The following is a 72,089-nucleotide window of genomic DNA, read 5'->3' on the forward strand; positions in this document are numbered from 1 at the left end:
CGTTGCTGCCCCCCCTGAAGGAAGGCTCCTCCGTGGAGTCGAGCGGGGGACAGGTTTGTTGCAGAGCCTTTCTTCTTTGCCGGACAGCAGAAGGCTCCCTGTGAAGGAAACCCGACGTCAGCTTACCTGACGGTCTGTTCTTTCACCTCCATAGCGGGAGAGCCCGACCCGCCTGCCGCTGTTGCTCTGCTGGACATAATGCCGCGCATGCATGCTGAACGGGTTCTTCACGGAATCACTCACGTGACTCCGAAGTAAAATTAGTGTTTAAGGGTCTGAAGAAGGGTTTTGGCCCGAAACGTTGCCTATTTCCTTCGCTCCATAGATGCTGCTGCACCCGCTGAGTTTCTCCAGCTTTTTTGTGTACCCCTATGTAAAATTAGTGTTTGGTTCAAATGCAGACGAGATTCATTTAAATTGACATCATGTTCGGCACTGACATTATGGACTGAAGTGCCAGTTCCTGTGCTGTACTGGTCTATGTTTTATGTGTTACTTCTATGTTCTATGTTCTAAGACAAGATATAGGGCACTATTAACGAAGACAAAGAAATCACATCACTGCATGTGCACTCCCATTCTGCAGCTAGATATTGGCACTTTTCAGTGATTAGGTATTAAGTTGCCATCCTCCATTTTAGTTTATTGTTAGCCTACTTTGTGTTCTATAATTCAGCCTGCAATGAGAATTCATACAAACCTAGCATATAAACATGGTCCTGGTGCACCTCCGCCTACTACTGGAAACAGATACAAATTTACAATGAGCGATAACGTGGAATAAATGCAATTATTGAAGCTGCTGAAGTGAAGCTCTCTTTTTACTTGTGAAAACCCAGAAAGTATTTGGATTCCTTCACTGACACCATTTTCTACAGACCACAACAAAATGAGGGAATAATCAGTGTAATGTGATCCTTTCAAGCTGGATAATACACAGCCTCAGACATCCCGTGCACAAGTTCAGACTATAGACCGCAACCAGCAAATACAGTCTGTTAAAGAGAAACTTAAGCTTGTATTGTGAAACCAGTCAGGACAGACTGTGTTACAAAAGTTGTGAGACATTTTGTGAGTTGTTCTGCCTGTAAATTGCCTTTATTGCTGCAGTAACTGCAAAGAATTCCAGATGAATTGCGAACTTCTACAGATTGGGTTATCTGAAATATGGTCCCAGGAATGATTGGGTTAACATATGATGAGCGTTTGATGGCACTGGGCCTGTAATCATTGGAATTTAGAAGGATAACGGTAGACCTCATTGAAACTTACCAAATACTCAAAGGCCTGGATAGAGTGAATGTGGAGAGGATGTTCCCCATGAGTGGGAGAGTCTCGGACCAGAGGATACAGCCTCAGAAAAAAAGGCTGTATCCTCTGGACCTTTAGAAAGGAGATGAGGAGGAATTTCTTTCCACATGAGTGCTGAATCTGTGGAATTAATTGCCCCAGAAGGACATGGAAGCCAAGTCAATAGATATTTTTTTAAGGCGGAGGAGATAAAGAAGACAGGGTAATGGGGTTGAGAGGGAAAGATACATCACCCATGATTGAATGGCAGAGCAGATTTGATGGGCACAAATGGCTTAATCCTGCTCCTATAACTTATGAATTTAGAAACATATGAACTTCCTTCCATAATCAGATTAGAAGTGAGAACTGTTTTTTTTTGGACAATTTTACAGTAATTATTTTTATTAGCATCTCCTCAGATAACAAAGCAGCCTGTGTCTCTATCAGTAAAGGTCTAAACAACTTTCAGGCTTGGGTTGATAAAATAACCGCTGTGTTCTGAGAGTGCCAGGCAACAAGAGAGATCCAGTCACAACTCTTTTGATATTTAACAGCATTACCAACATTAAACACCCACCTCTATATCACACATTGGTTGATAGCGTGTGATCACTAGAGCCAGGATTTTGCCATAAATGCCATGTGCCTTTACATGCCTTTTTTGATGATTTCACCAGGATAATGCCTTTTTCATGATCGAGTGCCTAAATCAGTCTTTTTTTGCCGTTTTGCTCAAAGGTCGTGCTATTTTCTCTAGTTGTACCGTGATTTCTTGGATCTTGGAAACTTTATTGTCATTCAGACCTTTCGGTCTGAACGAAATTTTGTTGCCTCGCAGTCATACATATAATAAAGTAACAAAACACACAATAAACACAAATTTAACATCCACCGCAATTAGTTCACCAGACACCTCCTCACTGTAATGGAAGGCAAAAATCTTAAGTCTTTGTCTCTTCCCTCCTTGTTCTCCCTCTGCGCTCAGGCGATCCAGGCCTCCGATGTTGTGACCCCCACTGGGTGATGGTGCTTTAGTCCCGTGGCTGAACCGTGCTTCGCGAACAGGCCGGTTCAATCTCCGTGGCCCGGGGTGGTCGAAGCTGCCGCCCTCCAGTCCAGCGGAAGAAGCTGTTGCCGCGGGAGCTCCAGAAAAACAGGTTACCAATCTGCGAGCTCCCGACGATGTCGTCTACTGGGTCCACGGACGAACCTCAGAAGTCGGGTCGCTGCCGCCGTCAATTTCAATGACGTTTTCTACGTTAACACATTAATATTAATGTTATTATTAACGTGTTAACATAGTATAACTTACAAGAAAATTTCCACCACCGGGGTGAAACCGGGGGCGCCACCGTCGGTCATTCATTCGTTCATGCCGCTGCCCGCTGGTTCAGCCTTCTCCAAGATCTATTTAAGAATGAACTGCAGATGCTGGAAAAATCGTAGGTACACAAAAATGCTGGAGAAACTCAGCAGGTGAGGCAGCATCTATGGAGAGAAGGAATAGGCGACGTGTCTGGTCGAGACCCTTCTTCAGACTGATGTGGGGGGGGGGGGGAGTTGGGAAAAAGAAAGGAAGAGGCAAAGACAGTAGGACTAGAAGGAGAGCTGGAAAGGGTGAGGGGGAGGAGGGAGAAGACAAGGGCTATCTAACATTAGAGAAGTCAATGCTGATATCGCTGGGGTGTAGACTACCCAAGTCAAATACCCAAGCTTGTCTCCTCACTACATTTACTGCTGGCTCCAGTCGCAAATCTAAGTTTTCAAGTGGTCTGTGCAAGGCATTCATTGATGCTGGAATTCCATTTGGAAATTGGAAAACAAATCTCCCAGAGTTTTTTTAGACAAATACACAGAGGAACATATACCAAGCGAGTCATAATTACGGAAAAATTATGTTGACATCAACTTCAACATTGGTGTGCAGAAAATTTGAGTTGAAGTTGCATGCAACATAATATGGATCTCAATAGACAAAACAACCAATGTTGTGAAGAGATATGTTGCCAATGTGGTCATCAGTACACTGGAGGCAGGTCAACCATCAATGGAGTATTTGTTGACATTGGAAATATTGGAGGTCAAACAGCTCAACTATTACTCAGTTGTTTACATCTTCACTTGCTGATCTTTGGCCAGAAGATATAAAACATGAGAATGCTCGTCTGTTTGTGACTGATGCAGCTCCGAACATGAAAAAGCTGCTCGTGCTCTTAAAGTTTTATTCCCCCAAAAAGTTGCATTTGACATGCTTAGCTCAAGGACTTCATAGAATTGTCAAGCACATACATGGTTGTTTCCAAATGTCGATCGCCTAGTTTCCAATGTCAAGAAAATCTTCCTCAAAGCATGTTCAAGGAAATGGCACCTGAGATTCCGCTACCTCCTCGGCCCGTTTTGACTAGGTGGGGTACATGGCTCTCTGCTGTAGTCTACTATGCTGCGAATTTCGAACAAAATAAAATAATTTGTCAACTGTTTTGAAGAAGAATTTGCTGCAGTCAGGATCGTCAATGAAATCATGCAGAAAAAGTTCCTCCACCGCGATCTTGTGTTTATTGCTTCCAATTTTGCAAACTTCCCACAAGCTATCACTTCCCTTGAGAAATGTGGCAAAACATTAGTGAATAACTTGCAGGTTTTCAACAAAGTAACTGACGATATGCGTATAATTCCTGATGATGTAGGTAAAGATATACAAGGAAAATGTGAGAGTGATTTTAGCTAACAAAGATCTTGAAGAAATACAAAACATAGCTAAAGTTCTCAAAGGTAGTTGTAATGCACAAGATATCAACATGAATATAGAGTCTGTAGCTTGTTTTGGGTATGCACCAGTGACCTCAGCTGAGGTAGAATTAAGTTTTTCACAACTGAAGCATATTCTGTCTGAGAGGTGACATAATTTAACACCAGATAATTTGAAACAATTGCTTGTAATTATGTGCCACCAGGCAACTTTGGTCATTTAATGTAGAATACCTGTATATTATCATTTTAAACCATCTTTTGGGGGTGGAAATACATGCCTTTTTATGCCTTTTTTTGTCAATAGTGACTTTTTCATGTCTTTTTTGCAATTTTATTATGCCTTTTTGCCTGCCTATTTCAGAGTTTTTTAGCGCCTAAACATCCTGGCTCTAGTGATCACCCGCACTATTGGGTGAATAGTTAACCATTGGTACACAAAAATGCTGGGAAACTCAGCGGGTGCAGCAGCATCTATGGAGCGAAGGAGATAGGCAACGTTTCGGGCCGATCCGACGGACCACGTGAAGGTTGCAATCTCCCACCCTGCAGTGGTGGTGATGGTGTCTTACAACTCCAGGGACCTGGGTTCAATCCCGACCCGAGATGCTATCTGTGTGGAGTACGCATGCTCTCCTTGTGATTTTGCGTACCTCACATGGAACATAGAACAGTACAGCACAAGAACAAGCCATTTGACGTTTGTCTGCTCAGACAATAATGCCACATTAAACTAATGTCCTCAGGCTGCATGCGATCCATATCTCTCCAAATGCCGCCTCACCAGTGTTTCATGGAGCTGCAACATGACTTCTAGCCTCTTATACTCCGTGCCCTGACCGATGAGTATGAATGAAAATTAAGTAATTTAACACACTGGAATTTGGAGTTTGGAGATCCACGCTTTACAGGTTTGTGTTGATCCACAAATGTATGTCAGAACATGCCATAAGTGTATTTTCCACGGTATTAGAGTCACAGTGTGGAAACAGGCCCTTCAGCCCAACTTGCCCATACTGATCAACATGTCCCATCTACACAAGTCCCACCTACCTTTAGGCCCATATCCTTAATACACTTATAATAAACATATCCCATTCATGCATCCACCTAAATGTTTTCTAACATTGTGATAGTACCTGGCTCAACTAATTCATCTGGCGGTTCATTCCAAATACCTACCACCCCTTGAGTAAAAAAGTATTAAAACTGAATATATTGTTGCCAAACAAGACACATATAGTAAGAGTTAGATATGTCATATGCAAGGCTTGTTTATCTTGGTGTACGAAAAAAAGACAAAAAGTGCTGGAGTAACTCAGCTTAATTTGGTGGAGGGTTCTTAATAGATGAGAACTCTATTGGTTGATGGATTAATTGATTGATTGATTGATTGATTGATTGATTGATTGATTGATTGATTGATTGATTGATTGATTGATTGATTGATTAGTTGGTGTCACTGTTTCTCATTCCACTGATTGGACTTAGCGCGATGAGTGTTTCCAGTATTTTATGTTTTTATTTGAAGTTTCGAGACTACACATTATTAAGCATTTGTACAGATTATACATCAGATTATACATTATTGATCAGTAATTAGACATACAAACATTCTGCTGTTTCCCAATATTTGTTCAGGTGCACATTCAAAAAAATATTTTTAATCATCCATTTTTACCGGAGAGCTTGGGTACAGTCCGGTATAAACAGATCTTTCCGTCCCTCCTTATCTCAGGCCTTTCACAGGCAAAAGGTTTGCATTAGATAAATTATGACCACTGACTCCTTCGAGGTCAAACTACAATTCATTAAATTTGGAACTGTCATGTTCACTAACAGAATGATTCACGTTACTTATCTTTGTATTTGCGTTTCTTTCCAGGAGCTACGCATAGACCCTGTTTTAAAACGTAAATCATAAAATTAGCAGTATGCACGGGCAAGATTTAAGCAGCGACCCAAATTTGTCATAGAACATAAAACATGGAATTTAACAGGAATAGGCCCTTCGGCCCATAATGTCCCTGCTGAATATACTGCCAAATTAAACTAATCTCGTTTGCCTGCATCTGATCCATATCCTTCCATTCCCTTCATATCCATATGCTTATACAATGCCTCTTAAATGCTCCAATTCTACCTACCTAACCACCTCCACCTCCACTATTGGCAGCGTGCACTATATTTTATTTCTCTCTTCCCCCGTTACGTACTATGTTTACATATTCACATATTCTGTTGTGCTGCAGCAAGTAAGAATTTCATTGTCCCCTCCGGGACATATCACAATAAAACACTCTTGACTCTTGACTCTTGATCCAGACACCCAAAAACTCTCTGAATAAATAAACCTCTCCTGCACTCTCCTTTGAAACTTTGCTCCTCCCACCTTAAAGCTGTCCTTTCTACTCTTTGACATTTCCACTGAGGGAAAAAGACTCTGTACTCTATCGATGCCTCTCACACTTTAGCATACTTCTATCAAGTAGTATTGATTTAATATACTTTAATGTACGTCTATCAAGTCTGTAATAGGAGCACATTTGGAAAGCAGTGACAGGATCGGTCAAAGTCAGCATGGATTTATGAAGGGGAAATCATGCTTGGAATAATCTTCTGGAATTTGCGCCTTACAGCGTCAGAGACCAGGGTTCGATCCTGACTTTGGGTGCTGCCTGTACGGAGTTTGTACATTCTTCCAAATGACCTGCGTGGGTTTTCTCCGAGATCTTCGGTTTCATCCCACTCCAAAGTACAGGTTTGCAGGTTAATTGGCTTGGTGTAGATGCAAAAAATGTCCCTAGTGTGTGAGGGTAGAGTTAATGTGCAGGGATCGCTGGTCGGTGCGGACTTGGTGCTATGAAGCACCTGTTTCTGCACTATATCTCTAAACTAAACTAAACAAGTAGAAAATGCTCGAAACACTCAGCTGGTCGGCTAGCATCTATGGAGGGAGAACCAGTTACAGTTTCATGTCTAGGACCCTACTCTTTCCACAGGGCTGCCTAAACCTACTGAGTTTATTTAAATAAAAAAGGACACAAAGTGCTGGAGTAACTCAGCAGATGAGGCAGCACCTCTGCAGAATATGGATAGGTGATGTTTCAAATCGGGATGCTTCTTCAGACTGCAGCATTTGCCAGCATCTGCATTTCCTTGTATCCCAGACTTTTTTATATTGGATTTCCAGTATCGACATTTTTTAAACTTTCCATCCACTATTATTATCATCTACAACCTCCCTATTCCATTTGTTGCTAATATTACTTCAATGAGAAATATTTATTTTCTTTAAATATCAGAAGTAATTGCCTTATTCAAGTTTTAAGTCACCAATTTATTTAGGGCCTTATTTACAGACTGTAATACATGGATGAGGAGTAGACATTAGTGAGGGATTGGTCAATCAACCCATTATAACTTTAAATTCCAAGGCTAGCTGATCTCCTGCCAAGAGGATTAGGAAAAAATTGTCTCATCGCTTTGCCCAGTACTCCCAACAAGACCATCTCATGCTTATAGAGTCCTCTCTGTCACAGGGAGGACTCTATAAGCATTCTCTACCCACAACAAACATACTTTTCAACAAATTGGCAAACAGTGTCTGTAATACAGGTTATCATGCCCGCAGCATACAATGATTGAGGCTAAACAGGGAGAGTGTGGCTCCCCAAAAGTATTTCCAGGAGGCCAGATTAATAAATAATTCCTTAAATTGTTAAAGTGCTGTTTTTTAAAACAGCATTATTTAGAAAAAAGGTTTGTTTAAGGAATTTCACATTCTTTTGGTTATGCAGACTGAGAAAATGGGGGAAAACAGAGGCAGTAATAGTTTGAAGGAGTTATGAACTATGACTCATTCTGTCTGCAGTTCCTCTCACTACAAATTCCTTAGACTCCCAGGGGAAGAGCACCAGATTCAGTAAAGTTCACAGAAAGGAGAGCAATTATTGAAGCAAAACTTTGGGAAACACTGCATATAAGATTAGCACATTAATTTCCAGCATCTTCACTTCTTTGTGTCCATAGTAAGTTAAACTTGCCGCATGTTACGAGGCAGGTTCTTTATCAAGTTCCATATATTTCTTGATGGCTCATTTGTTGAAGTATGTATTTAACATCAATCTCCAGAGTCTGTGTTACTTCGGGAATGCCTAAATATTGATTCAACAATGAGATTAGGCCATGAAGGTTGGATGAAGTATATTTGCATGGGATCATGAGAGAAATGGATCTGTGATACTTCGGAATAGGTCTATGTTAACAACTTGGTTAACAGCTGACTTTTATAGTTTGGCAAGTGTCGTCACCTTTCACTTTCTGTCAGGGAAATAGGCCAGATGGTCCTTTATCTTATTTGTGAGGCAGTAAGCCTCCAAAGCCTCCACGGGGCATATCTGCCGTACCACTTATACAAGTCAACTAGGGCTTCTTGTGGTGGCTGACAGCTGCATAATTAGTTGTATCAGCCATGGCTCAGAGAGGACATACTTACCTCTGACCTGAAAGATGATGGGCTGAATTCTAGCTCTGAAATCTAAGCACAAAAATGTAAGCTAATGCAAATGCCTTCATGCAGAGAGTGCTACACTGTCAGAGGTGCCATATATCACATGACATATTAAACCAAGACTCTTTCCATCTGCTCATGAGGATACAAGGGATCCCATGATATGATGGTAATGAAGATTGGGCTAATACATATTCTTCAGTCAATTTTTCTTCTGGTTATCGAACTTATTGTACCTTATAGACGATGGGAGTGCTGTAAGCATATTTAATACTCTGTTCCCCACAAACGCAATAACACTTTAATTTTTACGTTTCATCAAATGGTAAAAATTAATTTCTACCATTTGATGAAACGTAAAAATTAACATTGAAAGCAGAAGCTTGAAGATCCTTCAGTATTAGGGCAAAAGGTCTTCGACCTGAAACATTCAAAGATAATGCCTAGCAGGCCTTTTCTAATTTTATTTCAAAGTTCAAAATTCTTTTGATCATAAAATGCTTTTGGATATCCTCAATAAGGACCGTGAAAGGTATTATTGAATATCTTTAGTAATACCTTGGGTAATTATCATTTAAATGACTTTTTTTTCTGATAGCAGTCAGATTTTTCTAAAATTACAAGTTTGAAAGACCACCGCAACATTAAAATACTCATAAACTTTTTCTCCTCTTGTAAGCCTCTTCAAAATTTGGACAATCTTTAGCAACAAGCGACATGAAGAATTATAGCAGGTGGTAAAGGTTTATAAAAATTGGGCTTCATGTATCGTAAAAAAATGTACAACCCCATTTTAAATCTACAGTTATAAGCAGAGCAAATTTACTATCTACAGTTTCAAAACACACTGTAGCTTGGAGATGGCATGGAAATAAACTATTAATTTGTAAAAAAAAAATTGTGGCTTTACTATTCAGAACTAAAGTCAGTTTTTTTTTCTAACTGGGTTCATTACTATCTCACAGCAGTCCAAATGTAAAGCCCAAATTAATTGATTATATTCAAACCTATTTGACAGACTCCACCCTTTGAACTGTTGAACGAATAGTCCCATTGCAACAGCACGGTGGCGCAGCGGTTGCTGCCTTAAAGCGCTTTCAGCGCCGAGACCCAGGTTCAATCCTGACTATGGGTGCTGTCTGTACGCTGCTTGTGCGTTCTCCCCGTGATCGCGTGGATTTTCTCTGAGATCTTTGGTTGCCTCCCCCACTCCAAAAGCATATGGGTGTGCAGGTTAATTGGCTTTGTAGAAATATAACTTGTCCCTAGTGTGAATAGGATAGTGTTAATAAGCAGGGATCGCTGGTCAGCGTGGACTCGGTGGGCCACCTTTATGCTACTGAAAGTAGGAATTTGCTTGTTCCATTTTAAGACATATGATAATAAAACACTCTTGACTCTTGATCTTGCTTCGGCCATGAGTACCCAACAGCAATAATGGTCACTGGAAAGGATGTAGCTGGTATTGAAAATGGAAATGGTGAAAATAGTTTTTAAATGTAATCAAATAATCAAAATCCCAATGAAAAGTCTAGGTCACACCCTTTCTTACTTTAATTATTTTTTTTTGTGATAAATTAGAACATATTATGAATAAACTCAACAGTGAAAATTAAGCATAGAGTAAAATTATCTTTGCCACGAGTCTTTATCCAGGAATGCAAACAATATCCATACCCCAACATTGCTTAATGCACTTCTTTAAAGCATTCTGTTCTTAGTTTAGTTTACTTTAGAGATACAGTGCAGAAACTGGACCTTCGGCCCACCGAATCCGCGCCGACCATTGATCCCCACATATTAACACTGCCCCACACACACTACGGACAATTTTACTTTTTTACCAAGCCAATTAACCTACACACCTGTACGCCTTTGAAGTGTGGGAGGAAACCGAAAATCTCGGAAAAAACCCACGCTGATCACGGGGAGAACGTACAAACTCCGTATGGACAAGCACCCATAGTCAGGATCGAACCCGGGTCTCTGGTTGTGTAAGGCAGTCGCTCATTGCTATGCCATCGTACAGAACCTGAATTTCGCTCCTGCATTCACGTGCATAGAATTCATGGATGTTTTCTGCGCTAGGTTCTAACGCTTGCCTCTCATTCCTACGACCACTGAATCAATCCTCCCTTTAATCATCTTCATGGTCCTAAACATGCACCTTTCTCCGGTTTCATTCTGGTATTAATATTGGTCTATTATTATCACGAGTGTGGAGATGCACTGTGGCAACACTTATCATCTTGTACAAGGCACAAAGTGCTGGAGGAACAGTGCGGGCAGCATCTGTGAAGGGAATGGACGGGTGACGTTATAGGTCAGGTTCCCTATCCTAAAGATCTCCTTAGGGTCGCGAAATATCCATTATTGTGTTCGAACCGGAGTCAAGCTTGCCTGGGGAGGGGAAGGGTCTGGACAGATAAAAGCCATCGCATTTCCTGCTATGAATTCAATAAAGAAACTCAAGTTGCTAGACTTTAAATACAGTTGAAGAAAGATTTCAGATCCAAAATAGTTGGAGATTATACTTCATATTTTTCTGATCATGCTTCTACATAATAGTCTTGAAAAAAATGGTTTGTAATCATTCTTTCTTTATTATTTAATATTATAGTTGGTACAATATATAAGAATGTAATAGTCCAGCTTTAAACAGCATTCCACTGATAAGCTTATTCATTGGGTCTTGCCCATAAAAGGACAAGACTTTAAAATTCACTGAGTGAGATTTCTATGCAGCCATGGAAATGCTGTGTTGAGGTAATTGCCATTCTAACTGATCTAAAAGACTGCCGACCTAATAAAATGACATTAAATGCAGCAAAATATCTTCTAATTTTATATGCATCTAATATTGATACACAAGATTATCAAAATGTTGTTATAACGGGCGGCACGGTAGCGCAGCAGTAGAGTTGCTGCCTTAAGCCCCTGTCCCACTTGAGCGACCTCCACCGCGACCTCTGGCGATCTTGCCCGCTTTTCATAGTCGTGGGAAAGTCGCCATGAGGTCGTAGGAGGTTTTCCTCACTCTCCTTCATGGTCGAAAGTTGTTCCGCATAGTCGAGGCTTCAGCTAGGTCACGGCGAATTTTTCGAGATGTTAAAAATTGGCCGTGACTAAAAATAGGTCGCCGTGGGAAAAATCGATATTTTTATCGTCGTAGGTCGTCGTAGCCAGTCGTAGGTAGCCAAAGGTGGTCGAAGGTAGTCAAAGGTAATAGCTCTGGGGCGAAAAAAAACGTCAGTGGAAAGGAAAGGTGATTTAAACAGCAGAACGTCACCTCTGTCACTCCAAGGCATGTTCATTCATAGCTGGAGAGTTTTTTGGAGAGGCGACTTGGTGTTTTAGAGATGGCACCAAAATGGCAGCAGCACAGGAGGGCTCAACTCTAAAAAAAAACTGCCATGCAGGTGTTGCCCACCCAGGAGAAGTGACAGGAGGTGATGCCACGGGAGGTGATAGTGCAGGAGGAGGTAGCCCTGCATGAGAGACCCCTGGAGGAGGAGACCAGGGTGGTAGTATATGTCCCCACCACCACCCCATCCTTCACTGACTCATTTGAAGGCTGCAAATCAGCCCTTTCTCCTGTGTCTGACACAGCATCAGAGGCAGATGCCCCATTGGTGGTGAGGGAGGGCTGGAGGAAGGTTATGCCCTACACCTTCACCAGGCAGCAGGGGGGGGACCTTGAGGAATGGTTCCAGCAGAATGCCATCCTGTACGAAAAGAAAAATGAGGGGTACATGGACAGGGACAAGAATGCCCTCCACTGCCCCACATGTGTGCTTAAAGTTCCATCTTTTGTCAAAGCCCAGCGCCACTCTCCTCCAGTCATCTGGTGTACTGGGACAGTCCATCACATCATCTCCATTCACCCATTGAGACCTCTTCTTGTGCTTCCTCTTCATCCTTGCTCTTCTCCTTCTGCCTTTCTTAAAAGGCTGCTTGAGCAAAAAAGTCTACTGCAAACAGCAGTAGTTGTATTTTTACTAACATCCTCCAAACTAGTTCCTGGTGGCATTGCTGAGGTAGCGTGAAGTGTAGATGGACTAATTGAATTATGACACAAATTACTGTAAGAGAAGGGGAATTATCACACATTCATTCCCAGGACCAATTATGACATCCAAATATTACCTCATTCACATCAGACTGGAAATCATAAGTTCATAGGTCATAGGAGCAGAAGTAAGCCATTTACCCACTGAGTCTAATCCGCTATTCAATCATGAATGATCTGTCATTTCTGCTCATCCCCATTCTCCTGCTTTCTCCATATAACCCTTGACAGTGTTAGCAATCAAGAATATGACAATCTCTGCCTTAAAATTACCCAATGTCTTGCCCTCCGCAGATGTCTGCGGCAATGAATTCCACAGATTCACCATTCACTGACTAAAGAGATTCCTCCTCATCTCCTTTCTAAACGTATACCCTTTTATTCTTCGGCTGTGTCCTCTGGTCCTCACTGGTGAAAACTTCCTCTCCACATCCACACTATCCAGGCCTTTTCAAATTTTCCTTCTTGCTGGAGGAGGATATAGCTGATTCATTGTTTAGAAAACAAGAATGTCAATTTGAGTTTATTGTAATATGTCCAAGAATGTTGTGATACAGCTACAACAAAATCTTGCTTACAGCAGCATCACGGGCACAGACTCACACGAAATATAAACCATACATAGATGACGCATACATTCTGCATGACAGTAAAACGAGAAAACTGTGCAAATAGACAAGACATTAGTGCAAAATATAATTTGAAAAAAAAAGCAAAATCCATGGTAATGGAAGAGGCAGTCAGTTGCTGAGGTAAAATTAGGATCGGTTCAAGAACCTGATAGTTGTAAAAAAAGTGGCAATTCCTGAACCTGGTGGTATGGAACTTCAGGCTTCTGTACCTCCTGCCTGACAGTACATTTATATAGTTTTAATTTGGTGGATGTACAATCTAAATAAAAGATAAACTACGAACTTGCCCAAACTTGACAACTCTCCCAAAGCATTCATCTCCCCTGATATTGGACTAATTTTTCTATAATTTTCTATAATTATTCCTTTATATCTCTTTCATTCTCTCTCATGGCAGTGTAGGCCTTATCTCCAATCACATGGTTTGCCCTCTATATACTTCTCAAGCATTTTCTGTGTGTAAAACCGTCCACTTAGATCTCCTTTAATTCTCCTCCCTCTCACATTAAACATATGCCCTCTTGTTTTTGACACCACTATTCATGGGATCCACCATAACCCTGCCCCTTATATTCCTCTGTCAGGTCACCCCTCATCCCCGTTCACTGGGGAAAAAACCTGGTCTATCCAATCTCTCTCAGAACTGAAGACCTCCAGTCCAGGTAACATCCTAGTGAATCTCCTCTACGCTCTCTCCAAGCTACCCTGACTGCAGAGCCTCTGCCTGCATGATCCCAGTCCAATTATAGCGACTATGGTCCCAACATCCCATCCAATCCTCACAATACCCATCTCCACACATTCTTCGGCTCCCAAATCTATATTATTTAGTGACTCAGAGATAAGATTGTTCTCAATTTACCAACAATCACAATCGAACCTCCTGCTACTTCTCACAAGGATAAGAACCGGATCATCTGTAATTGTAAGAGGTCTCATTTCACTAGCAGACTCCCTAGGCATCTATCCCCGGTGGCATCAGGTAGGGAAGGAATGTTTAATTTAAGCAGGTACATGCTTTGTCTCTCTTCCCCATGGAAACACTGACTCATCATCAGTACTAAATATTGGGGTGGGAGATTGCAACCTTCACGTGATCGACCCTATATCGACGAATGGAAGAAGAAGAAGAAGAAGAAGAAGAAGAAGAAGAAGAAGAAGAAGAAGAAGAAGAAGAAGAAGAAGAAGAAGAAGAAGAAGAAGAAGAAAATTAAGAAGGAGAAGGAGAAGGACAACGACAACACCAACACCAACAACAACAACGACAACACCAACACCAACAACAACAACAACAACAACAACAACAACAACAACAACAACAACAACAACAACAACAACAACAACTATATATCAGTACTTGGATATACAGTAGCCCAGTTTCCTGACATTTCCTACCTGTTTTATAACACACTAACATATCATCACAATGAAACTGTTGAAGGAAATGGGTAATGTTTCTTTTGGGCAGTCACTATCTCAGCCCTGCAAAGTCCAACCAGAGACAACGTCTAATAAAGGACCAGGCACTTTGTTCCACAATGTCTGTGCCGGACATGATGCGAAGGTAAAGTAATCTCATCTGCCCGCACATGATCCAAACCAGGGGCCTCCAAACATTTCAGCATGTGGGTCACATTATTTATTTTTGCAGGCCGTAGGAAAAAATAAAGAAATGCCAACCACTCACTCACCCACTGACCCACTCACTCACTCATTCAAACTCACTCACTCACTCACTCACAGACTGTTCCAGCTGCTACGGTCAGGCAAACGCCTCCGTTGCCATGCGGTGAGAACGGAGAGGCTGAGAAGGAGTTTCTTCCCAGAGGCCATTCGGACTGTAAACGCCTATCTCACCAGTACTAACTCTACTGAACGTTTTTCCTTCCATTATTTATTATGTAAAAGAATATGTGTGTTATGATTTTGTTTATAGTTTGTTTGGTTGTTTGTCTTTTGCACAAAAGTCCACGAGCATTGCCACTTTCATTTCACTGCACATCTCGTATGTGTATGTGACAAATAAACTTGACTTGACTTGACTTGACCTACCCACCCACCCACTCACTCACTCACTCACTCACAGGCCGCTGTCGCTGACCTTCACTGTCTTCCGGGGGCCCGTATCTCTAATCCAGCCCCCCCACAGGCCTCCACCAGCGACTTCGCTGACCCTCGCCTCTCCACCGGCCACCAGCGGTCCAGAGCCGCCACCTCACCACAGTTCCAGGCTCAGCAACAGGCCTACAACCTCCACGATGCGTACAGCACGTGATCTGACTCTGCTGGGTCCTAGTGCTCCTCCCCTCCTACAATGAACCTCTGTAGTTGCACTAAACATTATTCCCTCAACATGATGGCCTACGACATACTGACGTGTAAGTTCCCGTGCTACCACAGAACCCACTAAATAGCCCACCGCACGGAATATGTTAAGAGCATGCTGCAGGCCGGATAAAATCTCGTGGAGGGCCGGATGTGGCCCGTGGGCCATAGTTTGGAGACCCCTGATCCATACCCATCACTGGCAGTAGGTTCCAGACATCCACCACCCTCTGTGTAAATAAACCTGCCCCACACATCTCCTTTAAACTTTGCCCCTCTCACCATAAAACTATGCCCCCAATTCTGACTGCCTATCCTTTTGATGCTTCTCATAATATTGTAAACTTCTATCATTCTCCCTTCCGCCTCCCGCACTCCAGAGAAAACAACCCAAGTTTGTCCAGCCTCTCCTTATAACTAATACCTTCCAACCCAGCCAGGATTGTACAATGGATATGTAAAGTTTCATAAATGCCTCACCACTGCTGCCTTGTAACGGACTCTGTGTTCTCAACATGAAAGATCTGCTTGAAGAACAAAGAACAAAAGGCACTTCGTTCTTAATATGTATACATTTTGCAGCCACCATTTGAATAACCCCTTCTTTTGCTTTTAAAATGTAAAATACATATTTTTTAATAAGGTGCGGTCAGACTATGATAATTTTCATGAAATTTTGTATCTCCCTATTTTATTTGTTCAATGTAACTTCATAGGTAGCATTTGAATTGAACAATCTGGATTCAATTAAAATTGGTCTGGCACTAGGAGTTTGTGGGCTAATGTTACATGCCTTGCATAGTGTGCTTATGCTATAACTTTGGAGAGCCATATTATATAAAACAAAAGTACCCCATTTGGGAGAAATTTGTAGAATTTAGCATGAGCTTCTTTACATTTGAAATAAGTGCATTTTGACTTTAACACCAAAGTAATCTTAAAATGTAAAATGGAAAACAGTCAACAATTGTTTCAAACACAAAATGCTTGAAGATAATTCAGCTTGTAGAGCAAAGTATTTAATAAAAGAAAGATAGGCACAAAAAGCCGGAGTAACTCGGAATCTCTGGAGAGAAGGAATGGGTGACGTTTCAGGTCGAGACCCGTCTTCACAACCAGTCTCTCCCTTGTAATATGAAGCAGCATGTTTTCACTGTGCTGTGCTCAAAATGGCCAAGGAAGAGACATTCTCCAGATTGCAATATTTGACAAACAAATAGACACGATCAGCATGGTGGCGCAGCGGTAGAGTTGCTGCCTTAAGGGCCTGTCTCTCTTTCCCGAGTTGCTCACAAATTCTCCTGAGTTTTCCCCTCGATTCAAACTTGGAGAATGTCCGTAGCGAGTCCGTAGGAGTCCCTAGTGAGTCCGTAGGAGGCCGTAGGAGTCCGTAGATATTTTATAGCGACTCGTAATGCCAGCCTTAGGCACTCGAGGCATCAGGTAAGTCGGGACGTTTTTTCAGCATGTTGAAAAATGTCCACGAGTAAAAAAAAGAGCCCAGATTACCTACGAATGGCATCTCCGAGTTTGAATCAAGGGGAAAACTTGGGAGAATTCGTGAGTAAGTCGGGAAAGTGGGGCAGGCCATTTACAATGCTTACAGCTCCAGAGACCCGGGTTCAATCCTGACCACACGTGCTTGTCTGTACGGAGTTTGTACGTTCTCCCCATGACCTGCGTGGGTTTTCTCCGAGACCTTCAGTTTCCTCCCACACTCCAAAGAGGTATAGGTTTGTATGTTAATTAGTTTGGTATGAATGTAAATTGGCCCTAGTGTGTGTAGGGTAGTGTCAATGTGCAGGGATCGCTGGTTGGTGCAGACTCGGTGAGACGAAGGGCCTGTTTCCATGCTACACCTCTAAACTAAACAACAAAATTAAAATGTTGTCACACAAGAATATCATAAAAACAAAGGAAAAAGGAGGTTACACAGTGACCACAGATGTAGTGTCAATGAGCCAAGCATTGTACCAATCAATTAGCTGAAGGACATGGCTCTAATTTCAAGTAACTTTTAATGGTCCGAATGGCATTGACTTGGAAATACCATCTTATAATTGCCTGATGGACAGCTGTACTATGATTTTAATTCCCTGATAGGCCATGAACATAGAACATCGAACAGTAAAGCACAGGAACAGGCCCTTCAGCCCTCAGGCCCACCATGTCTGTGCTGAACATGATGTCAAGTTAATTTCTTCGCCCTGCACAAGATCCATATCCCTCATTACCCTGTCTTTCCAAGGGCCTATCTAAAAGTCTCTTAAGTGCCTATGTTGTATCTGCTTCTGCAACCTCCTTTGGCAGCACGTTTAAGACACCCACCGCTCTCTGTGCCCCACACATATTCTTTTAACTTTTCCCCTCTGACCTTAATTCTACGGCCTCTTTTGACATTTGGACCCTCAGCAAAATGTTCTGCATATCTTCCCTACCACGTTTCTCATAATTTTGCATATAATCAGGTCTCCCCTCAACCTCAAACGGTCCAGAGAAACCAATCCAAGTTAGTCCAACCTCCTTCTAGCTAATATCCTCTAATCCATGCAGTATTCTGGCAAACCATTCTGCACCTTCTCCAATATCTCCACATCCTTCCTATAATGGGGTGACCAGAGCTGTGTACAATATTCCAAATGCAACCTCGTCAAAGCTTCATTCATGAAGAAGGAAGCCCCCCACACATGTGAGGTCTATTTTGTATAGGCAGATCCCAGCCAATGGAATCTGGCACTTGGAAATAGCTACAGGAACAAGCTTTTCACTGTAACTTGGTGCACCTGCCAATAAACAAAATTTAGGTAGTTCAAACTAAAGTAAAATCTTACCTCTCCAGTCAGCTCTCCCCCAGTTCCTCAACAACGACCATTTGCCCCCAAACTATTGTCTACCAGTAAGGCACTGATCAACCTCACCCAAGCAGGACCCTCTGCCACCTCTGCATTCTATCATGAACCAGACCCTCAATTATACCCAGATCTGCTTTTCCTCCTTTCTCTCTCCATCACATCCCATCATGCTCAACCCATAACCTGCAACCAATACCATGATATTCCTGTTTACCTCAGCATTCCCTGCACTAGTGGAGTGCGCAAAGGGAATTCCATTGCAAGTTAGGCTAGTGGCTCAAAGCCAAACGTCTGTCCATAAATCTGAACCAAACTCTTCAACGTAGTGAACAAAGTTCATTCCATAACATGATGAGCAAATGCTGGACATTTGTGTTCACATTGATATGAAAGTGGAACCTCAGACAGATGACTAATCTACCACAACACATCCCCACCCTCAGCTGTGGTATGAAGAATGAACTAAGTGGAGTCAAATAAAACTTTAGACATAAGATAGACACAAAAAGCTGGAGTAACTCAGCGGGACAGACAGCACCTTTGGAGAGAAGGAATGGGTGATGTTTCAGATCAAGAGCCTTCTTCAGGCTTATTAGAGTCATGTTTGGAACAAATGATGCCTTACGTTCAGAATTCCATTTTTTTTTAGATATTTCCTTTGGAGGTTTTATCTTTACCCCAAATTTTAGTCAAAGGGGTCCTGCTGTGTGTCATACCGAAAACAGAGTTATGAAATGGTGAGGAAGAATATTGTCATTCAATTTCATGTGATGTCTCACAACTATGATTGAATTGTTTGAAGATGTGACCCAGAAGCTTGATGAATGAATTGCAGTAGACGTTGTGGACATGGGCTTCAGCAAGGCCTATGAGAAGGTACTGTATGGTAAGTCTAGATGGTTAGATCACATGAAATCCAGGCAAGATAACCAATTGGATGCAAAGGTAGCTTAAAGGTAGGAGTTAGTGGGTGGCAGTGGAGAATTATTTTGCAGGCTGGAGGCCTGTAATGAGTGGTGTGCCACAAGGATCGGTGCTGGGTCCACTATGATTTGTTATTTATATTATTGAGTTGGATGTGAAGATAGGTAGGATGATTAGTAATTTTGCAAACGACATTAAAGTTAGTGGTACACTGGACGGTGAAAAAGGTTCATAGATTACAATGGGATCTTGATCAATTGGGCCAAACTGTTGACCTTTCCTTGGTCTTCAGTGTTGGCTCTGACTTGGTCTGAATCTTTTCATACTTTTGGTTTCCCTCTCTCCTGACCTCAGCCTGAAGAAAGGTCTTGACCTGAAATATCACCTATTCCTTTTCTCCACAGATGCTGCCTGACCTGCTGAGTTACTCCAGTTTTTTTCCTCTATCTACAGTGTTGAACCAGTTCATTCCACTGCGCTCCGTGGGAAAGGGACAAGGACTGTGTCGATACATCCTCTTCCTTCAACTAATCCAGGGTTTTCTAATGGAATAGAAATAAATAATATTTTTTTACTGTGAGCTTCACGGCAACTGTCTGCTACTGAGCAGGAGAAAGGAAACACCGATGTCCACGTTCCACCATGTTGGCCATTTGTTCAGAGATGGAGTGCAGTCATTGCTGCTTCCTGTTCCATTTATGCTTCACTCGGATGCTGGGCAAGACCAATATAAATACTTGTACAACCCAAACTATTCAGGAGGAGGGCTGCAGAAGAGTCCGCAGTCTAGGTGTGTAAGGATATGAATAGAAAAATGGCCTTATGGGCCATCTCTTGAAGATCTTGTGAGATCCATGTTCCCAGTGGACTGTGAAATCCACTGACGTCCCTTTGCAGAGTGTGTGATAATCATGCAAAGAGATCAAGACAAGACAGATCAAGTTGGAAACACGCAGCAGGTCATGCAGCATCTGTGGTAATAGAAAAGACCTGACTGATTCTAAACATGCTGGATGTTCACATTCACAAGTTCACAAGTTATAGGAGTAGAATTAGGCCAATTGGCCCATTCAATCCTGGGTGATCTCTGCTTCCTAATCCCATTTTCCTGGTTCATAACTTGTGAACGTGAACTGAAATCATTATCTATTCACAAAGAAGCCAATCTGATCCCACTTAAGGCAAGTAGAGTTTAAGGCACCTCAGAACCAGTAACAGGAGTGAAGCCAGACCATGTGGAAGAAGATGTAGATGTCCCTCCTGACATGGAGCTGCTCAACAACCGTCCTGATGCAATATTGAACTTCAAATGCTGAGAGAGAAACAGAAAATGCTGGAATCCCTCAGCGTGTCAGGCAGCATCTGTGGAAAGAGAAACAGAGTTAATGTTTCAGGTTGAGAACCCTTCAGCAACATAGCAAGATACTGTAGCTCCAACTTGTCCTGTTAGTGTTTTCCTACTTTGTTTTTATTTCAGATTTTCGGGGGAAGTTTTCAAATTCTGAGGTAAATACTGTATCACACAGCTCTGGGGGATGCCTGTTTCATAAGAATATAAGTATACAGGTGGGAAACCCCACCTTTCAATATGATCATGGCTGATCATCCCAGAATGTGTTTCATCTCCTGTGCCAGTTCATCATAGCTCTCAGTTTCCTGAACGTTTGAATTATTTCTCAGCTTTCTCCATAAAGAATCCTAGTGATCCATCCTCCACAACCCTCTGGGGTAGATTAGTCCAGAGCTTCACAACTCTCTTTTAGAAGACGTTCCTAGGCACCAGTTTCAAATGACTCTCCCCCAATCTTGTCACTACACCCCCTTTTTTCTCGATTTTACCACAAAGTGGAGAATCACAACATCTACCTTGTCACACCCATTCATGATGTGACATGTTTACATAAGATCATCCTTCATTCTTCACTAAGGTACAGGGCACTAGTGACCTTGGCGGCCATTGACAATTTTCTCAATACTATGGCATGGTGGTGCTGCGGTAGAGTTGCTGCCTTACAGCGCCAGAGACCCGGGTTCAATCCCGATTATGGACGCTGTCTGTACGGAGATTGTACATTCTCCCCATGACCTACGTGTGTTTTCCCCGGGATCTCCGATTTCCTCCCACATTACAAAGACGTACAGGTTTGTAGGCTAATTGGCTTGGTAAAATTGTAAATTGTCCCTAGTATGTGTAGTATAGTGTTAGTGTGCAGGGATCACTGGTCGGCGCAGACTTGGTGGGCCGAAAGGCCTGTTGTCACGCTGATATCTCTAAGCTAAACTAAACTAAAGTAAGAGACACAACTTGTATCTGCACAAGGAGGCTACCAGCTTTGTAATGTGGCTTCAGCTGATAAGTTGTTCAACAATGAAAATAATGTTCCCTTAAAGGTCTCTCCCTGAAAGCTGGTCTGCTCTCTTTTATCTTGCTTGCTGCTTCCCCATTTAATCTGAAGCCCCAATGCCATCAACACAGGATCGTCCACAGTTCTAGTGAACCTAGAACCTAGTTTGGTGGACCGCAACCTCCCAGTATGGAGTGAGTGAGGAGCTCCTTGGGCAAGTGGATGACAATTACTCAACGTGGCCACTGGAGAGAAAGGGTGGTCCTGGTCCAGGATGAGCAATGTTAAGTTATTAATATTAAATGAAAATCAACACATGAATTAAATTGTAGATGTGTACCAAGGGAATATAGGCCAGTAAAACTGGATGAAAGCCAAGATATTCTTCAATGAGGAATGTTTGTGATGTTTTAAGATCTTTAGTAAAATTGTTTATAGATTATTAATCACGATTTTCACAATAAAAGGGTTTGATTGATTGATTGATTGATCAAGCAGCTGCTTTGCTCTGTTATATATTCTCTTTGGTGCAGCAGCAGACTAAATGCTGGATCTAACGGGACGGCAAGTCCACTGACATCATTTCGAGCCCCTCACCCGATCGTTAATGTTGATTTTGGCGAGCTAAGGATTGGACCCGACTGCGTCTGGAATTAATCATTTTACTTTCACGTATTAGCTTTACTTCAGTTCTTCCTAAAGGGCGCGTGAGAGTGAAAATGTTTATAAATCAAACCCAGCATCGCCGAAGGGAAGCAAGTCGTCGGGAAAACTCCCAGTGCTCTCAGCCTTTCCATGAGCACTCCTACAAATAGTTTATCCAGTTCAAAGTGGGTCGGTGGGTGGGTGGGGTAAGGTTGGGGTGGGGGGGGGGGGGGGGGGGGGGATGCATTATGATTGTTTTCCCATATAAGTAGGAAACAAATGAATGAGAGTCATAGACACTGAGAAGAATGGAGTGTATCTGCTGCAGACAGCATTATTTATAAACTAACACAGCCACATAAAACACTCGATCTTGTTTCAGTATGTGTGTGAGTTAGACAAGCAGTCAGCAACAAGAAAGCATTACACATCACAGAAATCTAACATAACTCCAAATTCCCTTTGATTACCCTACACATTTAGTATTGTATCTTATGCAGCTTTAAAGGCTTTTTCAAAAGCCTCTACTATCTATCTGTTTCAGTGCTGTCACCTTATAACATTTTCTTCCAGACACTGCAATGAATGTGCCGTCAAATTTAATACTGTACGAGAGCACTTTAAGAATGTGCTTGAAACAAAAAACATTACTTCTGAGTATCATTCTTGAACGAGAAGTACAGTTGCTACAGTGGTTTTGGCGAGGCATATCCCAGCCCCTGCTCTGAGTGAGGGGGGTGAGCTCTTACTGTAGACGTGTCAATGATCCACACCACAGACTTTGTTTCCTTGCCTCCAGTTTTCCATTGTTATGAGTCAACATCATGGAGTAACCCTATGCAGTTCGTGAGGCCCCACAGACTTGGCACTGGATGCAAGTGGTGCTCGTTCAGTGCAAAGTAGCAAAGACTCAGGAAGAAGTACTGCAAAAAAATATCCTTTCGAGCGGTTAAGAAAACAGCAGCTTAACTAAATGGCACTATTTTTTTCTCGGCTGCCCTGCCCTATGCGAACATTTATTTGTTTCTCTTCACTCTCCGCACAGTCTAAAGGTACAAATAGCACCGTAACTCAGCTCACCTTTATTCTAACACACATTTTATCTGTAGTTGCTTTGGTAATGTTTTCCGTAACATTTCTCTCAGCTAAATACCCTGGGGGGTTTTGTTTTCATAATGGTCTGAGAGTTCTGAGTCAGAGCTGTCTTTTTGGTATGTGTGTGTGTCTGGTTTTAGCAGAAGCAGTGTTTAAAATGGAGGTACGGATGGTGGAAAATACTCCTAAACAAAGCATTTTGATGTCTACCCTACTAACCACCTATGTAAATTTTGGATATGGGCAATTGAAATCAAAACAGCTTGTTTTGTTTTTAATTTGCTAGTCATAAACTTCACCTCACAATTGTACTTATGCACATTGCCTTTATGTTCAATTATTTTTCTAAGAATAATTTATGATCACAGCATGAAATGTGCATCCACAGCACAGCCCCGTTGAAGGAGGATTGAACATGCAGTTCCTTCCAGACTAAAGAAAGTTTGGTAGAAATGCTTAATTAAATGTCTGGACATTCCTTGAGACTGTGTTCTACATTACCACGTTCATAATCGAGAGAAGTTATACATGGCATGAAGAAAATGCCATTAACTTAAATGCCACTGAAATAAAATGAAAGAAAAGCATCAAATTATCCATAAGTTGCAGAGATGGCTTATTCTGGAAAGCTCAACAGAGCTGTTTCATGTTTGATGTGGCAAACAGACTGAGAACCACATTTTCCTTTATTATAATGTTCATGTGTGCATATAACTGATGTTGATGCATATAACGAAGTAATGGGTATTTCTTCCATTTTATGATCACCTTGATTATTTCAACCATCCAAATTTTTTATTTTGATGGACATTTATGACTGGACGAAAATAATGCTGTTTAAAAACATTTGTAAAAATCAGGAGGAACATTAGCAAAATCAGTCAGGAGCAAAGAGAATAGAAATAGTTAACTAGCTTGCAGACAGTGAAAGGAAAAGAGATAGAACATAACAAACCAAGGTACAAAGCGCTGGAGTAACACAGCGGGCCCAATGCTATTGAGAGCATGGATAGTTGATGTTTCAGGTCAGACCCCACAAAAGAAAACTGGAAGACTTGAGGGACAGGAGAATGCATGACAGATAATATGTGTAAGAAAGAACTACAGATGCTGGTTAAATCAACACAAAATACTGGAGTAACTCAGCGGGCAAGGCAGCATCTCTGGAGAGAAGGAATGGGCGACGTTTCGGGTTGAGACCCTTCTTCAGACCGGTAATAGGTGAACACTGGCGAGAGAGCTTTTGATAGCAGATGGTCAGACAAAGGCTAGAGATGAAACAAACAGTAGTTGAGAGACAGAAAGATTGAAGAGTTATGTAGGAAGGAACTGCAGATGCTGGTTTAAACTGAAGATAGACACATCAAGTCAAGTCAAGTTTATTCATCACATGCACATACGAGATATGCAGTGAAATGAAAAATGGCAATGCTTGCGGATTGTACAAAAAAGCTACAAAACAGAATGGAACAGAATCACAAATACACATATTATATATTTGTCGGAGGAAAAAAAACCCAACAATTTTAAAAAGACACCACACACCAGTAAAATGGTACAGTAAAGTTAGTCCCTGGTGAGATAGGAGTTTACAGTCCTAATGGCCTCTGGGAAGAAACTCCTTCTCATCCTCTCCGTTTTCACAGCATGGCAACAAAGGCATTTGCCTGACCGTAGCAGCTGGAACAGTCTGTTGCTGGGGTGGAAGGGGTCCCCCATGATCTTGTTGGCTCTGGATTTGCACCTTCTGATGTATAGTTCCTGCAGGGGGGCAAGTGTAGTTCCCATAGTGCGTTTGGCCAAACGCACTACTCTCTGCAGAGCCTTCTAGTCCTGGGCAGAGTAGTTCCCAAACCAAATCGTGATGTTTCCAGACAAGATGCTTTCCACAGCCGCTGAGTAGAAGCACTGGAGGATCCTCAGAGCCACTCTGAATTTCCTCAATTGCCTGAGGTGGTAAAGGCGCTGCCTTGCCTTACTCACCAGTGCTGCAGCGTGTGATGTCCATGTTAGATCCTCTGAGATGTGGACTCCCAGGTGTTTAAAGCAGCGCACCCTATCCACAGTATCCCCATTTATCTTCAATTGTGTGTACGTCCTCGGATGTTGTGCTTTTCTAAGGTCCATGATCAGCTCCTTCGTTTTTTTGACATTTAAGAGGAGGCTGTTGTCCTGACACCAGAGTGCCAGATCAGCCATCTCCTCCCGGTAGGCCTTCTCATCGTTACCGGAGATCAGGCCCACCACCACATTGTCATCAGCAAACTTGATTATAGAGTTGGAGCTGAACCTAGCCACACAGTCATGTGTGTACAGGGAGTACAGTAGGGGCTGAGGACGCAACCCTGGGGGGGATCCTGTGCTCAGGGTGAGGGACTTCGATGTATTTCCTCCCATCTTGACTACCTGGGGGCCTGGCGGTGAGAAAGTCCAGGACCCAGGCACACAGGGGGTGTTGAGCCCCAATTCCAGCAGCTTCTCAGCAAGTCTGGAGAGGACTATCATGTTGAAGGCTGAACTGAAGTCTATGAACAGCATCCTCACATAGCCCCCCTTCTGGCCGTCAAGGTGAGAGAGTGGTGTGCAGAACCTGGGAGACCGCATCGTCCGTGGATCTGTTCGGACGGTATGCGAATTGTAGCTGGTCCATGTTGCGAGGGAGGAAGGCGCAGATGTGTTTCTTGACCAGCCTCTCAAAGCATTTCATGACTACCGAGGTGAGGGTAGCTTTACTTCATAAAGCTGGAGTAACTCAGCGGGCCAGGCAGCATCTCTGCAGAAAAGGAAAAGATAATGTTTCAGGTTAAGGTTTCAAGGTCAGTTTATTGTCACGTGTACCAATTAATGGAAAGTGAAATTCAAATTACCATACAGCCATACACCAAAAAAGCAACAAGACACACAACTACATAAAAGTCAACATAAACATCCACCACAGTGGATTCCCCAAGTTCCTCACTGAGATGGAAGGCAATAAAATCAAAGCTTCTTCCTCTTTTATTCTCTCGTGGTCGGGACAGTTGAACCATCCGCAGTCGGGGTGATCGAAGCTCCCGCAGCCGGTGATCAAAGCCCTTGCGTCGGGACGATCGAAGTCCCCACATCGGGGTGGTCGAACCTCCAGTGGCTTGGAGCTCTCGAAGTCAGTCTCCAGCAAAGTCCGCCAACTACTCGATGTTATGCCGCAGTGCGGACGGAGATACGATACGGAAAAAAATCGCATCTTTGAGGTAAGAGATTAAAAAAAGTTTCCCCCAACCCCCCCCCCCCCCACCACATAAAACAAGCTAAAGAACACTAAAAACATACATTTAACACATACAAACAAACAACAGAGAATGAAGGGGCAGACAGACTGTTGGCGAGGCAGCCATTACTGGTGCCACCCGGTGGAATATGTGAAGACTCTTCTTCAATCTCGACCAGAAACATCACCTATTCCATTACTCTAGAGATGCTGTCTGACCCGCTGAATTACTTCAGCTTTTAGTGTCTATCTTGAAGAGTTGCAAAATGTGAAGCAAGAGGAAGTAATGTAGGTGAAGTGAGAGGGAAGAAAAACTTAACAATGGAGTTTACATCAATAGAAAGTGACCTAATGCATTATTCATAAGTGTAATATGACCAACAATGATAGATTCAGATTAGTTAATTGTCATATATACCAGGGCGCAATGAAATTCCTTGTTTGCTTGAAGCTCATAGAGTAAACAGTATGTGTAAGAAGGAACTGCAGATGCTGGTTTACACCGAAGATAGTAAAGTCAGGGAGGGGGAACTCGAAGTAAGGGAAGGTGCAGATCAAAGCAGATCCGACCATAACCTTCCCATAGCTGTAATATCCCCTTCCATGACTCTCAGTCTAATGAAGGGTCTGGACCTGAAATATCACCTTTTAGAGATGCTGCCTGACCCCGTTGAGTAACTCCAGCATTTTGTCTATCTTCAGATCAAACAGTTTACCTGCTATGATAATTACAACTAATAACACAATTAATGATTGATAATTTATGAATGTTATTATCAGTTGTATTTGTCCTTACTGATTTGCAATAATGGAATAATTAAATAAGATAGAGATAAGAGTACACGACTGAGGATACCATATCAGGAGCTTGATAGGAGTGGGGAAGATGCTGTTTTTAGGTCCAGATGTCTAAGTTTTCAATGTTCTGAATGTACTCCCAGAAGGTAGAAGGGAGATGGGGGAATTACCAGGCATCCTTGATGACTCTACCAGGCCTCCAGATGCAATGCAGTGAGAGGATGGACTGGATGGAAGGAAGTGACAAGCCTGTGCTGAACTCCACTCTCCACAGGTTCACAAGGTCTAGAGCAGAGCAGTTGCCACATCAGCCTAAGCTGCCTCCCATCAGAATTCTTTCTACAGTGCAACTGTTGAAGTTCAAGAGAATCTTTCTAGGCATGCCAAATATGCTCATTGTTATAATATTTGATGAAATACATAACAATGAACAATAAAAGTGTTCTTCCATTTGGAACACCACTTATTTTGTGTCTACGCCTCTGAGCTTATAGAGATTTTGATGATAGGTTGGCAAAGCCAATACTGGAAACTCTGAGGTTATACTTAGCATGATATGGCCTTGATTCTTGTTCACTCTAAGCCTTCTGTTAAAATATCTTTCACATCATCATAGATCTATCAGGTTTGAAAAGTCAAGGCGGAGAGGAGAGCTCTTCAGCGCGTCGTCCACAGAGCGCAGAAGATTATTGGGACACCGTTACCAGCCTTGGAGGGCATCTACCACACACGGTGCCTCAGGAAGGCCATCAGCATCCATAAAGGCTCCTCACACCCTTGTAATGGACTGTTCGAACTACTTCCCTCCGGCAGACGTTACAAGGCCTTCTAGGCCCGCACCTCCAGACTCAGGAACAGCTTCATTCCCAGAGCTATAGCGGCTCTGAACCGGCCCTGCTGAATGCCCCCCATCCCCCCTGGACTGTCTCCCTCAGATGGTCACGTCGCACAGACACATCTGCACTTTAGTCTGTTTGAACTGTTTTGATTTTTTACTGTTGTAATATTCTTTTTACAAACCATGTTCTCGGGGTATCTAAATCTAAATTTTATTAGTTACTAGACCAAGTGGAAGCAGCATCACACGGGAGGGCTGGTCACCAATGCAATATTCCTCCTCTCCACCAATTCCAATATTGCTCGCCAGTGGGGGGGGGGGCTTTCTGTTGCGCTAGTATGGGTGTTGCGGGCCGAAGGTACTGATTTCCAGAGGGCTAGTATAGACATTGTGGGCCGAATGGATTATTGGGCTGGCAGCCAACTGTTGCAATGATTTTAAAAGCCAAGCCAAGGCAAACAATTTGGCTGCAGGCACCCGACAACCAAAATTCATTTTGTGAACACAAACTTTTTAAAAAGGCGAGGCAAACAATTGGGCAGCAGCCATTTTACAGCCGCATCGAGGGGACTCACCGTGGAGTAGGCGTGCGTTCAGTGTTATTTGCAGCTCAGAGAGCCGTGACCCTCTCACTTCCTGGGTCTGGCAGAGACTGAGTGAGGGACTACACTTCCGGGTTTTATAGTCCCTCCCCCCTGCCGCCAGCGGGGGCAGCAGAGAGAATGGCGATTAAAAAAAAAACATTAATATCTCTCTGATTTTTCATCGATGGGAAAAATCCTCCGGTCCCGGAAGGCGGAGGGGGGCTCTGAGCGAGGTGGCCAAAAACGACGGTCGTAGGTGGCGGCGTTCTCTCAGAAATCACAGCACAGTGGGCCAAAAGCGGTCAAGATCAGACTTTTAGCAATATAGATTTAAGTTATGACATCGGATGGAAGCTGCATACCAAATCTCGTTGCACTTATGTGCAATGACCATAAAAGATAATATTATTATTATTATTATTATTATTCTCTATATTGGGCATTGACTGTTATTTGATGTTTAAATAGGTATAGAAGAATGCGGAAACCTGGGATCAGTGTAGGTGGACAAAACGACCGTCCTGGATGAGGTGGTCTGAAGAGTCGCAGTGGGACAGCCCCTTTAAGCTTAGCTTAGTTTAGTTTAGTTTAGTTTAGTTTAGTTTAGTTTAGTTTAGTTTAGTTTACTTTAGAGGTACAGCGCAGAAACAGGCCCTTCAGCCCACTAAGTCCGCACCAACCAGCGATTCCCGCACATTCCCGCGATTCCTCGTATGTTGCAAAATATAGTTGGCCAATAAAGTATGATTATGATTATCATTATTACGATTATGATTAATACTATCCTCCACACACTAGGGACAATTTACAATTTTACCAAGCAAATTAACCTACAAACCAGTACATCTTTGAAGTGTGGGAGGAAACCGAAGATCTTGGAGAAAACCCACGCATGTTACAGGGAGAACATACAAACTCTGTACAGACAGCACCCGTAGTCAGGATCGAACACTGGTCTCAAGAGCTGTAAGGCTCCAATTCTACCGCTGCACCACCGTGCTCTATGTTCAATTAACATTTTCATAGCATTGAACCAATGAGCGCCATTCACAAATGCATGCTAGTGGTGAACATCACAACATGGTAGGGCACTGTTTTACCTGGCACCTGCATATCTGTTCAGTCTGAAAAGTTGCATAGCAAAGTTAGATCTAGCAGGACATGCAATAAAACAAAAGGTTTAATGAACTGATTGAATTAGATGAACAAACACCACAGAGTGAGAACAGAATTAAAATAATTTGATTTGACTCAATGGCAAATAATAATAAGTAGAGAACAAGGAACAGACCGAACATGGGGAGGCTGACAGAAGCAGAAAAAGTGGATAGATAAAACAAACAAGGATGTATTAACTGAGCCCGAGGCAGCTGTCTGCCGAGATAGTAGGTTTTGATGGTTTTCAGCAGATGGGTTCTGTGAAATATATCCTGACACTGCTACAGCTAGGGCTACATTCCTTCTCCCCAGAGATGCTGCCTGTCCCACTGAGTTACTCCAGCATTTTGCATCTAAACCAGCATCTGCAGGTCTTTTCTACGCTGCTAAAGTTAAGTTGGATGCCAAATAATTTCTCTGCAACTGATAAAATCCACAGAAAGACTGAATTACCAGGGTCTATTTTGGTAAAATTTGATCCCAATGTAAGTGAATCAAGGAAAAATAAAACGAGAACATTAGAGAGCTGTTTGAGAGACCAATGAGTAGCCATTTTAAATGGTGTTATAGGATTGTGAAATAATTGTATCGAGTCATAGATTCATACAGTAGTGAAACAGGCCATTCCACCCCCACTTGTCCACACCAACCAACGTGCCCCATCTACACTAGTCCCACCTGCCTTCTTTTGGCCCATATCCCTCTAAACCTACCCTATCCATGTACCCGTCTAAATGTTTTTTAAACGTTGCGATAGCCTCAACTACCTCCTCCGGCAGCTTGTTCCTTACACCCACCAACCTTTGTGTAAACAGGTTACCCCTCTGGTTCCCTTTAAATCTTTCCCCCCTCACCTTAAACCCACGTCCTCTGGTTCTCGATTCCTCTACTTTGGTTAACCCAATCTATTCCTCTCATGACTTTGTACACCTCTATAAGATCACCCCTCATCCTCCGGTGCTCCAAGGAATAAACCTCTAGTCAGCTCAACCTCTCCCTATAGCTCAGTCCCACGAGTCCTGGCAACATCCTGATAAATCTTTTCTGAAACCTTTCAAGCTTGATTACATCTTTCGATAACATGGTGGCCAAAAGTGAACACAATACTCTAAATTCAATGTGCATCATATCTAGTGAATTAGAGTGTTTCGCAAGAATTTGTGTCAACAAGCATAGTTGGCCTATCATGAGTCACTACAGTAGCAGCAGACCTAGGATAGGAGGGAGACAATTCACATTCAGAGCAATATTGTGGACAGTCGAATCAGTGATTCAATATGCCTTTGAAATCATTTGTCTCCAGTATGGATACTTGAACAAGGTATGTTGACTTGTTGGAAGATTATAACTTTGTTGTAACAGCACATACATGACATGGGACTCCAAAATGAAATGCTGAGCATTTAACATCAAAATTGGAAGAAATTACATTGTTGTGGGTTTATCTACCAGGTACACATTAGGTTTTCTTCACTATTATGTGCAGTTGGCAGTCGAGAGAGTCAACAACCTCAAGTTCCTGGGTGTGCGTATGTCTGGACTGTGGGGTTGGTGTAGATGGGACATCTTAATCATCATGGGCAAGTTGAGCGGAAGGGCCTGGCCAATCTGAAACAATGTGAAGAAGCTCAGTGGCTGAATCATTTGGAGGATGATTTTGAAAACAGCATTAATTGTTTGGTAGTTTCTAGGGATTGGCGTGGATTTCATCTCATGTTTGCAGCCTGTCCTCATTTTTATTAAACCAGCAGCGGCCAGTATGAGACATCTTCCCTATTCACAATTGGGAGGGCACAAAAAACCACCAGGTATACATTCTTAATGGTAAAGCCTGACATCTTAAAGGAGGGGGTGTTTCCATTAGTTAAGGGATAGTAGGGAACATGATGTTGCAGCAAGAGTTAGGACTCCCAGTCTCTCATGGGTAAAGAATGTTGAGTTACAGTTAGAGAATGGAATGGAAGGGCATATAAATGGTGGAAAATGTCAGTGTTTTTCTCCGTAGGACCTGTCTTTGGGAATGAATGACTGTACCAAGATTCATTCTTCCTCATGTCCTCTCCTATTCTCTACTCACTCCCTGTGAAACTCTGTTATAATTTGGAACCACCAAACTTAACACCCTTACTTCCCAAGCCCGACCCTTCAACTTGAAATGTGTTTGTGTTAACACAAGTTGCAACTAATTCGGAATGATAGAGCAGGATTCACTCAACACTACATATAAACGTCAACATTAATGTATTTCGTGGTGAGCCCACAAACCTTTTAACTTCAAGGTAAGAGATCCCAACTGAGTCAAAGAAAGCACCAGTTTAAGCAATTTCCCTCCATGCCATAGTGCGCACAAAAATATGTTGCAACTGTTGGAATTTGTAGCGAATAAAATGATGTCTATTCATTTTCTTTCATCACACTTCATGTTGCTAATGCCATAATACAACAATTTTCTCAGCTTTGTATTTCAGAATATATCTCTTAAAGATTCAATAAGGTATAAGGTTCCAGTAAGTTTACTATATATACCAGTACATAATATTTTATCAATCAGGGAGCAGTATATGACCAACCAATGTCATGCTAAGAATATCCACCCTATAATTGTACCAAAGCATAATGAAAAATCTTTTTCTGTGCCTGTAGTAATACTGGCATAGTATATTATGGTTTTGTACATTGCAGGATGTGACCACAATGTACTTGGCATGTTAAGCCTCCCCCTTCTGAATCTCTACATTTGAATTAGGTTTTTGTTTAAATGTATTTTTCTTTGGAAGGAAATAAGTGCAGCCTGGTTAATTGAAATAGGGCTTGCTTTGGATGTGTAAAGTGAAAAAAAAATTAACAGGCCACAAAATAAATTCTAATCTTTTCCAGCACCATACCAATTCTATGATTCTGCATGATTCTACAGTCAACCTCTCCGATGCTGAATCATTTTAATTCCTCTTCCCATTCCCATATTCAGTCCTTGGTCTCCTACATTGCCAAAATGAGTCCACACACAAACTGGAGAACAGCACCTCATATTCCGCTTGGGTAGCTTACCACCCAAAGGCAAGAATATTGAATTTTCCAATTTCAAGTGATAACCCCCTTTATTTGGATCGAGTGCAGGGTGGCTCATGAAAATACAATATTGCTTATTGGGCAGAAAATATTTTGTTCATCATTTTATCTGTTTTTTACCTTCTCTTTTTGTGGTTTAATGTACCACGCAGGACACTATCATTGTTCCTTGCTCACATATCATTGCCGGAATGAGAAAATAAAGCTGGTACAGGGTGGCACAGTGGCACAACTGGTAGATCTGATGCCTTGCAGCACCAAAGACTCAGATGCAATCCTGACCTCAGGTGCTGTCTGTGTGGAGTTTATATATTCGGCCTGTGACTGCACGGGTATTCAAAAAGGTGCACCGGTTTCCTCCCGCATCCCAAAGACGTGCGTGCGTTGGTAATTAATTGACCTCTGTATATTGCCGCTAATGTTTACGTGAAAATATGAAAGTGGGATAACATATAATTGTGTGATCAATGGTCGGTGTGGATTCTGTGGGCTGAAGGGCCTGCTTCGAATTGTTTATTTCAATTAATTCATTGAAAACCAGAGGAAAAAATGACCAGCAATTTGGAATCATACCATGTACTGTATCCATTGTGCTGAAGTGAGGTTTTAACTTCATGATTTAAAGCTAGAAATTTTGAACGTTGACAGAAATGTAACAAGATCCAGATGGGGATCCTCATTCCTATGTGTTTCAAACGTGTTTCAACCAATGAGATTGAAAAAGAAAATAGCCTGTCTATTCTAAGAAATAATGTTGGTTTTCCTATAATGGAAGCTGGGTCTATTATTGCAAAGTTAGAAGCAGAACAGTCTTTAAGTTTTACCATTCACTAAAAATCAAGTCCAACATAATATGTTAAAAAAAAATGTAATCCCATTTGTTTAGTTTAAATGAGTTTAGTTGAGTTTAGTTTTTAGTTTAGTTTAGAGATACAGCATAATGTAGGCGAATAATGTTTCTGTAATCTGTGACAAAGGTTTATAAAATATCGTGTTGGAAAACATCCTCAAGTATAAAACTAGAAATACTCCCATATCAAAATATTCCATTGATGAGAAGGATGAGGAAGGACCTCATTGAAACTTACCAAATAGTGAAAGGCCTGGATAAAGTGGATGTGGAGAGGATGTTTCCACCAGTGGGAGGGTCAAGGACCAGAGGCCATAGCCTCAGAATAAAAGGACGTACCTTTAGAAAGGAGATGGGGAGGAATTTCTTTAGTCAGAGGGTGGTGAACCTGTAGAATTCATTGCCACTGACGGCTGTGGAGGCCAAGCCATTTGGTATTTTTAAGGCACAGCACCCAAGCAGGACACCGGCCTTTTCTTTTATCCCTATTGCGATCTACATAAACTACCCCATGTCTACTCCACCATTGAGTGATGGATGATCCATCTTTCCCTCTCAACCGCATTCTCCTGCCTCTCCCCATAACCTTTCACACCCTTACATCAAGAATCTGCCTAACTCCGCATTAAAATGATTTGGCTTCTACAGCCATTGATGGCAATGCATTCCACAGATTCACCAACCTCTGAATAAAGAAATTCCCCTCCTCATCTCGTTTCTAAAGGGCCTGTCCCACTTGGGTGTCATTAGCGCGTCACTCAGATGGCGAGTGAAGATTTTGTACGTCCCAAAATCCTGGGGCGCCGACGCACGACCGTGCGTCACTACCTACATCATCATGCACAAGGCCCACGTAATGCGCACGATTTCGTGCGTCGTGACACGTAAATTATGTTGCGTAAATGACGCGCAAATGATGTCCAAGTGGGACAGGCCCTTTAAGGTATGTCCATTTATTCTGAGGCTATGCCCTCTGGTCCTAGACTCTCCCACTAGTGGAAACATTCTCTGCACATCCACCCTATCCAGGCCGTCTAGATAGGCTTGGATTTGGCCCAGGCCCCAGGTGTTGTGAGGCAGCAATGTTACTGTTTTGTGCCACCATGCCCACTTTAAGATGACTTTATGTGTATTACTTAAAATCAAATTTCTTATCTGCATCAATGTTGAAGTGGCCATTGCAGACAATATCTATGGGGTCAACCAAATTGAAACATGGTTTAAATTCCTGATTACTATTTAGGGAAGGTCTTTGCTACTTTTTTTTTGGTGGGGAGACCACAAGCTTTCCAATCCTCACTCTGGCTGATAACATCCTTCAGACAAACATTGTGCTGCCTGGATGTACTTCAGTGCAGTTCAACCTCAGCCACTCATCTTCTATCAGCAATGGTTCGAGTTGAAAATGGTTGCTTTGAAGAACCCAATCATAGTGAGAATACCAAGGAGGTTAATTGCCACTAAGTAGAAGATTGCAGAGATTAACAGCAGTTTCTTGAGGTTAATATACACCAGTATGTGTAAAGCTGATGAGTCACAGCACTATGGTTTGTATCATGTGTGCATTGGACACTCACACATCAATGGCAACCCATCAAATTAGTGCAGGTCTCCAAAGCAGCAATGCTTTAACATGGATAACTTTCTCTTCCTTATATGTGTAATGATTCAAATGAGTTTGAGAGGAAACTTCTCTTTGTAAAATCTTCAAACACAACTTTGTATTTCCTTTTTCCCCTGTTTCCATGCTGTATGACTCGATGACTCTTTGATTCTAATTTGCTTCAATTAGTTTAGAGTTTAGTTTAGAAGTTCTGCATGGAAACTGCATGGAAACAGATTTTGTGCCCGCCCAGTCCACACCGACCTGTTCACACTAGTTTGATGTTATCCCTCTATCTCATCCATTCCCTACACAATAGAGGACATTTCACCGAGGCCAATTAACTGGCAAACCCACACATCTTTTAAATGTGGGAGGAAACCGGATAACCCAAAGGAAACCCACACAGTCACAGGAAGAACGTGCAAACTGCACACAGCCAACAGAAGTTGTAGTTGTCAATAGAAGGCGGAAACCTAAGAGATAGGAGCAAGAGTAGTTCATTCTGCTTCTTGTCACTGATCTGTCATTCAATAAGATTGTAGTTGGTCTTTCACCTCAACATTAAAGAACACAATTTGCATTACATGGGCCACATAGGTTACAGTGCGATGAGGTAAACATGTTTAAATCTCTACTTCGAAGGCAACTACAGATTCTTCTGCACGACTCTCCATAATGCACGGTTCTTCAGGAAGGTAATGTTTGAGTTATAGCAGAACTATTTGTATTAGCTGCATATTCCTTGGTTCCTTTAATATCCAAAAATTGACCTGATCTTGGCCTTGAATTACTCAGTAACTGAGGCTTCACTGCCTTCTAGCAAGGCGGATTCCAAGGATTCACTCTTCACTGGATGAAGAAATTGCTACACATTTCACAGCAGAAAATCTACCACATTGTGTTGAAAAAAGTTTAAAAAGGGAAACGGTGTCTTAACTTGGGAAAGTAGGCATGCAAAAATGAAAACAAGTAAAGTTGCCATGACAAGTTGACCCAGAAATCGGAAGGATCACTCTGGCACGCACTTTGTGTCAGAATAAAGCAAATCAATATTTGCAGCGCCACTATGGCAGTAGAAGAAAGTTAATGAACTGGAAAAGCCAGAATGTGTAAGGATCCTCAGAGAGTTCAATGAGTTTGATGTCATTTGAGATTTTTCTGTACGAGAAAGAATGCAGTGTGAGCGCAGTCGAAGGTGAGCCTTCCATCGTATGAAAATATGGGAAGTAGTTAAAGGCGTCAGTTGTTGGCGGCATTCAGAAAATGGGTAACTATCCCAACACATATCAGCTGCCATGTGTGATATCACATAAAGGGGTAGAACTTCCTGGTCATTTTCCAGAAAACAGGACAGCTTTCAAAGCAGGATGTCCAGTGTCTGACCTGGATCCATCTTACTGGAGTCATCAGTATCAGGCCCCCTCTAGAAATAAATACCAAGGCTAGGAAGCAAGAATTCTCTTCTGATTGTCTATTGTCTATTGTCTGTTGACTATTGATTTGCCCCCAACTCGCCAACACTATGTTTAGGTTGGGATAATTTCACACTGAGAGTTGTGAGTCTGTGGAATTCTCTGCATCAGAGGGCGGTGGAGGCCGGTTCTTTGGATACTTTCAAGATAGAGCTAGATAGGGCTCTTAAAGATAGTAGAGTCAGGGGATATGGGGAGATGGCAGGAACGGGGGTACTGATTGTGGATGATCAGCCATGATCGCGTTGAATGGCGGTGCTGGCTCGACGAGCCGAATGGCCTACTCCTGCACCTATTGTCTATTGTCTATTGTAGAGGATTTCCTGCAATCACCATCCTCAGCCATTCCTTCCTGAGAGCTGCCTTGCCAACATTCGCTCAGTCAGGGCATTGAGAAAAATAGGCATGCCCACTTCCAGTCCTAGTCCTGCAGCAGCCAAGTAGTCTAAACACCTGGGATCAGTTTGGTTTATACCCCATATGGTATATTTTTATGATTTAATGGTTCTGCAGAGGCAACTGTTACTACACAAACTATGATCCCATTGTTCGATGAGACTTCCCATTGTTAAATATCTGTATATAGAAGATAGACACAAAATGCTGGAGTAACTCAGCGGGCCAGGCAGCACCTATGGAGAGAAGGAATGGGTGACATTTTTGGTTGAGATCCTTGTTCACACTGAGAGAGGGGAGAGGGAGTCTAGAGATATGGAAGGGTAAGATGAAAGTGACAGATCAAAACAGACGATGAGAAGGAAATGTAGAATGGTTTATTGTTAGTTGAGAGGACGGTGGTAAGGAGGCATACAACCAGTAAAATTAATCAGAAGGACAGTGAAACTAATTAGAGAATGGGTGGGGGAGGGACGGAAAGAGAAGGAAAGCAATGGTTACGAAGTTATATACATTATACAATATACGTTATCTACAATATACATTTCAGGTTATTTCATTTTTAACAATACACTGTGATATGTTTGAGATGTAGTTATTAATACCTTAAATAAAAACTTCTGCTGCAAAGTTAAATGCCTCAACTTGTTACCAGCTACTGTTTCTTGATCATTATCATGCTTAATCTAATTAAAACTTGTATGCTGACAAATGGCACTATTGGCAAAAATATAACACCTTAAATTTATTCACCATTAAAGCTTAATACATTTTTGCAGACATTACTGCTGCATGTCTCAAAAGCAATTTTGGTATAAATCTGTCAAAGTAACCATCAACATAATGGGAACTTTGTATGTGCGTATCGAGAGAAAAGGGTGGCTCTAATGTTTGAAGAAGGGTCTCGACCCGAAACATCACCTATTCCTTCGTTCCATAGATGCTGCCTCACCCGCTAGGTTTCTCCAGCATTTTTATCTACCTTTGATTTCTCCAGCATCTGCAGTTATTTCTTAAATATTGGCTCTATGATTCAGTAGTCCCGATGCAGTGACTGGCATTCATTGCCACAGGGTGGCCTGTGGAGGCCGTCAAATTCTTAAGGCAGAAATTGGCAGATTCTTGAATAGTACAAGTGTCAAAGGTTATGGGGAGAAGGCAGGAGAATGGGGTTGAGAGGGTAAGATAGATCACCCATGTTTGAATGGTGGAGTGAACTTGATGGGCCGAATGGCCTAATTCTGCACCTCGAACTTATGAATTTATGAACTTATGAAGTTATTAATGAAAGAAAAAGGCAATGAGCGCAATGATAAACGCAGCTCCACTAGGAAAAGAACGATGGCTAAAAAAGATGCAGCACTGATCATGGGTAGAGAATCATGTTATTGTAACAAGGCTGAGGCTCTTTGTCAGTACCTAGAAGTGAAAGAGTCATAGGGTCATACAACACGTTTTTCGTTGTTCGTTTTCCCGACATCATGGCTAAGTTGCATTCCATGACCAATTTATAAAATCTTATATCACAATAGCTTTATAGTGTTTGCAAGTTCACATCCAGATACTTGTGCTGATACCAACTCTGAAGCTGTTTTGATATAACAGGATTGGAATGTAGAAATAATGTACTGAAGCTTGCATTTTGCAATGAAGCCATCTCGAAATCTTATCAGGTTGAAATTCCAGAAGTGATTAAAATACTTAAGGGGATTTTCCCAAATTTTAAGTTGACCAGGACACTTGGACTTGTCTGTGTGTGTTTTGTTTTGATACATTGCTTCATTAACACAAGTCATGCCATGATAACATAAACACCATTTGTTACTGCACACCGCTACACCTTCTGTGTGTACATAGGCATTCTATATTTTCACATTCCAAATCAGAAAGTGAATATCAGTGTTTACTTTATAAACAGGGTGGTATATTTTTCTTAGTAAATATCACATTTCTGAAGTGCATTAACAGTACCAGGTAAATGCTAATGCCCAGAAATTGCACTGCACCGATTTTTGATGAGCTAAAACTTTAATATATTTCTTGAAAGATGCAGCAGGGAAACAGGCCCCTCGGCCCATCAAGCCCACACCAACCATTGATCATCCGTTCACATTAGTTCTAAGTAATCCCGCTTTCGCACTTACTCCTTACACACAAGGGGCATTTTACATAGGCTGATCCTACAAAAGCCCACAAGTCTTTGCGATGTGGGAGGAAAGCAAAGCACCCAGAGGAAAGCCAGAGGAAATTCACAGGGAGAATGTGCAAACTCCATACGGACAGCATTTTAAGTCAGAATCGAACCCAGGTCTCTGGAGCTGTGAGGCAGCAGCTCTACCAGCTGTGCCATTGTGCTGTCCGCATTCTATCAGGTCCCCTGAGATAGGAGTGAAAAGGAATCATCTTCAAACATTAGAACTATCTATAATGACTACGATTGTGCAGGTTCATAAGTTACGGTGCAGAATTAGTCCATTCAACCCATCAAGTCCACTCCGCCATTCAATCATGGCTGATCAATCTTTCCCTCTCAAGTCCATTCTACTGTTGTCTCCCCATAACCCCTGACACCCATCCTAATCAAGAATCAGGAAACAAGCCTGCAAATGTTTTGCATATATAACTCAGTGTTAGCGGTTACAGAGAAAAAAAAAACAATTTAGAAGATTATGAGCCACCAGCTAACAAAAGATTAACAAGTTTAATAAATGAGATATTCAATAGACTGTTCAATAGAAATTTTGTTTGAACCTTGTATGTTTAAATGACAATAAATGGCATTCTATTCTAGACTGGTCAAATAGTCAGTGGAATAATTTACCAACCATTTATCATATTTAGTTATATGAAAGTCCTAACAACTTACAATGGAAACTTAATGCATGGCTGATTGTGGAAGCTTCACCACATATCGGATATGGTTCTACAGTTCAACTTAAGAATCAAGTAAGCCTATGAAAGGGCATACACCATAGCTAACCAATATCCCATGCTATTTAATTCTTGAAAACTTTTAAAACTTTAAATCGTGTTTGTGCAAACCAGACAGAAAAAAATCAGATGATTATCTTGTTTTTATGTTAATTATATTAGTTGATGGGTAATATTTGCTGGAGCTGTGGAAGCTGGGGTGAGATTTGGCTGCAGAAGTTAGGGCGAGATTATATCTTCTGTTTATTTTCATCGGATTTGAGAGGACATCTACAACAGAAAAGCACTCCCTCTGTACAGCACTCCGCCTATCTGGACCAAGCCATGGAGTGGTACTTAAATGGTCATAGTCTCCTGACTCATTGACAATAATGCTACCAATGGATAGAAAAGGTTTAGAGGGATGTGGGCCAAATGTGGGCAAGTGGGGCTAGTGTAGATGAGGCACCTTGTTCAGTATGGGAAAGTCGAGTCGAAGTGCCTGTTTCATTGCTACATGACTCTATGACTCTATAACGTCGATAGCTTATGTGCATCCAAAAAGAGTGTAAATACTCTCTAGAATGTAGGAGATTGAGAGGGGATCTTATAGAAACTTACAAAATTCTTAAGGGGTTGGGGGACAGGCTAGATGCAGGAAGATTGTTCCCGATGTTGGGGAAGTCCAGGACAAGGGGTCACAGCTTAAGGATAAGGGGGAAATCCTTTAAAACCGAGATGAGGAGAACTTTTTTCACACAGAGTGGTGAATCTCTGGAACTCTCTGCCACAGAGGGTAGTTGAGGCCAGTTCATTGGCTATATTTAAGAGGGAGTTAGATGTGGCCCTTGTGGCCAAGGGGATCAGAGGGTATGGAGAGAAGGCAGGTACGGGATACTGAGTTGGATGATCAGCCATGATCATATTAAATGGCGGTGCAGGCTCGAAGGGCCGAATGGCCTACTCCTGCACCTAATTTCTATGTTTCTATGTTCTATGTTAAATATGCAATGTCAGTAAAAGAACTACAATCTATCATTGTGTTCTTACTTCAACCAGAACTCACTAATATACACTACGATTGTTATGTGCGTAGTGAATGACTTAAAGGAAATATGCAGTCACGAAATGCAGCTTGTGTTAACATGCAGAACCTCTGGCTTATTTATCATAAATATAACTTCTAATACTCAGTGCACAGAATATAGGAAATGGTACAGCTGTTTTATTTCTATATATTACAAACATATTTAAAATATGTCATTAGAAATATCAACAACTTTCTTTTACAAATCTGTACAGTTTTTAAATGATTGGTTGATGTTCTTTGATTGGGAGGAACTATCAGTAAACATAAGTTCATTAGTTCATAAGTGATAGGAGTAGCATTAGGCCATTTGGTCCATCAAGTCTACTCCGCCATTCAATCATAGCTGATCTATCCTTTCCTCCTAACCCCATTCTCCTGCCTTCTCCCCTGACAGTCGTACTAATCAAGAATCTATCTATCTCTGGCTTAGAAATATCCATTGACTAGGCCTGCGCCACCTTCTATGGCAAAGAATTCCACAGATTCACCACCCTAAAGAAATTCCTCCTCATCTCCTCCCTAAAGGAAAATCCTTTAATTCTGAGGCTGTGCTCAACATAACCTTAAGCACCAATGCTCAACCTAACTTTGCCGTCTTTAAAAAAATGATACTGCTAACATAATGATGCTATTGAACAAAGAGTAGGGTCTGAAGATATTTTTAATGCACTAATTTTATGAGCTCACCTCAAACTGGTTCCTGGCAGTGTCACAGATCCAGGCAGCATTTCTTCCGCGCTTGTTTTTTGTTTCCATCTAGTTGCAACTTCGTTGTTAGAAATTGGCCTCTTTTACCACAGATGGCCTTTCTTTATAATATTTGCTTCACGCTGATCGCCAGCCTTATACTGTAGGGCCTTTTGTTAGATAATTCCTTGTTAGACTAAATGTCTGCACACCTCTAACGCAAGTTCAAAGGCAGACAATAAAGCAACTCAGGTATAATGCACCTTGTTAAACTGGGCTGTAAAAACACGTGGTGACTTCAGCTTCTGTATTGCAGATGTTTGTAAACTACATGTTATGTCGTTAATGTGTAATTATTATGAGAGGCATGGTTTAATTAAGCAGCAGTATCTACCTGGCAGCAGATGTTTCCATGACTTCAAAAGCAGCTTGATGATGAAAATAGTTTTTACACAATTATTTCTTTTGAAATTCGTTTCCATCCGTTGAATTTTAAGCTTAGGGCAGCAGGAAATTTAACATAATCAAGTTGAAATCATTTTGCATTTGACAAGAGCTCCTTAACTTTGAAATGCATTTCGAGTCATGCATCATATAAATGTAGAAAAATCAGGTCCAAATTTTACTAAAGGACAACAATTGACGAGTAACCTTCTCCATTTAAATGTAAAAAATTTAGAACCAATGTCTATGAAACTTAAAATAAGACATTAAATTATCCTGGCCAAATGTTATATGTTTAAGGAGATTACAGGGTTACAGTATATTTTGAGAGGATGATAGTGAAACTAAAGAGAGATAGTGAGGTTAAGAAATTGCAGTTAAAATTGCTACTGTCTATGCAATGGGTACTAATGTTTAACTACCCATTAAATCAGACAGAAAGAGGTTTAGGGTGGAAGATTACAGAATTGTTTGCGTGATGCTAATTTTGCAGTAGCTATCCGTATTATAATGAGAATAGTTTAATGCAAAGTCTCAGGATTATTATATTTTAACAGTAATAATCACCCAAAACCAAAGGTATTCAATTATGCTTTGGGACACCATAATTGAAATATTTAAAGTTTAATTGTCCTTTCTGTTATTTTAGCAGCTGTATCACCCAATTTACACTGGAAATGTAGGAACTATGTATTTATCTTTGTCCAATTTTGAATAAATATTGTTTCTCTCCTGGTCGTTAAGCAATGAAATAAAAATAAAGAGATTATTGTGTCGTAAAGTCATCAGATGTCAGTGCAGTGTATTCTGCCTCCAAACTGCAGTCAATTTCAAAATTTACTGTGAGAATCTTGATTTAGAGATGATGAGATCAACTTAAGGAAATATGAATGAGCTACATTTTCTTTTTAAATGTATGGTTTTAGTCCAGTTTCCAGTGAATCCGTTTCAATTCTTTACTAACAATTTTCAATTCAAACAAAAACAATGTTTTCTTTTTATACTGTTCTAAATAACAATGCATAATTTACACAAGAATATCATGGTACAACTGTACAAGTCGTTGGTGAGACCCCACTGGGAGGATTATGCACAGTTCTGGTTGTCCAGCTATGGAAATGATGTTATGAAGCTGGAAAGGGGTACAGAAAAGATTCATTCAGGTGATATTGGGTTTTTGTGGCTTGACTTAGGCCAGTAACCTTTTTGGCACCAATACGCGCATACGCAAACAAAATACTGTAAGTGGTATGTACCTTTGTTAGGTTCCTAAACATGGGATCAACAAATTGATATGCTATTTGTGTCCCCTTCACGACCCCCAGGTTAAGAACCACTGACTTAGGGCTGTAGAGGCTGGGACTTTCATCTCAAATCTAGTAGGAGGTTGAGGGATGAACATTGAAGTTACACTAACTACATAGCAGGATAATGCATGTGTTGAAAAAATAGCACAGATTGAGAATGCAGGTCTTGACACAAGTACGATCAGCTTCTATTGGTTTTGTTAAAGTGTGGTCAATATCTGAGGCCCTGTCAGAGAGTCCACCATTAAAGTATGGATTTAACTCCAATGCTCCAACATGTTCCAGAAAAAAGGTTAGTTGGTTAATTAGTTTAGCTTATTGTTAATGGTGTCAAGGTATTGCTGCGTGCTATCTAGTTAGCGGAAAGAATATACTTAATTAGAATCAAACCATCGACAGTGTACAGATACATGATAAAGGGAATAATATTTAGTGCAAGATAATGTTCAGTAAAGTTCAATTAAAGATAGTCCGCCAGAGAATCTCCATTGAGGTAGATGATAGGTCAGGACCGCTCTTTAGTTGGTGATAGGATGGTTCAGTTGCTTGATAACAGTTGGAAAGGAATGCCCGTGAATCTGGAGGAGTGCGCTTTCAAACCTCCGTACCTCTTGCTTGATGGGAGAGTGGAGAAGTGGAAGTGTCCGGGTGAGACTCATCCTTGATATTGCTGGTAGCTTTGCTGAGGCAGCGAGAAGTGTAGATGGAATCAGTGGAAGGGAGGTTGGTTTGCGTGATGGTCTGGGCTAAGTCCACAATTCGCTGTATTTTCTTGCAGTCTTGGATGGAGCTGTTACCAAACCATGGCGTGATGCATCCTGATAAAATGCTTTCCACAAAGCATCTGTGGAAGTTGGTGAGAGTTGATGGGGGACATGCCGAACTTCCTAAGCTTCACGGGAAGTAAAGGCGTTGATGTTCTTTCGTCGTCATTGCTTCAAAATGACTCTAATGCAGCCCACAATTATTTGTATGCATATCTATTACAGTAAGGTACCCAAGCATGCAACAGGGATTTGGGATGTACGCTCCTACATCTGTCTCAATTCATAGTTATATCAGCTGATTCACACACCCTGTAGTTCCTGCCGTGCTTTGCCACTTTAAATGGTCCCATCTTAGAGGGAAACCAAACAGGAATGTCAGAGATTCCCGGGTGACTTCTGAAATTGGACGTGGCTGTTGTGCAGAACCACCCAGCAATTGCTCAGGTCAGGCATCAATCTGCCGTGTTTACCAAACCTTCCATCCACCACAATGTCTAATTTGGATTTTAATCTCAAGAATTAAATGTGAAGTTTATGGCACAGCTTGAACGTTCTGGAACCTTCTGGGTAGTGCCTGCATTTTCCCACATTAAATGTCTAATTTTAGCCAGACCACACTTGGGAGGGACTGAAAAGACATCAGAAGGTTGCCCACAGAGAGAAAACAGCAGAGGGAACCTACTCGGTACATTCCTGCAATCATCTTATTCAGTTAACGACTGGCCCTTTAACACAATTACATCGTGCTCCAGTTAAACCCTGCATAGGGGGAGCAGCTGATCGCAATCCCACAACACATTTCCTGCTTCTCTGCTCCCTCCGTCAGGGAGACTTGGGCAGAAGGGGCAGCCTAAGGTGCAGCAGAATACCTCAGAACATTTTAATTCCACAGCGGTTACAGATTTCCTGCCACTAAGGTGGGCAAACTGGAGCCATTGAGTCAACTTTGGCTCCAACTAACATTTTCATTGGCTTACGAACCCAAACAGAATATTGAGGAATTGGCTTGATTTCAGTGCAGTGTGGTCGCTGAAAATATGATCCACTTCAGCTTGAAACCAAAAGCATTCTACAGCATTTCAATGATCTTTCTGACACGGTTATGACCATCAGGAGCAGAGGATTTCTGAAAGAGGAATGGAAAGTAAAATTACAAACAGCAAACCAATCCAACAATGGATCATTTCAAACTCCAGTTGAAGCTGTAAAGTTATGCTTCACTCATCTGAAAATACTTTAAGGTTTGGCTGCATGGTCGCCAATTAATAAACTTGTTGCCAGAATTGTTACCTGCTTGGCTCCAGTTCTATTACCCAATGCAAGTTTCTCTGAACATGCACTATGTTATAAAGAGTAGAATTTCCATTGAGGTACTCCCAGTCTCATTTCTACCACTTCTGCAGGATTTCCTTTGCACTTCCATCTAAACCACAATCAAGGATGAGGTTGGGAAAACGGCTGACATTATCAAGGACCTTTCTCACCTTGGTCATTTCCACATCTCCCCTCTGTGTCGGGCAGAAAATACAAAGCCTGAAAGCATTTATCAGCGATTCAAAGACAGCTTCTTTCCCGCTGTTATCAAATTACTGAATGGTCCTCCCACAACCTAGAGTGTAATCCTGATCTTCCAACCTACCTTGATTTTTTTCTTTGTCACGATAACAGTGGAACGCCAGAGGCTGCAAGAAGACTGACAGACGTTTTTTTTAATTATGAGAGGCATGGATAGGGTAGACAGTCAAATCTTTTCTTCCAGGATGGAAAAATCAAATACTAGAAGGCATGGCTTTAATGTGAAAGGGGCAAAGTTTAAAGGAGATGTGCGGGGACAGTTTTTTACACAAAAGGTGTTTAGTGTAAACTAAACTGTTTAAATCTCTTCCCTGTCCGGGAGACCCGACTTTTTCCCTGTCGGGTCTCGGCTGTCGTTGGGGCCTAGCACCGTGGAGCGGCCTCCAGCCTGAACGACCCGGGGGCTCGGGAGACTGTGGAGCTGCGGAGCTGCGGATCTGCGGACTCACCATCGTCGGGGGTGGCCGGCCTCGGAGCGTGGGGAGCGGCGGTGACTCGCTGCTGCGGCTCGACTCCTGGGGCTCGGAGGCTCCAGCAACGCAGCCGCAGGTCCGGTGGACTGTGACATCGGGAGCTCGCGGGTCTGGGAGGAGAGAGAGAGACCGCTTCCCGGAGCTCCCGCAACGCGACTTCTCCAGCCGGTGTCACGGGGTTGGAACAACCCGGACCGGGACAGCACATCACCCGGCACGGCTTCATGGCTGTGGGACTCACCATCGCCCGTGGGGGTTCCAACCTTGGACTTTCAGACCGGGAGCGGGGCCGTAAATCGCCCCGCGTGGCCTAAAATGGCCGTGGGACTCATCATCGCCCGCCTGGGGCTTGGACATCGGGAGAGACACGGAGAACAGGGGAGAGAAAAGACTTGCCTTCCATCACAGTGGCTTCACTGTGATGGATGTTTGTGTGAATTTAATTATGTGTATGTCTGTAAGACAGTGTCTTTGTTTGTATGGCTGTGGAAACAACATTTCGTTTGGGTCTCACTGGGGCTCAAATGATAATAAATTTGTATTGTATTGTGCCTGGAACGCGCTGCCGGGGTTGGTGGTTGAGGCAGATATGACAGTAGCATTTGAGAGGTTTGTGGATAGACGTATGGATATGCAGGGAATGGAGGGATGTGGATTACGTGCAGGAAATAATTCACTTGCTATTCATAGTTATATCAGTAAATTCAGTCCCACTGGAATTCCTGTTGTGCCCTGCCACTTTACATGTTCTCATCTTGCAGGGAAATGAAACAGGGAAGTCAGAGATTCCCAGGTGACTCCAGAAATTGGACATGGCTGTTGTGCTGAACCACCTAACAGTTGCTCTTTTGCCTCTCCTTGCCCACTTCCACCCATATCCTTCCCTCTAGCCTTACATTTCACTTCACTCCTCCTCTTCATTCCTGATCTGACACCCTTTTCTCTCCCTTTCACCTCTAGCCATTGTCACTTGCTCCACCCATCTATCAATCACTCCCCCCCCCCCCCCCCCCCCCCCCCTTGGCCCTTCCACCCATCACCTGTATCCACCTATCACTCGCCAGGCTTTGGCCCATCCCACCTCTCTTTTCCAGCATTCTCTCCCCAGCTACTCCAATCTGAAGAAGGGACCTAACCCGAAATGCCATCGGTCCATTCCCTCCGCAGAGGCTGCCAGACCCTCTGAGCTCCTCCAGCACATTGTTTTTGTGCTATGGTTGACACTGCTCACACACGGGATTCCTTACACATCATGTATATAAGGAAATACAGAACCCACTACCCCGATAAAAACCTGGTTCCCTCCAGTGTGTGCTGCTATTTTAGTGAGTGTTTCCAGACGCTTCGCGATTTCTTTGTTCTTTAATGTTAAATGTATGTGTGAGAATCAGCACAAGCAACACTCATCTCTCTCTGCGATGTCGGTTTCATTACCATCGCAGGGCGTGACTGGACAGGCAGAGCTGAGAACAGCCAGCAGACTATACTCATCCACCTGTTTACCGAGAGGGACATGTTTGTGAAGAGCTTTGTACGATTAACATCAAAGCATGTAGTTCTCAGCTTTATCTGAGGCAACTTTGAAAGAAATGTATGTGTTCTGTTTACTAAATGATGTTGAGCAACAACTGTAGACACTAGGAGAGTTTCATACAGATGAAGCCAAGGAGAGAATGGCTCTGTGGAGAACAGCAGAGACAGGGCCTTCATACTGGTGCTACTAAAGGGTTATACCAGCTGTGTTTTCTTAATCCTGAAATCCAAACAACCCGAAGGACAAATGATTCCGACAAACGTGGCAAGATTTTGAAAGTTCTGCACAACTATTCCATGTGAATAGCCGGTTTTGATTAAAAGCCACCCTTTGTTTACTTAAACTGATTTATTTTTGATATATATATATATATCTATATATTTATTTTAAATGTAGATATTATTAGAGAAGATATAGTGGATGTGGAGAGGATGTTTCCACTAGTGGGAGAGCCTAAGACCAGAGGCCCAGACTCAGAATAAAAGGATCTGCCTTTAGAATGGGGATGTGGAGAAATTTCTTTGGTCAGAGGGTGGTGAGTCTGTGAAATTTATTGCCACAGACAGCTTAGTTTTTTTAGTTTAGTTTAGAGATACAGCGCCCTTTGGCCCACCGGGTCTGCGCCGACCAATGATCCCCACAGATTAACACAATCCTACACACTAGTGACAATGTTTACATTTACCAAGCTAATTTACCTACGTACATGTACGTCTTTGGAGTGTGGGAGGAAAATGAAGATCTCGGAGAAAACCCGGACAGGTCGCGTGGAGAATGTACAAACTCCGTACAGACACCACCCACAGTCAGGATCGAACCCAGGTCTCCAGAGCTGCATGTGCTGTAAGGCAACAACTCTACCACTGCGCCACAGTGCCGCCCATCTTTAGTTTTGAGATAGAGCATGGAAACAGGCTCTTCAGCCCATCGATTCCACACCGAGCAGCGGATCCCGCACATTAGCACTATCCTACACAATAGGGATAATTTTATATTCATACCAAGCCAATCAACCAAAAAACCTGTACGTCTTTGGACTGTTGGCGGAAACCAGAGATCTCGGAGAAAACGTACGCGGTCACGGGGAGAACATACAAACTCTGTAAAGACAGAACCCGTAGTTGGGATCGAACCCGGGTCTCTGGCGCTGTAAGCACCGTAAGGCAGCAGCTCCACTGCTGTGCCACCGTGCCGCTGTGGAGGCCAAGTCAATGGGTATTTTTAAAGTGGAAATTGACCGATTCTTGATTAGTAAGGGTATCAAAAGTTATGGGAAGAAGGCAGGAGAATGGAGCAAAGAGGGAAAGATAGATCAGCCATTATGGAATGGTGAAGTAAACTTGATGGGCTGAATGGTCTAAATGTGTTCCTATTACATGAACATGAGAATAAATGGTGAACTGTTTGGGTCACTCAGCCTGAAACGTGGCACTGAAGCTCGAGTACAAGATGAGCTGTCTATGGCATTTCTCCAGAACTGCCAGTGATATTTCCTTGCACCGACTAGATATCTGTCTGATACATGACCCTAATGCCCCTGTCCAACTTAGGAAAACTGAACGGAAACCTCTGGAGACTTTGCGCCCCACACAAGGTTTCCATGCGGTTCCCGGTTGCAGGTGGTTGCCGGAGGTTGCAGGTAGTGGAAGCAGGTAGGGAGACTGACATAAACCTCCGGGAACCGCGCGGAAACCTTGGGTGGGGCGCAAAGTCTCCAGAGATTTCCGTTCAGGTTTCCAAAGTGGGACAGGGGCATAAATCAGCCCCAGAGATGATCACCAAACTTTGCCACTGCTACTTGCATGATTGTTGAGTCTACTGTCCCACCAACTCTGTCGTCCCACCAATGGGAGGCTCCTTGAGCACTGACAGACTCTGGTCATCTTTCCACCATAAGTCCTAACCCCACAATCCTTCAAACTGATCAAACTTGGCAAAAAGTGGAATATTCCTGTTCAGGGTCTGTCAAGAAATAGATTTATGAGGTTGGAAGTGGCAGGGCTTGCAAGAAAAGGTGAGGATGGGTGGGGAGTTGAGCAGTAATCAGGATGATTGGCTCAATTGGCTGTGGTGGGTCAATAAGTAGTCACAGGGAGGTAGCACAAGCTCAGTCTAGTTGGGGATACTTGGTCAATGACCAGGGAGTATTGGTAATTAATGAGTGTGCTACAAGACCCAATTTCTTGGTAAATTTCTGTTTAGATTTAAGCTGAATTTTTTATCATAGGATGATGGAGGGTCTCGACCTGAAACGTCACCTGTTCCTTTTCTCCACAGATGCTGCTTGACCCACTGAGTTACTCCAGCATTGTGTGTCTATCTTTGGTGTAAGCCAACATCTGGAGTTCCTTCTTACACATCACAGGATATAATTTGGTCATAGTGATATTAGATTTTATTCGTGGGATGGGGGGGGAGGGGAGGTAGGAGGGAGTGCAGGGGGAAAGGGGCACTACCAGTCTCAGATCCAGTTTATACAATTACCCTTGTCTCTTGCAACTGATCAAAGCACTGCTGGAGAAAAATCATATCTACTGATTTCTACATATTACCTTCCCTTTGTGATAGATTAGCATGAACTGGCGTGGATTATCCAGGAAGAGTGTGGTAAAACCATGCCTAACACCTGAAAGATGTTTCTTTTTAACAAGTGATGTTATCACTTATCATAAGGGTTTCATTGTGTTTCCCTGTGTCTGACCAGCTGCACTGGATTAGAGGTGCGAAGCAAGCCTGGGCCTATGTATTCCTCTAGCTATCTATTGATCACGGAACTGGAAAAAGCATAGCAGCAAATATTCTTACTAATGCCTCAATGCAGCTCCCTCTAGAAAGAGGTGAGACATTCTATCACGCGGACCATAACCTGGCAACTCTCGCATGGGGTCTCCGCGGACTGTTTCTATGCACCTTGTATTAATTGTGGATTGTGCTTTAGGTATGGCAATACTTTACTGAACTATATGCAAAAAAAAATTCCATTGTAGGTATGTACATGTGACAATAAAAAACCTTTGAACCATTGACCCATTTAACAATTGAACTCCATTGAGCATGGGATTGAGATCCTTCAACCTCCAGGCCAATCCCAACCATACAGTCACACACTCCAGATAAGTTCTGAACTACATAGTCATGGGGGTAGTTTGCACCAATATTGTTGTTTTGTTTTTTTATTTGTATATATGTCTGTATGTGTGTGTGTGTGTATATATATATAAGTGTATGTATACACACACACATATATACATACACACTCTGAACTTTCTCTCGTTTATTATATTGTTTACAAAGTACTATGTTTACATATTGCGTTGTGCATGTAAGAATTCCATCGTTCTCTCTCGGACATATGACGATGAAACACTTTCGACATATCTCTTCCCAGGATGTGAAACTTTGTGGAGTTACTGTCTGAAGAATACCCATTTTAGAATATATTTAAAGAAGCTAAATATTCAAATGGTGTCCTTTATGTCACTTCTTAATTCAGATTTCAGATACTATTAAAGACAAACATTTAATTTGCAACAAAAGGACACAAATTGCTGGAATAACTCAGCGGGTCAGGCAGCATCTCTGGAGATCATAGATAGGTGAAGTTTGGGGTTGGGACCCTTTCTTTGGTGTAAACCAGTATCTGCAGTTCCTTGTATCTGCATTTAGTTAGGCACTATATGTTCTTATTACCCATAGCCAATTAAACAAGAAAATAAATTTATCAAAAATTAGATGCAACTCAAAATATTTTGAAGAAATATCCAAAATATAATTTTGTTTGCTGTTCTCCTTTCACAAGCCACCTTTTTTTCCAAAAATAATTTTCCATCTTCAGCATAAATAAAATGAATTAATTATTGCAGAGCTCTACATCTTATGCTTTACTCAACGGATGAAAAATAATGAGAACTTATGAAGTTAGGACATGTGTGATAAAGGGAAACAATCAGCGGGAAAAGAAATATCGGGAAGGGCGCATAAACCGAGGCCCCATCTCACTCTTAATGCTGATTGTAATGTTCTACCCAGGTCATTGCTAATGGTGCCAAGTCTGCTCTGGCCAGGAGTGGGAGGGTGAGGGTATGCGGGGAGGGGGTTGGTGGAGTGGTCATTTGTCTAGGTTGGATGTGTGTCGTTCTTCGTGGAAGGATCTACAACAACCTTACAATCTTCAGAGAATGTTCATCTATATATGGGATAGGGGACATATGCTAAATCAAAGGGGTGGCACAGTGGCTCAGCTGGTAGAGCTGCTGCCTCAGAGCAGCACAGACCCTGGTTCGATCCTGACCTTGGGTGCTGTCTGCGTGGAATTTGCACATTCTCCCTGTGACCGCTTGGGTTTCCTCTGGATGCTCCGGTTTCTTCCCACATCCCAAAAAGGTGCGTGTTTGTAGGTCACTCTAAATTGTATAGGGAGTGGATGAGAAATATATTCATCATGATTTTTAGTGTATCGATCACGATAAGTTTATATTGGGGGATGTTCAATCTGGTGAAAACCTGCCGATATGTGCACAATGCTGCTTTCTTCTTGGGAATTTGCCATTTGACAATAGACGCTAATCTGCAGCAGTCCAACGTGGCATTTGGATCCAGTGGGAATTACAAAGTTAATGAATGAAACACATCACAGCTTCCCTGCAGCATCTGGGCATTGCAAATTAAAGGAGTAGGAAAAATAATGTAAAGATCATGGATTGAGAAAGACTTAGATTAACCTCGCAACACAGTGGGCAATGCACAAACAAGCACCGTGTGAAGTTTAGCTTTAAGGCATAAAGAGAAAGAATGAAGAGAACACAAAGAACCATCAAATTGTCGAGAAATATGGCATTAAACATGAACGGTGAGACAGAAGACAAATTCACAACTGACAGGTTCAGAAATCGAATCAGGCAAAGCAGCTAAACTAATTTCACTCCCCCTTAACTAGCAATGCCTTTTAAAGCTTTAAGTTTCCTTACTTATCTTAAACAGCCCCATTTCCCCCAATAACTCACCTCTTATTAATCATAGCAAAGAAACTGGAACACAATTGTTCAAATTTTACGCCATCATGGACAAAATAAATGTTCTTATTTCATACAAATTTAAAAAAATAATAATATCTGACGGAACGTCAATATTAAATTTAATTTGCTCTTTTATATATAGTGTGCTATTTCATAAGTTATGGGAGCAGATTTAGGCCATTCGGCCCATCAAGTCTACTCCGCCATTCAATCATGGCTGATCTATCTTCCCCTCTCAACCCCATTCTCCTGCCTTCTGCCCATAATCCCTGACATTCGTACTAATCATGATTTCAGGGAATGTTGTGGTAATTTGGATCAAGGGAGAACCATTGTAGACACCCACCTGATGGGATGTGAGGATATTTTAACCCATGTTTGTTAATATATTTCACCTACGTCAATAGTTGACTGACCAATTACTGAAGGCTTTTAACAGATTTTAATGAATTCACAGGTCACCCTGTTGTTTTAAGTTCTTATTCAATTTACTATTTGTCAGTGGAAAATATTTTTGATATATTCTCTTTTTTGAAAGTTGTATTTGTTTTGAGGGGTTGCAAAGACTTGAAAAATATTTCTGGGATTCATAGCAATGACATGTGACAACACATTTTTGTAGCATGTTAACTACAAGAAGACGATATATACTGAGATCTCATCAAAATAAGCTACTTTGAAGAAATTCTCAGAAACTCAGCAGGCCAGGCAACACTTGTGGAGGAAAATAGACTTGGCGGTGAATCTGAGGAATTAATTGCCACAGAGGCTGCGGAGGCCGTCAATGGATATTTTGAAGGCAGAGACAGATAGATTCTTGATTAGTACGGGTGTCATGGATTATGGGGAGAAGGCCGGAGAATGGGGTTAAGAGGGAAATATAGAGCAGCCATGACTGAATGGCGGAGTAGACTTAATGGGTCAAATAGCCTAATTCTGCTGCTAACACTTATGAACTTATGAAAATTAACATTTTGGAAAAAGAGTCTTATCAGTTCTTCCAGCATTCTGTATTTTAAAACATATTTTCATGATTTTAATCCCTTGATGTCTCCTTGAGATTGATATACATAGAATTTTTCAGTACTGCAGGTCTATTCGTGGCCAACTGCCCGTAGCAACATGAATGTTCAAAACCACTGATGCATATTAGTTCCAAATAAAACAAAAGCAGCCTAAACAAACTTGGAAGCAACAACTGATATCTTATGACTGATAGCACACATCAAAACCCTTCTATTATCAGGGAGAAAAATGACTCGGGTATCAAAGTCTTCCTAGGTATAAAATAAGTTAGTGCATCAATTCAGGCCGAGGGAAGTGAAAAAGGTCCCAGGCAGCTGTATTTACAGCACAGAGATAAACATGGTTTGATCGTTGAACGCCACAGAAATGACAAGGGAAGTCTTCATTCTCCCCCAGGCCATTGAGAATGTGCAGTACCCGTCCCCAACATGCAGAGATGTCAAGGCTGGAGAATGAAACTGCAAAGAATTTTAATAGAAGTGAAGGTGGGTGACCTGATCATTTCAAAAACCCACATAGATCTTTGAAGAAAAGCAGCAACAGCCTTCTGAGGCAGATACGATAGAGGCATTTAAGAGGCTCTTCAATAGGCACATCGCTATGCAGAGAATGGAGGGATATGGATCATGTGGAGGGAGATGGGATTATTTTATCTCAGCATCTGGTTTGGCATAGATATTGTGGGCCGAAGGGCCTGTCTCAGTGCTGTACAGTGCTGTGTTCTACGAGATCATTCACTCAGGTGACACCTTCTGCTTCCACTTCCTTCCTAACCTCCTTCAGACTTAAGCCTGAAGCTTTATTTTGTTTACTCTGGCTTTCCTTCTCAGCCCTCTCAACTTGTCCATCATACTAACCCGCTGTATTTTTGATAGCAGTTCCACTTGATATCCCTTCCTGATTTTCACGTGAGTTTGCATCACAACTGGCGCCCTTTCCTCAGGTGAAGGAACCATGATATTTAAAACAACCTTCTTTAAAACAATCACATCCTGACTATCTTTGCAAACTGCCTGTCTGCCTCTAACCTATCATTCAAGATCTTTCCAAAGACCTTCCACAGTTCCAAAGCCCTTGGAAGTTGTCACTTCCCAGTCTTTCCTGTAGCTCCTAGCTTAAATATCTTGTATCAAGGTTCCACTGCTATTGAATCAAGTTATCTTGATTTGACTTGGGGGGGGGGGGGGGGGGGTGGAGTGGGAGAAGTGATGTGGGGGAGGGGTTGTTAGATGGTTAATTACCTAAAATTGGGTCATTCAATGTTCGTACCATTATGTTGTAAGCTACCCAAGTCCTTTTATCCCCTTCTCTACTCTGTGCCCAACATGGATGTGCACCCATTTCTCCTCTTCCACCTGTTCCACATACATTCCATCCTCTGGCTTCACATTTTTGCACGTCTTCTATCCTTATCGCTTTATCTCACATGTTTTATCTTTTCATCCTATGCCTCTGTTCTACCATTTGGCAAACAGAAACCCCCCTCACCTGTATCTACCTATTACCTACCAGGCATTGTCCCACCTAATTTCTCATCCAGCTTCCGCCCCCCCCTTTACAAACAGTTCACAACCAGAAACAATTTTTCCATGGTCTCCAGAGGTGATGCCACTGGTTGAGTTAATCCAACATTTTTTGTCTTATTTCCTGTATGACTTATTATATTAAGCTATGCTTCCTTATTGTCTTCTGTTTTGTTGCAAACGTTGTTAAATTAACTAACTATCCTTCTCCAACCCTTCTCTTCTCCCATCCATCTCAATGGCACTCACTTAATTCCCTATGTACCTATTCAAATATATCCAGAGCATTTTCTGCAATGAGTTCACTTCATTCATCTACAGTGCCACCTCAGTAAATCCCCTGAGATTCAGCTCATCTTCTTTTCTTTTCCTCATTTGTCTTGGTCTATTTGCTCATACCATACCTGACCTGTTGTACTTCCTGCAGAGATGTGCATAGGACTTTACATTTGACATCTTTTGGAAGGCCACATGCACACATTCTTCATGTCTCTATGTGGGTTGTACGGTGGCGAAGCGGTAGAGCTACTGCCTTACAGCACTAGTGACCCAGGTTCGATCCTGACCTCGGGTTCTTGTTTGTACGGAGTTTGTACGTTCTCCCCGTGACCGCGTGGATTTTCTCCAAGGTATTCGGTTTCCTTCCACACTCCAAAGACATGCAGGTTTGAAGGTTAATTGGCTTGGTATAAATGTAAATTGGCTCTAATGTGTTTAGGATGGTGTTAATGTGCAGGGATCGCTGGTTGGTGCAGATTCAGTGGCTGATGGGCCTGGTTCCATGCTGTATCTCTAAACTAAACTAAACACATGCTGTATCACTAAACTAAACACGTGTTGTATCTCTAAACTAAACTAAACACACCCATAACGTTATATATTGTATAATTTGGGATGATTGTTGAAAGGGGGTATTGCACACTTTATCTTGACTCTCTCCTCCATTTCATCTCCTGTATTTTTGAACGCACCCTGACTTAATGTTGTTATCAGATGCTAAACCTACGCAAGTTATCTCCTCTTCAAAATTAATCACAAGGAGTTATCTAAATCTTAGCATGAATTGAAATTCAAAGTCACAACTTGCTCCTTATTCCTCACAGTCTTTTCAGCCTTAAGCTGATGGATAAAGTGCACAGCAATTGCACATTGAAACTGAAAATATGTGAGCCCCACACAGTCAGGCACTGAAGTAAGTTGTCTTGTATCTGACACTAAGAAAGCATCTGTAGTAATAATGATATGATATGCTCTCAAATCATGTTGGCTGAATATGAAAGCACTATGAGAGGGATCCAGAGAATGAGTAACCTAGAATAAATCTTCTCACTTTAATTCCTTGTGTCGTTAGTTTAGTTTAGTTTAGGGATGCAGTGCGGACACAGACCCTTCGGCCCGACCAGCAAACCCCGCATGTTAACACTGCCCTGCACACACTAAGGACAATTTTTATATTCATACCAAGCCAATTAACCTACAAACCAGTACATTATCGGAGTGTAGAAGGAAACCGGAGATCCTGGAGAAAACCCACGCAAGCCACGGGGAGAACCTACAAACTCCGTACAGACAAGCACCCGTAGTCAGGCTCGAACCCGGATATCTGGCACTGTAGGGTAGTATCTCTACTGCTATGCTACCATGCCACCCTAAACATTGTGAACCAAAGTTCCCTGCTACCTGCTTTGACAGAGAGCATTTGCTTAAGGAATCATTCCTTAATGAAAAAAACAGAAGCTTTTTGTTCAAATATGATTTACATTTTTTCAGATAATTTTTCAATTTTCCTCATCTTTCAATATCGCCTAACTTTGTGTGTGCAAAGAAAACTTACAGTCTCAAATAGTTGCCTTGCATTGAGGCTATGACTAACTCATGAGCAGGCCATAGGTTTTATTCAGTGTCTGTGCTGAATACATAAAACAAACAATGTCTTTTGCAGCATCTTGTATTTTGCTTGGGCAGCTTACAGTATGAATATTGATTTCTCTAACTTCAAGAAATCCTTGCATCCCTCGCTCTTTATCCCTCTCCCACCCAAGTTGTACCAGTTTCAAATTTGTCTTATTGGGTGTCATTGTCTATACTTGTTTCACCTAGGCCACAGCTAACAATGGCCTGTTTCCTTTATCACCGTTACTTTATTGTATATCTTTAGTTGATTTGTTCTACAATACAATACAATATTTATTACATGTTATTTGAACCTCAGTGAGGCTCAAACCAAACTCTGTTTCCACAGCCATACAAACAAAGTCAATTTCCTACACGACATACACACAATTCAATTTACAGAAATATCCATCACAGTGAATCTCATCCTCACTGTGATGGAAGGCAAAGTCTTTTCTCTCCCCTGCACCATTTCTCTCCCAATGTCGAAGCCCCAGGCGGGCGATGGTAAGTCCCACGGCCATTTTAGGCCGTGCCGGGCGATGTACGGCCCCGCTCCGGGTCGTTCCAACGCAGCGACACGGGCAGGAGAAGTTGCATTGTGGGAGCTCCGAAAAGCGGGCGCCCACCCGAACCCACGAGCTCCCGATACCCGACAATCCACAGGTCTGCAGCTGGAGCTTCCGAGCTCCGGGGTCGGGCCGCAGCAGCGAGCCACCACCGCTCCCCACGCTCTGTGGCCGGCCAGCCCCACGATGGTGAGTCTGCAGCACCGCAGGCTCCGCGAGTGGAGCCCCTAGGACGTTCCGGCTGGAGGCCGCTCCACGGTGCTAGGCCCCAACGACATCAGAGACCCGACAAGAGATTTTTAAAAGTTTCCCCCTCCCCCCCCTCCCGCCCCCACGTATACACAGTTAAAAACAGTATTAAAAAACACGAACAACTACATTTAACTAGACAAAAAATTAATGAAAGATAGACAGGCTGTGGGGGGTGCTGCAACAGGTGAGTTGCGCTGCCAACTATATCTCTCTACATCACCATCTATATCTCTCGTTTCCCTTTCCCCTGACTTTCAGTCTCGAGGGTCTCGACCTGAAATGTCATCTAGTCCTTTTCTCCAGGGATGCTGTCTGGCATCTGAGTTACTCCAGCTTTTTGTATTTATCGTCAAAATTTTTTGCCTCATTCATTGATTGGAACAGCAGGGAAACACACCATTCAGCCCACCTAGTCCACCCATTCAAACGAGTTCTATGCTATCCCACTTTCTCGTCCACCATACAAATTACAATCAATTTACAGCGGCCAATTAGCCGACAAACCGCCATGCCTTTGGGATGTGGAAGGAAACCAGAACACCTGAAGGAGACCCACACTGTCACAAGAACATTCAAACTCCACACGGACACCGGGATCGAACCCAGCCTCCGGCCCTGTGGGGCAGCAGCACTAACAGCACTATAAATAGGTATGTTACAAAACCTACCTGAATCGTCATTGGGAATCTGCCCACAGCCATGTCCGCGATTTTGGCGCTGTTTGGAGGGGGCGGGTTTAAAACGCGATTTTTACTAGGCTGTACTAATCGCAGATGTTCAGCCTAGTAAATCATTAACGAAAAATCGCTGCAAGACCCGGTCGCAAAAGGTATTATTAGTTTTATAGGCCTCGATAATATAGTTATAATAGTTTTAAAATTACTGTCTCATTCCGCAACCTCTCGCAGCCCCAGGGTTTTATAAAGCAAACAATTAAAGGTATGTACCTTATTTTTACATTAAATGGGGCATATATATAACCCTGTATATCAAGTTATCTATAGCGAGTAGTTTATTTTGGGCTTTTTATATCCCGCAGTATTTTTCTCGGCATTTGAGGGCACTAATCCAGCGCGATGTCAACGTTCTAAACCAGCGCGTTCACATGAACCCACTAGAAAGCCGATTTAAATGGGCATTTATTTACAGCAATTGAACACTAAATTCCTTCCATTTGGCCTATAAATTAATCTAAATTAGATATAAAAATCATGTTATATTGTGAATTATTTGTGAATAATCTTTGGACACTTAGGCTATTTAAAAATGTTAATCTTTCCTTAAGAAATGGGCTTTTGACTATCCAAGATCACAGCTTTTTTGTAATGTCCATTGAAAATCAATAGGGAACAAGATGCTAATTTCCGAGTATGAAAATGGCCATAACTTTTTTAATACTTGAGATATGAAAGTGAATTTGGTGTCAAATTAAACTTATTGTTATGCTTTATCTGATGGGATAAATTGCAGACTTTATTTTTAAAATCTCAAAATTTTGTAACATTGCTACTATAAAGCCCTTGTCCCATTTTCACAGCCTAATTCGCGACCTCTGACGACCTTAAACGACCTAAAAAAAAATCAAGGTTCTGGTAACCTATGACCGCCTACGACCTTCCATGACCATGTGTACGACCTCCTACGGCCTTCCACGACTCTGTCTACAACCTCCCACGACTATGTTAAAAACCTCCCACGACTATGTTGAAGACGTCCCACGGCTATGAAGAGGACCTCCTTCGACCTCCTTCGACTATATTGAAGACTGGCTTCGACCATGTACGTTTTACTGCTGTTTGCAGTAGCCCTTTTGCTTCAACAGCCTTTTAGGAAAGGCAGAAGGGGAAGAGTAAGGGTGAAGAGGAAGCACAAGAAGAGGTCTCAACGGGTGAATGGAGATGATGTGATGGACTGTCCCAGTTACACCAGATGACTGGGAGAGAGTGGCGCTGGGCTTTGACAAAAGATGGAACTTTAAGCACACATGTGGGGCAGTGGATGGCAAGCATGCCATTCTTCTCCCTGTCCCTGTACCCCTCATTTTCCTTTTTGTACAGGATGGCATTCTGCTGGAACCATTCCTCAAGGTCCCCCTCTAGCTGCCTGGTGAAGGTGTAGGGCATAACCTTCCTCCAGCCCTCCCTCACCACCAATGGGGCATCTGCCTCTGATGCTGTGTCAGACACAGAAAAAGGGCTGCTTTGCTGCCTTCAAATGAGTCAGTGAAGGATGGGGTGGTGGTGGGGACATATACTACCAGCCTGGTCTCCTCCTCCAGGGGTCTCTCATGCAGGGCTACCTCCTCCTGCACTATCACCTCCTGTCGCATCACCTCCTGCCACTCCTCCTGGGTGGGCAACATCTGCATGGCAGGTTTTTTGAGGGTTGTGCCCTTCCCCTGCACTGCTGCCTTTTTGGTGCCCTCTCTAAAACACAAGTCTCCTGTCCAAAAAACTTTCCAGCTATGAATGAACATGCCTTGGAGTGACAGAGGTGACGTTCTGCTGTTTAAATAACCTTTTTTTCCTAACGACCTTTTTTCACCCCGGAGCTATTACTTTTGACTGCCTCCGACTACCTACGACAACCTACGATTAGCATCATGACCTACTACGACCTACCTACGACCAACCTACAACTTACCTACGAGTAAAAAGTATTGATTTTTTCCATGCCGACCTTTTTGTTACTCATGGACATTTTTTTATCAGGCTAGAAATAACGCCCTGACCTACTTGATGCCACGAGTACCTACGAGTAGCATCTCAACCTGCTAGACCTACCTACGACCTCCTGCAACCTCCTATGACCTCCTACAACCTCGTGGCGACCATGCTGCGAGTACGAGTCAAGGGCAAACTCGGCAGAGGTCGTGAATTAGGTGGTGAAAGTGGGTAGGGGCTTTACATTGTAAAATGTGTGTGCGTTGGAGCTATTATACATTGTGAAAAAAACAAGCAATGTCTATATTAATTACCACCTCAAGCAGTGCCATATCATCTTTTCTTAAGAAGGGTCTCGACCTGAAACGTTACCTATTTCCTTCGCTCCATAGATGCTGCCTCACCCACTGAGTTTCTCCAGCATTTTTGTCTACCTTCGATTTTCCAGCATCCGCAGTTCGTTCTTAAACATCTCTTTAAATATGTTTACTTATTTATATTGCCCTGCGCGGGCCCAATCCACCCGCCGAACAACCGCGCCACCGATGACCAGAACGCCGACTGAAGACCGGAACTCGCCCCACAGGCCTCCCTGGGGACTGCGGTGAAGCCAGGCGACAAGGCCAGTCTGGGCCGAAGGAGCCTCAGCGGTGGTGGCGATGGAAGCCTTGGCGATAACAGCAGGAGACTCGGTGGCGGCAGCGGATGCCGCAGCAGTAGCGGGAGCCTCGGCAGCGGTGCGAGCCTCGGCGGCAGCAGGGGGCTTGTCGGCAACGTGGGCCTCTGCGGCAACAGGAGCTTCGGTGGCGGTGGGGCTTCGCGGTCGATGAGCGTGAGGGGGTAGGGGGAAGACAATCGGGACATAGCGTGGGGGGAACCGCTGGGAAAAACATTGGAGACCCAACGTGGGGGACCGCAGTGACAAACGGTGGGAGAACAAAGGGGGACCCGGTGTGGGGGAGGGGGGGGGGGGGGGTGAATTCTAGTTTAGAATCCTCTGCCCAGGGGATAATTTAATAATAAGCCAACCAAAGACTGTGTACAGGTTCTCTAAAGAAGGGCCCTGCATATTCAGACCACTACGAGGATGGGCTTTTGTTGCTACAATAAGCGCTCATAAGTGATAGGAGCAGGATTGTCATTCGGCCTATCAAGTCTACTGTCATTCAATCATGGCTGTTCTATCTTTCCTTCTTAAGCACATTCTCCTGCCTTCTTCCCATAACCCCTGACACCCGTACTATTCAAGAATCTAACTATCTCTGCCTTAAAAATATCCATTGACTTGGCCTCCACAGCTTTCTGTGGCAATGAATTCCACAGATTCACCACACTCTGACTAAAGAAATTCCTCCTCATCTCCTTCCAAAAGGAACATCCTTTAATTTTGAGGTTGTGCCCTCTGGTACTAGACTCTCCCACGTGGAAAATCAGCCATGATCACATTGAATGGTGGTGTTGCCTCGAAGGGCCAAAAGACCTACTCCTGCACCTATTGTCTATTGTCTTTTGTTTAACTTCTCCCATCCACTCGATCCAGACCTTTCACTATTCAATAAGTATCAATTAGGTCAACCGATCATCCTTCTTAACTCCAGCGAGTAGAGGCCCAGCACCGTCAAATGCTCCACCCATGTTAACCCACTCATTCTCGTAAACCTCCTCTGGACCCTCTCCACCACAAGTACAGAATGATCTACTCCTAACCACATCACATTCCACAGACCATATCTCTGAAAATACGCAGTGTGGAAACCTTCAGGCTTACAGTGTACTCTTCTATTCTAAAAAGAACGTACTGACAGAGACTAAACAGCCACGTCTGTAGCTGAGGAATAAGATCATCTTTGCCCATTGAACAAAAAAAGTGTTCGTATCACTAGCCCCAGTATTACTATTTAAATATTTTTGTCAAATAATCATGTTATCTTCAAGCAAACGCAGACAGTGAACATCAGCTTATGATTTGACATGTTATTTTCTCATTTTGCAAAAAGTTGAATCTGCGCCATGTCAGATCTCAGTTACTGATTTAAGCCCTGAAGAAATGCAGGAGACAACCCTGAAAAACTATCCCAAACCTCATCAACATCTCAATGAACACTACACAATTTACCAAAGAGACCATTACTTTATTAAAACCTAGCACAAATCACTTAAAGTAACTCATGTGAATAATTCATATACTGCCCTGAGTTTATTCATCGATCCAAGCAGAAGTACCATGATCACACTATCATGAGCTTAAAATGAATGCATGGTTCAGCCTTGTATTGCACTCGAACAGGACCTACACCTTCCTTTTTTAATTTAGTTTAGTATATTATCGTTACGTGTACTGCGGTACAGTTTTTTTTGGGTGGTATCCTGTCAGCAGAAAAACAATATGATTACAATTGGGCCATTTACATGATAAGGGAATAATGTTTAGTGCAAGGTAAAGCCAGCAAAGTCTGATCAAGGATAGTCCGAGGGTCACCAAAAAGGTAGATAGAAGTTCAGCACTGCTCTCTGGTTGTGGTAGGGTGATTCAGTTGCCTTATAACAGCTGGGAAGAAAATGTTCCTGATTCTGGAGGTGTGCGTTTTCACACTCCCACACATTTTGCCTGATGGGAGAGGGGAAAAGAGGGAGTGGCCAGGGTGCAACTCGGCTTGACTAAGCTGCTGGCCTTGCCGAGGAAAGGTATTAGTGCTCCCTCAATATTTCCCAAATACACCATCATTCTCTGCTAGTTTTTATCATGAGTTCATTCTAGTTTTCACTGTGTAATGAAGGACAGATTAAACACACATGTACAGCAGGAACAAGATACTGCTGAAAAAAAAGCCATATTAGAGAAAAAAAAAAGCTTGGCAACGCACAGCTGGGTGATTGGTTACAGCTGGGTGCAAGTCTTGCACAGGAAAGCTGCAAGGAAACACAATGCCATTGGATGCAGAATGAGGCAGAGGAACAAAGCCTTATGAATTCCTCCAGAAATGTTTCTGGTCATTTATTCAGTTAATTCTTAAGTTCTTGATACTACCTCGTTCAAAAATGAACCAAGCAAAATTCTAAATCAGGTTGGGACTGTTTCCAGCTTATCTTGCCATCGCGGTCATTTTCGGACAAGATGTCGCATCGCCAACCGTGCCGTAACTATCGCATGTGACTGCTTTCTGTTCAATTAACAAAAGATCCTACAAAGGAAGCACAAAGAAGAAAAATATGAATGCATTTCAAGTTATCTTATTGGCAGCTGTTTCACCCTCTTAAAAAAAGACCAGGCAGAAAGAAAAACTGGGAAGGAAGTCAAGGAATTGACAAAATTGTTCTTGCATATACATAGGAATTTCCTTAACCCTCTGACTACTGGACCACCTCCAAAAAGTATACATTTGAAAAACATTAAATAAATATTTTTGGAGCAAAAGATGTGTAGAAATCCTTTTTACTGATAAAATCAAATGCACCAGGGAAATGCAAATAACTGCATATGCTGGAATCTGGTGAAAAACACAAAGTGCGGGAGGAACGCAACAGATCATGCAGCGTCTGTGGAAGGAATCAGTCTGAAGATTTGTCCTGACCCCAAAAGTCGCCTATCTGTTCCTTCCACAGGCGCTGCTAGACCTGCTGAGTTACTGCAACACTTTGGATTTTACGAAATGTCCCAAGGATATTGTAAATGGCAGGCTGGTGATGACTGGTTTATAACTCAGCTCTCAAAGGGTTCCTGTAATGACCAGTTATTTGTATGCGGAATAACACTTTGGGTAATTTTGTGCATCGTTTATAGGCCAGTTTGATTTAATGTGAAAACTGCCTCAACTTTATATTTAAACAATTGTAGCATCGCAATTAAAGTCTGGAATCACTCAAAGTAAAAGACGCAAGCTTCTTTCCAAGACACACAGTCCTAACATATGGATGTCACATATGGCGCATTGCAGAAAGCCAAGTTTAAAATGTTTCCAGGCAGAAAATGGGCATTTTGAGAATTTTATAAACTTAACTCCCTCAGTCTTATTATTAGTTGCTATCTGTCCCAGCAATTCAATCCAGTGCATCCAGTGTTTGGGGTTTATTAAACGAGTTTCCACTGTTGGACAGAAAATGTAAACCTGTCAGTCTCATGTTAATCAAATTAAGTATCAGTTCAAAAGCCTAGTGCCAACCCTGTATATTGCAGTGATTTGCTAATACTCAGAGATCAATATTTTCATTGAGTCAAGAACTTTACTTGGTTACATATGAGGATATTCCGATCACTTTGCAACACAAGCAAAGTTATTTCAGCTGCTCGAGGCAATAGAGCTCGAAGTTAAGGGCTTTCATTAGAACTTAGAACAGTACAGCACAGAGACAGACTCTTTGGCCCACAATAAACACACTGGCAAGATTAACCAATCTCTTCTGCCTGCACTTGATCCACATCCCTCAATTCCCTGCATATCCATGTGCTAATCTAAAAAACCTTTAAAATGTCACCATCATATCTGCCACCTCCATCGCCTACCCAGGCAGAATGTTTCAGGCATCCACTTCTCACTTGTTCCACTAAAAACCTTGCTCCACACACCTCCTTTCATACTATAGGAGATACTAGACTAAGTGGGACCCGTTTGGTCCCATGTTCACATGGGAGGGCTGGTCCCCCAATGCAATATTCCACCTCTCCACCAATTCCAATATTGGTGGCTAGTGGTGGGGGGGGGGGGGGGCTTTCTGGAGCACTAGTATGGGTGTTGTGGGCTTGAAGGGACTGGTTTCCAGAGGGCTAGTATGGGCATTGTGGGCCAAATGGATTCTTGGGGTGGCAGCTCACTCATGGCTGCTGGGCTGGCAGTTGACTCACGGCTATTCCTTGAAATTCCATTTCTAGCAGGGTTCAAGGCCACCGAATTCAAGTGCAGTTTCATACCTCTTCAAGCAGGGTGCAAGGCCACCAAATGCACGTGCAGTTTCATGCCATTTCAAGCAGGGTGCAAGGCCACCGAATTCAAGTGCAGTTTCCGACCACTTCAAGCAGGGTGCAAGGCCACCGAATTCAAGTGCAGTTTCATGCCATTTCAAGCAGGGTGCAAGGTCACCACATTCAAATGCAGTTTCATAGCATTTCAAGCAGGGTGAAACCACCATAAAACCACACAAAACACCACACAAAACACCACATAAACACCACACTCACAGTTCAGTAGACATTCAATATGTTCAGTTGATTCACAGCTCAAACAGAGTCGTGACCTCTACCTCCCCCATCTTGCAGAGTGAGCCACACCCACACTTCTGGGTTTTATAGTCCCTCCCCCCTCCCACCTGACGTGGTGTGGCTTTCATGGCATTATTGACAGGAGAGTGATTCTCAACATATTTTAAACACTAATAACACTTTTATTTTTCATTCATGGGAAGAATCCTCTGCACCTGATGAGCGGAGGGGGACTGAGTAAGATGTCCAAAAATCACAGCCGTAAGTGGTAACGTTTTATCTAAAATCAATATACAGTGCAAACAGGAAGTTGTCAAGTTTCCACCACCAACTGCCATTTGCAGTGCTTCACTTCAAACCAACCACCACCAACTGCCATTTGCAGTGCTTCACTTCAAACCAACCACCACCAACGGCCATTTGCAGTGCTTCACTTCAAACCAATCACATTTTCATTTTCAAACCACATTAAGGGCACTCAAGGTCAGTAAAACCACACTCACAGTTTAGTAGACATGTGTTCAGTGTTAGTGTTCAGACTAAGAGATGTGACCCTCTCGCTCCCCCATCTTGCAGAGACTGACTGAGGCACTCAACACTTCCGACTTTTATAGTCCCTCTGGAAGGAGCGTGGCCTTCAGGAGAGAGAATCTCAACATTTTTTAAACACCAATAACTCTTTTATTTTTCATCGATGGGGAAAAATCCTCTTGTCCTGCACAGCGGAGGGGGACTCTGAGCAAGATGGCCAAAAATTACAGCTGTAAGTAGCAGCGTTTTTTTCTAAAATCAATATACAGAACAACAGGAAGTGGTCAAGATCAGACTTTTAGTAATATAGACATTGCCTTAAGATCAGTCTTTGTACTGTGAGCAACCAAAGGATTCACATGCACGTATTTCATTTATATTTACGAGTTTAATGAGAGCGTAATTCACCGAAGATAAAAGGACAGCATCATGGTGGTGCAGCAGTAGAGGTTGCTGCCTTACAGCACTTGCAGCGCCACAGATCCAGATTTGATCCTGACGACAGGTGCTGTCTATACAGAGTTTATTCATTCTCCCCGTGACCGTGTGGGTTTTCTTTGAGATCTTCGGTTTCCTCCCACACTCCAAAGACGTACAGGTTTGTAGGTTAAATGGCTTGGTATAAGTCTAAATTGTCCCTAGTGTGTGTAAGGTAATGTTAATGTGTGGGGATCGCTGGTCGGTGCGGAGTCGGTTGGCTGAAGGGCCTGTTTCCATGCTTTATCTCTAAACTAAATTAAACTCCTGTGTCAGAATGATGAACTGTGATACAATAGGGATCTGATGGGTAAGTGGTAGAATATAACTGTGATGAATGTGCCAATATAATAGGTTCTAAATATTTCCAAGTGACATTATGCTGCTCTAGAGAAAGACAGGATGGTAGCAACTAACTAGACACAAATGGAAATAAATATTCCTGATGAATAAATTTCAATGGAATTTTACAGGTAACAACAATGTTCATTCCTATTACCTTTAATTTCCACGTTACCAGGTATCAGGAGCGATATGAAATAGATTTCCAATTGTTTCACTTTGTTATAGAGTCTAAACCTTTCCCACTGCCTGTTAGAAAAATACAAAGTGCTGCAGGAATTCACTAGGTCAGACGGCATCTTGGGAGGGAATGGACAATGACATTCAGTCCTGATCCTAAACATCAACAGTCCATTCCCTCCACAGATGCTGACTGACCCACTGAGTTTTTCCAGCACTTTGCATTTTGCTCAAGATTCCACCATCTGCAGTTCCTTGCTACCCACAGCTAGTTAATAATTTTCTTTCGCACATTGGTGTCTAATGAACATAATCGACAAGGGAACCAATGGTTGCACCATGGCACAGCGACTAACGTTGCTGTATCAGAGTTCCAGAGACCTGGGTTCAATCCTCATCTACCCCATTCTAATTTTGCTTGCTGTCTCTAGTGCGGGCTTAAATTCTTGCCCACATCCTAATGATCACTTTTTGTAGGTAAATGGAAAACTAAGATACAATAGGGATCTGATGGGTAAGTGGTAGAATATAAATTATTGCTGGAAAAGAGGAGGGAAAATGTGGTTAATAGGTTTACTGGACTATTCCCATGGAAGGCAGCATGGACCCAATGGACTGAATGGCCTCCTTCTTCATTGTTATCAGTATGATGAATTTCAGTAAAAAGAAAGAAAGAAATTAAAAGGGATTCAAAACTTTGCAAATGCTCACAGGAGGTAGTGACTATTAGTTTACATATTAGACTTTTATAACCTGGACATTACGTTATTGTCCATAATTTATGGGCTAACTGCGAGTATTTCCCAGTGCCTGATTGTGATGATAATAGCCGTCGCTAATAAACGTCACCTTGCCGATTAATTCCCATACGTTCTACAGCCAGATTGCTAGGAATATTAGGGCTGACCTTCTCTGCATTTGGGCACTGCTGCTAATCTAACATCAATCAAGATCCTTCCATGGGCAGCAAAGTGGCGCAGCAGTAGAAATGATAGCTTACTGCACTTGCAACATCAGAGACCCCAATTTGATCCTGACTACGGACGCTGTCTGTACAGAGTTTGTATATTCTCCCCATGATCACGTAGATCTTCAGTTTCCTCCCACACTCCAAAGACATACATGTTTGGTAGCTAATTGGCTTGATATAAGTGTAAAAATTGTCCCTAGTGTGTGTACGACAGTGTGAATGTACAGGGATCACTGGTCGGTGTGGACTTGGCGGGCCGAAGGGACTGTTTCCGTGCTGTGTCTCTAAACAATACTAAATTAAGAAGAATTGATTTCATTCCCAAGATAGACACAAAATGCTGGAGTAACTCAGGGGTTCAGGCAGCATCTCTGGAGAAAAGGAATGTGACATTTTGGGTTGAGACCTTTCTTCAGGAGTTTGAAGAAGAGTCTCAACCCGAAACGTCACCTATTCCTTTTCTCCTGAGATGCTGCCTGACCCCCTTGAGTAACTCCCACATTTTGCCTCTATCTTCAGTGTAAACCAGCATCTCCAGTTCCCTCCAACACACTTAATTTCATTCCCCATAGATTACTAGAATAGAAGACTTTCTTGTACAGATGCATCTCAATTTCAAAGATTTGCATCCTATCAAAACTAAATATTTTATGGAATGGCATTTTAAGCTATGCCCTCTCATTTTTAATGTTTCCACCCTGGGAAAAAAAGGTTCTGACTGTCTACCCTATTTATGCCTCTCATGATTTTATATACTTCTCTCAGCCTCAATTTTCTCAATGGAACCAACGGCAAAAAGAAAACATGGTTCCACTCAATAATTTTGTGTAGAACAAAATATAATTTTTGCACCTGAACTGTGAACTGTAGTAATACCTTTAATCAATCAAAATAATAGAAACTAAGTAGTCAAGCAATTTTTAATGAGATATTGTGGCTAGACTGACAGCAGGTCCAGATTTTAGTATATCGCCATAATTACCTTAGAAATTATGGTCTAAAGAGGCTCTTAAATGTATAGCATCATTGTCATAAAAATATGTGTTTAACAGGTCTTCCTTTTAGTGAAGCAAATTTAACAACCCCCCGTAAAAATAGCTGGTAGTCTGGTTTTATATTGTTGATTTTCTTCATGTTAGTTCATCTAATTACACAATACAGTTTCATGTGCCCTGTGTTACCTTTCTTCTTAATCATGGAGGTCTGAAATGTATCCGAGATGTGTACCATTTCGGACAAAACAATCCCCAAGCAGACTGATGGAATGATTTTGCTCATTGAAGAATTTGATGCTTTGGGGACGAATTTACCCGCATTTACTGTGACTGTATCGTCACAGTAGCTGAAGATTATTGAAGCAGATCTAATCCGTCACAAAGAAATCTTGTGCTCATAACACGTGCTCGATATGTAACTGCTCTTTGCTGCTTCTTTCATTCAAATAGTCACATTTCATGAAGCTAGACAAACGTGCTAGAGAAACTCAGCGGGTGCGGCAGCATCTATGGAACGAAGGAAATGGGCAACGTTTCTGAAGAAGGGTTTTGGGCCGAAACGTTGCCCATTTCCTTCGCTCCATAGATGCTGCCGCACCCGCTGAGTTTCCCCAGCACTTTTGTCTATCTTCGATTTTCCAGCATCTACAGTTCCTTCTTAAAAAGTTCATGAAGCTGTTCTCTTTTATGTTGCCATTTTGTTTTTACTGAATTAGAATCCAGCAGTATCAACAATGATGGCCTCAATCGGACAAGTATACAACCTCAAAGTTCAGATCCTGCACAGAGTCTACTGGGCAGAAAGAAGCCAGTCCCCCCCCATCAAACCTCCGACACGATTCTTCGAAACAGTTAACCACTTTTACCTCATTTATTTGGTGTATTGTACATTCACACAAGTTTTTGTTGAGCTGTTGTTGAACATTTTGTCCCGAAGGACAATGCATGCCTGATTAATCAGGAGACTATTTTCTAAGACTTGTACATGCACAAGACATTATGTCAAAGATAGCCTATGTGGTGGATGTTCGGCAGTGGTGAGGTTCCACTGCAGCCGGGTGAGTGAGTGACTGGATCAAATGCAGCCTGCAGTACCTGCACAGATTAATGGTGTCAGGATGCAACAGCGTTGTGCTGGGCCAGACCAACCCCTACATTGTTCATCCAGTGCTGCCAGCACACCAGACATTAGAGCAGGAAAATAATTAATTACACATCTCCTTAGGCCCAGATCGGACGTTTCAGAGATTTGAGCCTTGAAAGTACAAGATGGCGACTCTTTGTATGCCAAGCCAGAGGAGGATCTACTTACACTCTTTTAGAAACAAGGAACTGCAGATGCTGGTTAATACACAAAAGGACACAAAGTGCTGGAGTAATTCAGCAGATCAGGCAGCATCTCTGGAGAACATGGATAGGTGACATTCTGGATAGAGACCCTTTTTCAGACTGATTGTAGGGAGCTAGAAGAAAGCTAGAAAAGGGGAGGTGCAAGTCAAAGCGTGGACATATGCGAGGGTGGGTTGATAGGCAGATGGACGGGACAATGGGCAGAGGCAGTTTTTTTTAGTTTAGTTTGAGTTTGAGTATAGTGGGACAGCCATCTGCCTATCAAACATGTCCTTGCATGTGTCCATCTATTACCTGCCACTTTCTTCTCTGCTTTTCCAACTTTCTTCTCCCCCACCCCCCACGATCAGTCGGAAAAAGGGTCTTGACCTGAAACGTTACCCATCCATGTTCTCCAGAGATGCTGCCTGACCTGCTGTGTCACTCCAGCACTTTGTGTCCTTTGCGTTTCACTCTTTAACTTGTGTGTGATTGTAGACATTTATAGTATGATTTGACTAGATAGCATTTAAAACAATTTATTTTACTATGTCTTGGTGCATGTGGCATTAATAAACTAAAGAGTCAAAGACTTCAAGATGTAGGAGTCTCTCCATGCCGTGCCCACTCACTGGCCAGAGGATTACACCTAGTCCAGACAATGAACAAGTCGCAGATGTTGGCAGCAGAGAACATGAGGAACAAGCATCCAGTGCCCTCAGCACTACAACCAGCAAAGATAACATCAGACTCTGTACTTCATTCATTCTTGTTTATCAATTGTCCCAATCAAAGCACTGGAGTTTCTAAAAACAAAACGGTAAATTCTGGGAATATTCAGTTAGGCCATTTTGGCTGATATATGTGAATAAACTGATATCTTA

At 42.4% G+C, this 72,089-nt stretch overlaps 2 long non-coding RNA genes across 3 annotated transcripts in view; both read right to left on the reverse strand.

Annotated features, from left to right (window-relative positions):
* Nucleotides 1–10,135: 10,135 nt before the first annotated feature.
* LOC129710333 (uncharacterized) lies at nucleotides 10,136–23,416 on the reverse strand. Of its 2 annotated transcripts, XR_008725660.1 has the most exons (4): nucleotides 22,998–23,416; nucleotides 20,558–20,718; nucleotides 16,061–16,104; nucleotides 10,136–12,636 (listed from the first exon to the last, which is right to left on the reverse strand). It is a non-coding gene; the product is annotated as an uncharacterized LOC129710333 (long non-coding RNA). The 2 variants fall into 2 exon arrangements; XR_008725659.1 differs by lacking the exon at nucleotides 16,061–16,104.
* Nucleotides 23,417–62,222: 38,806 nt separating this feature from the next.
* The window catches only part of LOC129710334 (uncharacterized), a 24,781-nt gene continuing 14,914 nt past the window's right edge, over nucleotides 62,223–72,089 (reverse strand). Inside the window, exon 3 of the long non-coding RNA XR_008725661.1 lies at nucleotides 62,223–64,369. This is a non-coding gene — a long non-coding RNA (uncharacterized LOC129710334). The remainder of the gene's footprint in view (nucleotides 64,370–72,089) is intronic.

The sequence above is a fragment of the Leucoraja erinacea genome, chromosome 27 (genome assembly GCF_028641065.1).
Source record: "Leucoraja erinacea ecotype New England chromosome 27, Leri_hhj_1, whole genome shotgun sequence".
NCBI lineage: Eukaryota > Metazoa > Chordata > Chondrichthyes > Rajiformes > Rajidae > Leucoraja > Leucoraja erinaceus.